Below are 72,089 nucleotides of genomic sequence, written 5' to 3'. Positions count from 1 at the left end.
ACCAACAAAAATTGACACGAACCACGAAAAGTTCTTGTATTTTAGGATAAAATCTGACGCTATTAAAGAAAAAACTTCTCGCTCGCTGAAATATGTTCATTTGCTGAAAATCAACACAACCACGAAAAGTTCTTGTATTTGAAGATAAAATCTTTTTGCTTTGAAGAAGAAAGATCTTGCTGACTGAAATAAGTTCATTGGATGAAAACCAACAAAAATTGACAAGAACCACGAAAAGTTCTTGTATTTTAAGATAAAATCTGACGCTATTAAAGATAAAACTTCTCCCTCGCTGAAATATGTTCATTTGCTGAAAATCAACAAAACCACGAAAAGTTCTTGTATTTGAAGATAAAATCTTTTTGCTTTGAAGAAGAAGGATCTCGCTGACTGAAATAAGCTCATAAGATGAAAACCAACAAAAATTGACAAGAACCACGAAAAGTTCTTGTATTTGAGATAAAATCTTACGCTATTAAAGAAAAAACTTCTTGCTCGCTGAAATATGTTCATTTGCTGAAAACCAACAAAACCACGAAAAGTTCTTGTATTTGAAGATGAAATCTTTTTGTTTTGAAGAAGAAAGATCCAGCTGACTGAAATAAGTTCATTGGATGAAAACCAACAAAAATTGACAAGAACCACGAAATGTTCTTGTATTTTAAGATAAAATCTTACGCTATTAAAGAAAAAACTTCTTGCTCGCTGAAATATGTTCATTTGCTGAAAACCAACAAAACCACGAAAAGTTCTTGTATTTGAAGATAAAATCTTTTTGTTTTGAAGAAGAAAGATCTCGCTGACTGAAACAAGTTCATTGGATGAAAACCAACAAAAATTGACAAGAACCACGAAATGTTCTTGTATTTTAAGACAAAATCTGACGCTATTAAAGAAAAAACTTCTCCCTCGCTGAAATATGTTCATTTGCTGAAAATCAACAAAACCACGAAAAGTTCTTGTATTTGAAGATAAAATCTTTTTGCTTTGAAGAAGAAAGATCGAGCTGACTGAAATAAGTTCATAAGATGAAAACCAACAAAAATTGACAAGAACCACGAAAAGTTCTTGTATTTTAAGATAAAATCTTACGCTATTAAAGAAAAAACTTCTTGCTCGCTGAAATATGTTCATTTGCTGAAAACCAACAAAACCACGAAAAGTTCTTGTATTTGAAGATAAAATCTTTTTGCTTTGAAGAAGAAAGATCTTGCTGACTGAAATAAGTTCATTGGATGAAAACCAACAAAAATTGACAAGAACCACGAAAAGTTCTTGTATTTTAGGATAAAATCTGACGCTATTAAAGAAAAACTTTCTCGCTCGCTGAAATATGTTCATTTGCTAAAAATCAACAAAACCACGAAAAGTTCTTGTATTTGAAGATAAAATCTTTTTGCTTTGAAGAAGAAAGATCTAGCTGACGGAAATAAGTTCATAAGATGAAAACCAACAAAAATTGACAAGAACCACGAAAAGTTCTTGTATTTTAAGATAAAATCTTACGCTATTAAAGAAAAAACTTCCAGCTCGCTGAAATATGTTCATTTGCTGAAAATCAACAAAACCACGAAAAGTTCTTGTATTTGAAGATAAAATCTTTTTGCTTTGAAGAAGAAAGATCTGGCTGACTGAAATAAGTTCATTGGATGAAAACCAACAAAAATTGACAAGAACCACGAAAAGTTCTTGTATTTTAGGATAAAATCTGACGCTATTAAAGAAAAAACTTCTCGCTCGCTGAAATATGTTCATTTGCTGAAAATCAACAAAAGCACGAAAAGTTCTTGTATTTGAAGATAAAATCTTTTTGCTTTGAAGAAGAAAGATCTGGCTGACTGAAATAAGTTCATTGGATGAAAACCAACAAAAATTGACAAGAACCACGAAAAGTTCTTGTATTTTAGGATAAAATCTGACGCTATTAAAGAAAAAATTTCTCGCTCGCTGAAATATGTTCATTTGCTAAAAATCAACAAAACCACGAAAAGTTCTTGTATTTGAAGATAAAATCTTTTTGCTTTGAAGAAGAAAGATCTAGCTGACTGAAATAAGTTCATAAGATGAAAACCAACAAAAATTGACAAGAACCACGAAAAGTTCTTGTATTTTAAGATAAAATCTTACGCTATGAAAGAAAAAACTTCTAGCTCGCTGAAAAATGTTCATTTGCTGAAAATCAACAAAATCACGAAAAGTTATTGTATTTGAAGATAAAATCTTTTTGCTTTCAAGAAGAAAGATCTTGCTGACTGAAATAAGTTCATTGGATGAAAACCAATAAAAATTGACAAGAACCACGAAAAGTTTTGTATTTTAAGATAAAATCTTACGCTATTAAAGAAAAAACTTCCAGCTCGCTGAAATATGTTCATTTGCTGAAAATCAACAAAACCACGAAAAGTTCTTGTATTTGAAGATTAAATCTTTTAGCTTTGAAGAAGAAAGATCTTGCTGACTGAAATAAGTTCATTGGATGAAAACCAACAAAAATTGACAAGAACCACGAAAAGTTCTTGTATTTTAAGATAAAATCTGACGCTATTAAAGATAAAACTTCTCCCTCGCTGAAATATGTTCATTTGCTGAAAATCAACAAAACCACGAAAAGTTCTTGTATTTGAAGATAAAATCTTTTTGCTTTGAAGAAGAAGGATCTCGCTGACTGAAATAAGCTCATAAGATGAAAACCAACAAAAATTGACAAGAACCACGAAAAGTTCTTGTATTTTAAGATAAAATCTTACGCTATTAAAGAAAAAACTTCTTGCTCGCTGAAATATGTTCATTTGCTGAAAACCAACAAAACCACGAAAAGTTCTTGTATTTGAAGATAAAATCTTTTTGTTTTGAAGAAGAAAGATCTAGCTGACTGAAATAAGTTCATTGGATGAAAACCAACAAAAATTGACAAGAACCACGAAATGTTCTTGTATTTTAAGATAAAATCTTACGCTATTAAAGAAAAAACTTCTTGCTCGCTGAAATATGTTCATTTGCTGAAAATCAACAAAACCACGAAAAGTTCTTGTATTTGAAGATAAAATCTTTTTGCTTTGAAGAAGAAAGATCGAGCTGACTGAAATAAGTTCATAAGATGAAAACCAACAAAAATTGACAAGAACCACGAAAAGTTCTTGTATTTTAAGATAAAATCTTACGCTATTAAAGAAAAAACTTCTAGCTCGCTGAAAAATGTTCATTTGCTGAAAATCAACAAAATCACGAAAAGTTATTGTATTTGAAGATAAAATCTTTTTGCTTTCAAGAAGAAAGATCGAGCTGACTGAAATAAGTTCATTGGATGAAAACCAACAAAAATTGACAAGAACCACGAAAAGTTTTGTATTTTGAGATAAAATCTTACGCTATTAAAGAAAATACTTCCAGCTCGCTGAAATATGTTCATTTGCTGAAAATCAACAAAACCACGAAAAGTTCTTGTATTTGAAGATAAAATCTTTTTGCTTTCAGGAAGAAAGATCCAGCTGACTGAAATAAGTTCATTGGATGAAAACCAACAAAAATTGACAAGAACCACGAAAAGTTCTTGTATTTTAAGATAAAATCTGACGCTATTAAAGAAAAAACTTCTCGCTCGCTGAAATATGTTCATTTGCTGAAAATCAACAAAACCACGAAAAGTTCTTGTACTTGAAGATAAAATCTTTTTGCTTTGAAGAAGAAAGATCTAGCTGACTGAAATAAGTTCATAAGATGAAAACCAACAAAAATTGACAAGAACCACGAAAAGTTCTTGTATTTTAAGATAAAATCTTATGCTATTAAAGAAAAAACTTCCAGCTCGCTGAAATATGTTCATTTGCTGAAAATCAACAAAACCACGAAAAGTTCTTGTATTTGAAGATAAAATCTTTTTGCTTTGAAGAAGAAAGATCGAGCTGACTGTAATAAGTTCATTGGATGAAAACCAACAAAAATTGACAAGAACCACGAAAAGTTCTTGTATTTTAAGATAAAATCTGACGCTTTTAAAGAAAAAACTTCTCGCTCGCTGAAATATGTTCATTTGCTGAAAATCAACAAAACCACGAAAAGTTCTTGTATTTGAAGATAAAATCTTTTTGCTTTGAAGAAGAAAGATCTTGCTGACTGAAATAAGTTCATAAGATGAAAACCAACAAAAATTGACAAGAACCACGAAAAGTTCTTGTATTTTAAGATAAAATCTGACACTTTTAAAGAAAAAACTTCTCCCTCGCTGAAATATGTTCATTTGCTGAAAATCAACAAAACCACGAAAAGTTCTTATATTTGAAGATAAAATCTTTTTGCTTTGAAGAAGAAAGATCTTGCTGACTGAAATAAGTTCATTGGATGAAAACCAACAAAAATTGACACGAACCACGAAAAGTTCTTGTATTTTAGGATAAAATCTGACGCTATTAAAGAAAAAACTTCTCGCTCGCTGAAATATGTTCATTTGCTGAAAATCAACACAACCACGAAAAGTTCTTGTATTTGAAGATAAAATCTTTTTGCTTTGAAGAAGAAAGATCTTGCTGACTGAAATAAGTTCATTGGATGAAAACCAACAAAAATTGACAAGAACCACGAAAAGTTCTTGTATTTTAAGATAAAATCTGACGCTATTAAAGATAAAACTTCTCCCTCGCTGAAATATGTTCATTTGCTGAAAATCAACAAAACCACGAAAAGTTCTTGTATTTGAAGATAAAATCTTTTTGCTTTGAAGAAGAAGGATCTCGCTGACTGAAATAAGCTCATAAGATGAAAACCAACAAAAATTGACAAGAACCACGAAAAGTTCTTGTATTTGAGATAAAATCTTACGCTATTAAAGAAAAAACTTCTTGCTCGCTGAAATATGTTCATTTGCTGAAAACCAACAAAACCACGAAAAGTTCTTGTATTTGAAGATGAAATCTTTTTGTTTTGAAGAAGAAAGATCCAGCTGACTGAAATAAGTTCATTGGATGAAAACCAACAAAAATTGACAAGAACCACGAAATGTTCTTGTATTTTAAGATAAAATCTTACGCTATTAAAGAAAAAACTTCTTGCTCGCTGAAATATGTTCATTTGCTGAAAACCAACAAAACCACGAAAAGTTCTTGTATTTGAAGATAAAATCTTTTTGTTTTGAAGAAGAAAGATCTCGCTGACTGAAACAAGTTCATTGGATGAAAACCAACAAAAATTGACAAGAACCACGAAATGTTCTTGTATTTTAAGACAAAATCTGACGCTATTAAAGAAAAAACTTCTCCCTCGCTGAAATATGTTCATTTGCTGAAAATCAACAAAACCACGAAAAGTTCTTGTATTTGAAGATAAAATCTTTTTGCTTTGAAGAAGAAAGATCGAGCTGACTGAAATAAGTTCATAAGATGAAAACCAACAAAAATTGACAAGAACCACGAAAAGTTCTTGTATTTTAAGATAAAATCTTACGCTATTAAAGAAAAAACTTCCAGCTCGCTGAAATATGTTCATTTGCTGAAAATCAACAAAACCACGAAAAGTTCTTGTATTTGAAGATAAAATCTTTTTGCTTTCAGGAAGAAAGATCTTGCTGACTGAAATAAGTTCATTGGATGAAAACCAACAAAAATTGACAAGAACCACGAAAAGTTCTTGTATTTTAAGATAAAATCTGACGCTATTAAAGAAAAAACTTCTCGCTCGCTGAAATATGTTCATTTGCTGAAAATCAACAAAACCACGAAAAGTTCTTGTATTTGAAGATAAAATCTTTTTGCTTTGAAGAAGAAAGATCTTGCTGACTGAAATAAGTTCATTGGATGAAAACCAACAAGAATTGACAAGAACCACGAAAAGTTCTTGTATTTTAAGATAAAATCTGACGCTATTAAAGAAAAAACTTCTCGCTCGCTGAAATATGTTCATTTGCTGAAAATCAACAAAACCACGAAAAGTTCTTGTACTTGAAGATAAAATCTTTTTGCTTTGAAGAAGAAAGATCTAGCTGACTGAAATAAGTTCATAAGATGAAAACCAACAAAAATTGACAAGAACCACGAAAAGTTCTTGTATTTTAAGATAAAATCTTACGCTATTAAAGAAAAAACTTCCAGCTCGCTGAAATATGTTCATTTGCTGAAAATCAACAAAACCACGAAAAGTTCTTGTATTTGAAGATAAAATCTTTTTGCTTTGAAGAAGAAAGATCGAGCTGACTGAAATAAGTTCATTGGATGAAAACCAACAAAAATTGACAAGAACCACGAAAAGTTCTTGTATTTTAAGATAAAATCTGACGCTTTTAAAGAAAAAACTTCTCGCTCGCTGAAATATGTTCATTTGCTGAAAATCAACAAAACCACGAAAAGTTCTTGTATTTGAAGATAAAATCTTTTTGCTTTGAAGAAGAAAGATCTTGCTGACTGAAATAAGTTCATGAGATGAAAACCAACAAAAATTGACAAGAACCACGAAAAGTTCTTGTATTTTAAGATAAAATCTGACACTTTTAAAGAAAAAACTTCTCCCTCGCTGAAATATGTTCATTTGCTGAAAATCAACAAAACCACGAAAAGTTCTTGTATTTGAAGATAAAATCTTTTTGCTTTGAAGAAGAAAGATCTTGCTGACTGAAATAAGTTCATTGGATGAAAACCAACAAAAATTGACACGAACCACGAAAAGTTCTTGTATTTTAGGATAAAATCTGACGCTATTAAAGAAAAAACTTCTCGCTCGCTGAAATATGTTCATTTGCTGAAAATCAACACAACCACGAAAAGTTCTTGTATTTGAAGATAAAATCTTTTTGCTTTGAAGAAGAAAGATCTTGCTGACTGAAATAAGTTCATTGGATGAAAACCAACAAAAATTGACAAGAACCACGAAAAGTTCTTGTATTTTAAGATAAAATCTGACGCTATTAAAGATAAAACTTCTCCCTCGCTGAAATATGTTCATTTGCTGAAAATCAACAAAACCACGAAAAGTTCTTGTATTTGAAGATAAAATCTTTTTGCTTTGAAGAAGAAGGATCTCGCTGACTGAAATAAGCTCATAAGATGAAAACCAACAAAAATTGACAAGAACCACGAAAAGTTCTTGTATTTGAGATAAAATCTTACGCTATTAAAGAAAAAACTTCTTGCTCGCTGAAATATGTTCATTTGCTGAAAACCAACAAAACCACGAAAAGTTCTTGTATTTGAAGATGAAATCTTTTTGTTTTGAAGAAGAAAGATCCAGCTGACTGAAATAAGTTCATTGGATGAAAACCAACAAAAATTGACAAGAACCACGAAATGTTCTTGTATTTTAAGATAAAATCTTACGCTATTAAAGAAAAAACTTCTTGCTCGCTGAAATATGTTCATTTGCTGAAAACCAACAAAACCACGAAAAGTTCTTGTATTTGAAGATAAAATCTTTTTGTTTTGAAGAAGAAAGATCCAGCTGACTGAAATAAGTTCATTGGATGAAAACCAACAAAAATTGACAAGAACCACGAAATGTTCTTGTATTTTACGACAAAATCTGACGCTATTAAAGAAAAAACTTCTCCCTCGCTGAAATATGTTCATTTGCTGAAAATCAACAAAACCACGAAAAGTTCTTGTATTTGAAGATAAAATCTTTTTGCTTTGAAGAAGAAAGATCGAGCTGACTGAAATAAGTTCATAAGATGAAAACCAACAAAAATTGACAAGAACCACGAAAAATTCTTGTATTTTAAGATAAAATCTGACGCTATTAAAGAAAAAACTTCTCCCTCGCTGAAATATGTTCATTTGCTGAAAATCAACAAAACCACGAAAAGTTCTTGTATTTGAAGATAAAATCTTTTTGCTTTCAGGAAGAAAGATCTCGCTGACTGAAATAAGTTCATTGGATGAAAACCAACAAAAATTGACAAGAACCATGAAAAGTTCTTGTATTTTAGGATAAAATCTGACGCTATTAAAGAAAAAATTTCTCGCTCGCTGAAATATGTTCATTTGCTAAAAATCAACAAAACCACGAAAAGTTCTTGTATTTGAAGATAAAATCTTTTTGCTTTGAAGAAGAAAGATCTAGCTGACTGAAGTAAGTTCATAAGATGAAAACCAACAAAAATTGACAAGAACCACGAAAAGTTCTTGTATTTTAAGATAAAATCTTACGCTATTAAAGAAAAAACTTCCAGCTCGCTGAAATATGTTCATTTGCTGAAAATCAACAAAACCAGAAAAAGTTCTTGTATTTGAAGATAAAATCTTTTTGCTTTGAAGAAGAAAGATCTAGCTGACTGAAATAAGTTCATTCGATGAAAACCAACAAAAATTGACAAGAACCACGAAAAGTTCTTGTATTTTAGGACAAAATCTGACGCTATTAAAGAAAAAACTTCTTGCTCGCTGAAATATGTTCATTTGCTAAAAATCAACAAAACCACGAAAAGTTCTTGTATTTGAAGATAAAATCTTTTTGCTTTGAAGAAGAAAGATCTCGCTGACTGAAATAAGTTCATAAGATGAAAACCAACAAAAATTGACAAGAACCACGAAAAGTTCTTGTATTTTAGGATAAAATCTGACGCTATTAAAGAAAAAACTTCCAGCTCGCTGAAATATGTTCATTTGCTGAAAATCAACAAAACCACGAAAAGTTCTTGTATTTGAAGATAAAATCTTTTTGCTTTGAAGAAGAAAGATCTTGCTGACTGAAATAAGTTCATTGGATGAAAACCAACAAAAATTGACACGAACCACGAAAAGTTCTTATATTTTAGGATGAAATCTGACGCTATTAAAGAAAAAACTTCTCGCTCGCTGAAATATGTTCATTTGCTGAAAATCAACAAAACCACGAAAAGTTCTTGTATTTGAAGATAAAATCTTTTTGCTTTGAAGAAGAAAGATCTTGCTGACTGAAATAAGTTCATTGGATGAAAACCAACAAAAATTGACAAGAACCACGAAAAGTTCTTGTATTTTAAGATAAAATCTGACGCTATTAAAGATAAAACTTCTTGCTCGCTGAAATATGTTCATTTGCTGAAAACCAACAAAACCACGAAAAGTTCTTGTATTTGAAGATGAAATCTTTTTGTTTTGAAGAAGAAAGATCTGGCTGACTGAAATAAGTTCATTGGATGAAAACCAACAAAAATTGACAAGAACCACGAAATGTTCTTGTATTTTAAGATAAAATCTTACGCTATTAAAGAAAAAACTTCTTGCTCGCTGAAATATGTTCATTTGCTGAAAACCAACAAAACCACGAAAAGTTCTTGTATTTGAAGATAAAATCTTTTTGTTTTGAAGAAGAAAGATCGAGCTGACTGAAATAAGTTCATTGGATGAAAACCAACAAAAATTGACAAGAACCACGAAATGTTCTTGTATTTTACGACAAAATCTGACGCTATTAAAGAAAAAACTTCTCCCTCGCTGAAATATGTTCATTTGCTGAAAATCAACAAAACCACGAAAAGTTATTGTATTTGAAGATAAAATCTTTTTGCTTTGAAGAAGAAGGATCTCGCTGACTGAAATAAGCTCATAAGATGAAAACCAACAAAAATTGCCAAGAACCACGAAAAGTTCTTGTATTTTAAGATAAAATCTTACGCTATTAAAGAAAAAACTTCCAGCTCGCTGAAATATGTTCATTTGCTGAAAATCAACAAAACCACGAAAAGTTCTTGTATTTGAAGATAAAATCTTTTTGCTTTGAAGACGAAAGATCTAGCTGACTGAAATAAGTTCATTGGATGAAAACCAACAAAAATTGACAAGAACCACGAAAAGTTCTTGTATTTTAGGATAAAATCTGACGCTATTAAAGAAAAAATTTCTCGCTCGCTGAAATATGTTCATTTGCTAAATATCAACAAAACCACGAAAAGTTCTTGTATTTGAAGATAAAATCTTTTTGCTTTGAAGAAGAAAGATCTAGCTGACTGAAATAAGTTCATAAGATGAAAACCAACAAAAATTGACAAGAACCACGAAAAGTTCTTGTATTTTAAGATAAAATCTTACGCTATTAAAGAAAAAACTTCTAGCTCGCTGAAATATGTTCATTTGCTGAAAATCAACAAAACCACGAAAAGTTCTTGTATTTGAAGATAAAATCTTTTTGCTTTGAAGAAGAAAGTTCTGGCTGACTGAAATAAGTTCATTGGATGAAAACCAACAAAAATTGACAAGAACCACGAAAAGTTCTTGTATTTTAGGATAAAATCTGACGCTTTTAAAGAAAAAACTTCTCGCTCGCTGAAATATGTTCATTTGCTGAAAATCAACAAAACCACGAAAAGTTCTTGTATTTGAAGATAAAATCTTTTTGCTTTGAAGAAGAAAGATCTTGCTGACTGAAATAAGTTCATTGGATGAAAACCAACAAAAATTGACAAGAACCACGAAAAGTTCTTGTATTTTAAGATAAAATCTGACGCTATTAAAGAAAAAACTTCTCCCTCGCTGAAATATGTTCATTTGCTGAAAACCAACAAAACCACGAAAAGTTCTTGTATTTGAAGATAAAATCTTTTTGCTTTGAAGAAGAAGGATCTCGCTGACTGAAATAAGCTCATAAGATGAAAACCAACAAAAATTGACAAGAACCACGAAAAGGTCTTGTATTTTAAGATAAAACCTTACGCTATTAAAGAAAAAACTTCTTGCTCGCTGAAATATGTTCGTTTGCTGAAAACCAACAAAACCACGAAAAGTTCTTGTATTTGAAGATAAAATCTTTTTGTTTTGAAGAAGAAAGATCTAGCTGACTGAAATAAGTTCATTGGATGAAAACCAACAAAAATTGACAAGAACCACGAAATGTTCTTGTATTTTAAGATAAAATCTGACGCTATTAAAGAAAAAACTTCTCCCTCGCTGAAATATGTTCATTTGCTGAAAATCAACAAAACCACGAAAAGTTCTTGTATTTGAAGATAAAATCTTTTTGCTTTGAAGAAGAAAGATCGAGCTGACTGAAATAAGTTCATTGGATGAAAACCAACAAAAATTGACAAGTACCACGAAAAGTTCTTGTATTTTAAGATAAAATCTTACGCTATTAAAGAAAAAACTTCTCGCTCGCTGAAAAATGTTCATTTGCTGAAAATCAACAAAATCACGAAAAGTTATTGTATTTGAAGATAAAATCTTTTTGCTTTCAAGAAGAAAGATCGAGCTGACTGAAATAAGTTCATTGGATGAAAACCAACAAAAATTGACAAGAACCACGAAAAGTTTTGTATTTTAAGATAAAATCTTACGCTATTAAAGAAAAAACTTCCAGCTCGCTGAAATATGTTCATTTGCTGAAAATCAACAAAACCACGAAAAGTTCTTGTATTTGAAGATAAAATCTTTTTGCTTTGAAGAAGAAAGATCTTGCTGACTGAAATAAGTTCATTGGATGAAAACCAACAGAAATTGACAAGAACCACGAAAAGTTCTTGTATTTTAAGATAAAATCTGACGCTATTAAAGATAAAACTTCTCCCTCGCTGAAATATGTTCATTTGCTGAAAATCAACAAAACCACGAAAAGTTCTTGTATTTGAAGATAAAATCTTTTTGCTTTGAAGAAGAAGGATCTCGCTGACTGAAATAAGCTCATAAGATGAAAACCAACAAAAATTGCCAAGAACCACGAAAAGTTCTTGTATTTTAAGATAAAATCTGACGCTATTAAAGAACAAACTTCTCGCTCGCTGAAATATGTTCATTTGCTGAAAATCAACAAAACCACGAAAAGTTCTTGTATTTGAAGATAAAATCTTTTTGCTTTGAAGAAGAAAGATCTAGCTGACTGAAATAAGTTCATTGGATGAAAACCAACAAAAATTGACAAGAACCACGAAAAGTTCTTGTATTTTAGGATAAAATCTGACGCTATTAAAGAAAAAATTTCTCGCTCGCTGAAATATGTTCATTTGCTAAAAATCAACAAAACCACGAAAAGTTCTTGTATTTGAAGATAAAATCTTTTTGCTTTGAAGAAGAAAGATCTAGCTGACTGAAAGAAGTTCATAAGATGAAATCCAACAAAAATTGACAAGAACCACGAAAAGTTCTTGTATTTTAAGATAAAATCTTACGCTATTAAAGAAAAAACTTCCAGCTCGCTGAAATATGTTCATTTGCTGAAAATCAACAAAACCACGAAAAGTTCTTGTATTTGAAGATAAAATCTTTTTGCTTTGAAGAAGAAAGATCTGGCTGACTGAAATAAGTTCATTGGATGAAAACCAACAAAAATTGACAAGAACCACGAAAAGTTCTTGTATTTTAGGATAAAATCTGACGCTATTAAAGAAAAAACTTCCAGCTCGCTGAAATATGTTCATTTGCTGAAAATCAACAAAACCACGAAAAGTTCTTGTATTTGAAGATAAAATCTTTTTGCTTTGAAGAAGAAAGATCGAGCTGACTGAAATAAGTTCATTGGATGAAAACCAACAAAAATTGACAAGAACCACGAAAAGTTCTTGTATTTTAAGATAAAATCTGTCGCTTTTAAAGAAAAAACTTCTCGCTCGCTGAAATATGTTCATTTGCTGAAAATCAACAAAACCACGAAAAGTTCTTGTATTTGAAGATAAAATCTTTTTGCTTTGAAGAAGAAAGATCTTGCTGACTGAAATAAGTTCATAAGATGAAAACCAACAAAAATTGACAAGAACCACGAAAAGTTCTTGTGTTTTAAGATAAAATCTGACACTTTTAAAGAAAAAACTTCTCCCTCGCTGAAATATGTTCATTTGCTGAAAATCAACAAAACCACGAAAAGTTCTTGTATTTGAAGATAAAATCTTTTTGCTTTGAAGAAGAAAGATCTTGCTGACTGAAATAAGTTCATTGGATGAAAACCAACAAAAATTGACACGAACCACGAAAAGTTCTTATATTTTAGGATAAAATCTGACGCTATTAAAGAAAAAACTTCTCGCTCGCTGAAATATGTTCATTTGCTGAAAATCAACAAAACCACGAAAAGTTCTTGTATTTGAAGATAAAATCTTTTTGCTTTGAAGAAGAAAGATCTTGCTGACTGAAATAAGTTCATTGGATGAAAACCAACAAAAATTGCCAAGAACCACGAAAAGTTCTTGTATTTTAAGATAAAATCTGACGCTATTAAAGATAAAACTTCTCCCTCGCTGAAATATGTTCATTTGCTGAAAATCAACAAAACCACGAAAAGTTCTTGTATTTGAAGATAAAATCTTTTTGCTTTGAAGAAGAAGGATCTCGCTGACTGAAATAAGCTCATAAGATGAAAACCAACAAAAATTGACAAGAACCACGAAAAGTTCTTGTATTTAAGATAAAATCTTACGCTATTAAAGAAAAAACTTCTTGCTCGCTGAAATATGTTCATTTGCTGAAAACCAACAAAACCACGAAAAGTTCTTGTATTTGAAGATGAAATCTTTTTGTTTTGAAGAAGAAAGATCTGGCTGACTGAAATAAGTTCATTGGATGAAAACCAACAAAAATTGACAAGAACCACGAAAAGTTCTTGTATTTTAAGATAAAATCTTACGCTATTAAAGAAAAAACTTCTTGCTCGCTGAAATATGTTCATTTGCTGAAAACCAACAAAACCACGAAAAGTTCTTGTATTTGAAGATAAAATCTTTTTGTTTTGAAGAAGAAAGATCGAGCTGACTGAAATAAGTTCATTGGATGAAAACCAACAAAAATTGACAAGAACCACGAAATGTTCTTGTATTTTACGACAAAATCTGACGCTATTAAAGAAAAAACTTCTCCCTCGCTGAAATATGTTCATTTGCTGAAAATCAACAAAACCACGAAAAGTTCTTGTATTTGAAGATAAAATCTTTTTGCTTTGAAGAAGAAGGATCTCGCTGACTGAAATAAGCTCATAAGATGAAAACCAACAAAAATTGCCAAGAACCACGAAAAGTTCTTGTATTTTAAGATAAAATCTTACGCTATTAAAGAAAAAACTTCCAGCTCGCTGAAATATGTTCATTTGCTGAAAATCAACAAAACCACGAAAAGTTCTTGTATTTGAAGATAAAATCTTTTTGCTTTGAAGAAGAAAGATCTAGCTGACTGAAATAAGTTCATTGGATGAAAACCAACAAAAATTGATAAGAACCACGAAAAGTTCTTGTATTTTAGGATAAAATCTGACGCTATTAAAGAAAAAATTTCTCGCTCGCTGAAATATGTTCATTTGCTAAATATCAACAAAACCACGAAAAGTTCTTGTATTTGAAGATAAAATCTTTTTGCTTTGAAGAAGAAAGATCTAGCTGACTGAAATAAGTTCATAAGATGAAAACCAACAAAAATTGACAAGAACCACGAAAAGTTCTTGTATTTTAAGATAAAATCTTACGCTATTAAAGAAAAAACTTCTAGCTCGCTGAAATATGTTCATTTGCTGAAAATCAACAAAACCACGAAAAGTTCTTGTATTTGAAGATAAAATCTTTTTGCTTTGAAGAAGAAAGATCTGGCTGACTGAAATAAGTTCATTGGATGAAAACCAACAAAAATTGACAAGAACCACGAAAAGTTCTTGTATTTTAGGATAAAATCTGACGCTATTAAAGAAAAAACTTCTCGCTCGCTGAAATATGTTCATTTGCTGAAAATCAACAAAACCACGAAAAGTTCTTGTATTTGAAGATAAAATCTTTTTGCTTTGAAGAAGAAAGATCTTGCTGACTGAAATAAGTTCATTGGATGAAAACCAACAAAAATTGACAAGAACCACGAAAAGTTCTTGTATTTTAAGATAAAATCTTACGCTATTAAAGAAAAAACTTCTTGCTCGCTGAAATATGTTCGTTTGCTGAAAACCAACAAAACCACGAAAAGTTCTTGTATTTGAAGATAAAATCTTTTTGTTTTGAAGAAGAAAGATCTAGCTGACTGAAATAAGTTCATTGGATGAAAACCAACAGAAATTGACAAGAACCACGAAAAGTTCTTGTATTTTAAGATAAAATCTGACGCTATTAAAGATAAAACTTCTCCCTCGCTGAAATATGTTCATTTGCTGAAAATCAACAAAACCACGAAAAGTTCTTGTATTTGAAGATAAAATCTTTTTGCTTTGAAGAAGAAGGATCTCGCTGACTGAAATAAGCTCATAAGATGAAAACCAACAAAAATTGCCAAGAACCACGAAAAGTTCTTGTATTTTAAGATAAAATCTGACGCTATTAAAGAACAAACTTCTCGCTCGCTGAAATATGTTCATTTGCTGAAAATCAACAAAACCACGAAAAGTTCTTGTATTTGAAGATAAAATCTTTTTGCTTTGAAGAAGAAAGATCTAGCTGACTGAAATAAGTTCATTGGATGAAAACCAACAAAAATTGACAAGAACCACGAAAAGTTCTTGTATTTTAGGATAAAATCTGACGCTATTAAAGAAAAAATTTCTCGCTCGCTGAAATATGTTCATTTGCTAAAAATCAACAAAACCACGAAAAGTTCTTGTATTTGAAGATAAAATCTTTTTGCTTTGAAGAAGAAAGATCTAGCTGACTGAAATAAGTTCATAAGATGAAAACCAACAAAAATTGACAAGAACCACGAAAAGTTCTTGTATTTTAAGATAAAATCTTACGCTGTTAAAGAAAAAACTTCCAGCTCGCTGAAATATGTTCATTTGCTGAAAATCAACAAAACCACGAAAAGTTCTTGTATTTGAAGATAAAATCTTTTTGCTTTGAAGAAGAAAGATCTGGCTGACTGAAATAAGTTCATTGGATGAAAACCAACAAAAATTGACAAGAACCACGAAAAGTTCTTGTATTTTAGGATAAAATCTGACGCTGTTAAAGAAAAAACTTCTCGCTCGCTGAAATATGTTCATTTGCTGAAAATCAACAAAACCACGAAAAGTTCTTGTATTTGAAGATAAAATCTTTTTGCTTTGAAGAAGAAAGATCTTGCTGACTGAAATAAGTTCATTGGATGAAAACCAACAAAAATTGACAAGAACCACGAAAAGTTCTTGTATTTTAAGATAAAATCTGACGCTATTAAAGAAAAAACTTCTCCCTCGCTGAAATATGTTCATTTGCTGAAAATCAACAAAACCACGAAAAGTTCTTGTATTTGAAGATAAAATCTTTTTGCTTTAAGAAGAAGGATCTCGCTGACTGAAATAAGCTCATAAGATGAAAACCAACAAAAATTGACAATAACCACGAAAAGTTCTTGTATTTTAAGATAAAATCTTACGCTATTAAAGAAAATACTTCTAGCTCGCTGAAATATGTTCATTTGCTGAAAATCAACAAAACCACGAAAAGTTCTTGTATTTGAAGATAAAATCTTTTTGCTTTGAAGAAGAAAGATCTTGCTGACTGAAATAAGTTCATTGGATGAAAACCAACAAAAATTGACAAGAACCACGAAAAGTTCTTGTATTTTAAGATAAAATCTGACGCTATTAAAGAAAAAACTTCTCCCTCGCTGAAATATGTTCATTTGCTGAAAACCAACAAAACCACGAAAAGTTCTTGTATTTGAAGATAAAATCTTTTTGCTTTGAAGAAGAAGGATCTCGCTGACTGAAATAAGCTCATAAGATGAAAACCAACAAAAATTGACAAGAACCACGAAAAGTTCTTGTATTTTAAGATAAAATCTTACGCTATTAAAGAAAAAACTTCTTGCTCGCTGAAATATGTTCGTTTGCTGAAAACCAACAAAACCACGAAAAGTTCTTGTATTTGAAGATAAAATCTTTTTGTTTTGAAGAAGAAAGATCTAGCTGACTGAAATAAGTTCATTGGATGAAAACCAACAAAAATTGACAAGAACCACGAAATGTTCTTGTATTTCAAGATAAAATCTGACGCTATTAAAGAAAAAACTTCTCCCTCGCTGAAATATGTTCATTTGCTGAAAATCAACAAAACCACGAAAAGTTCTTGTATTTGAAGATAAAATCTTTTTGCTTTGAAGAAGAAAGATCGAGCTGACTGAAATAAGTTCATTGGATGAAAACCAACAAAAATTGACAAGTACCACGAAAAGTTCTTGTATTTTAAGATAAAATCTTACGCTGTTAAAGAAAAAACTTCTCGCTCGCTGAAAAATGTTCATTTGCTGAAAATCAACAAAACCACGAAAAGTTCTTGTATTTGAAGATAAAATCTTTTTGCTTTCAAGAAGAAAGATCGAGCTGACTGAAATAAGTTCATTGGATGAAAACCAACAAAAATTGACAAGAACCACGAAAAGTTTTGTATTTTAAGATAAAATCTTACGCTATTAAAGAAAAAACTTCCAGCTCGCTGAAATATGTTCATTTGCTGAAAATCAACAAAACCACGAAAAGTTCTTGTATTTGAAGATAAAATCTTTTTGCTTTGAAGAAGAAAGATCTTGCTGACTGAAATAAGTTCATTGGATGAAAACCAACAGAAATTGACAAGAACCACGAAAAGTTCTTGTATTTTAAGATAAAATCTTACGCTATTAAAGAAAAAACTTCCAGCTCGCTGAAATATGTTCATTTGCTGAAAATCAACAAAACCACGAAAAGTTCTTGTATTTGAAGATAAAATCTTTTTGCTTTGAAGAAGAAAGATCTGGCTGACTGAAATAAGTTCATTGGATGAAAACCAACAAAAATTGACAAGAACCACGAAAAGTTCTTGTATTTTAGGATAAAATCTGACGCTGTTAAAGAAAAAACTTCTCGCTCGCTGAAATATGTTCATTTGCTGAAAATCAACAAAACCACGAAAAGTTCTTGTATTTGAAGATAAAATCTTTTTGCTTTGAAGAAGAAAGATCTTGCTGACTGAAATAAGTTCATTGGATGAAAACCAACAAAAATTGCCAAGAACCACGAAAAGTTCTTGTATTTTAAGATAAAATCTGACGCTATTAAAGATAAAACTTCTCCCTCGCTGAAATATGTTCATTTGCTGAAAATCAACAAAACCACGAAAAGTTCTTGTATTTGAAGATAAAATCTTTTTGCTTTGAAGAAGAAGGATCTCGCTGACTGAAATAAGCTCATAAGATGAAAACCAACAAAAATTGACAAGAACCACGAAAAGTTCTTGTATTTAAGATAAAATCTTACGCTATTAAAGAAAAAACTTCTTGCTCGCTGAAATATGTTCATTTGCTGAAAACCAACAAAACCACGAAAAGTTCTTGTATTTGAAGATGAAATCTTTTTGTTTTGAAGAAGAAAGATCTGGCTGACTGAAATAAGTTCATTGGATGAAAACCAACAAAAATTGACAAGAACCACGAAATGTTCTTGTATTTTAAGATAAAATCTTACGCTATTAAAGAAAAAACTTCTTGCTCGCTGAAATATGTTCATTTGCTGAAAACCAACAAAACCACGAAAAGTTCTTGTATTTGAAGATAAAATCTTTTTGTTTTGAAGAAGAAAGATCGAGCTGACTGAAATAAGTTCATTGGATGAAAACCAACAAAAATTGACAAGAACCACGAAATGTTCTTGTATTTTACGACAAAATCTGACGCTATTAAAGAAAAAACTTCTCCCTCGCTGAAATATGTTCATTTGCTGAAAATCAACAAAACCACGAAAAGTTCTTGTATTTGAAGATAAAATCTTTTTGCTTTGAAGAAGAAGGATCTCGCTGACTGAAATAAGCTCATAAGATGAAAACCAACAAAAATTGCCAAGAACCACGAAAAGTTCTTGTATTTTAAGATAAAATCTTACGCTATTAAAGAAAAAACTTCTTGCTCGCTGAAATATGTTCATTTGCTGAAAACCAACAAAACCACGAAAAGTTCTTGTATTTGAAGATAAAATCTTTTTGCTTTGAAGAAGAAAGATCTAGCTGACTGAAATAAGTTCATTGGATGAAAACCAACAAAAATTGACAAGAACCACGAAAAGTTCTTGTATTTTAGGATAAAATCTGACGCTATTAAAGAAAAAATTTCTCGCTCGCTGAAATATGTTCATTTGCTAAATATCAACAAAACCACGAAAAGTTCTTGTATTTGAAGATAAAATCTTTTTGCTTTGAAGAAGAAAGATCTAGCTGACTGAAATAAGTTCATAAGATGAAAACCAACAAAAATTGACAAGAACCACGAAAAGTTCTTGTATTTTAAGATAAAATCTTACGCTATTAAAGAAAAAACTTCTAGCTCGCTGAAATATGTTCATTTGCTGAAAATCAACAAAACCACGAAAAGTTCTTGTATTTGAAGATAAAATCTTTTTGCTTTGAAGAAGAAAGATCTGGCTGACTGAAATAAGTTCATTGGATGAAAACCAACAAAAATTGACAAGAACCACGAAAAGTTCTTGTATTTTAGGATAAAATCTGACGCTATTAAAGAAAAAACTTCTCGCTCGCTGAAATATGTTCATTTGCTGAAAATCAACAAAACCACGAAAAGTTCTTGTATTTGAAGATAAAATCTTTTTGCTTTGAAGAAGAAAGATCTTGCTGACTGAAATAAGTTCATTGGATGAAAACCAACAAAAATTGACAAGAACCACGAAAAGTTCTTGTATTTTAAGATAAAATCTTACGCTATTAAAGAAAAAACTTCTTGCTCGCTGAAATATGTTCGTTTGCTGAAAACCAACAAAACCACGAAAAGTTCTTGTATTTGAAGATAAAATCTTTTTGTTTTGAAGAAGAAAGATCTAGCTGACTGAAATAAGTTCATTGGATGAAAACCAACAGAAATTGACAAGAACCACGAAAAGTTCTTGTATTTTAAGATAAAATCTGACGCTATTAAAGATAAAACTTCTCCCTCGCTGAAATATGTTCATTTGCTGAAAATCAACAAAACCACGAAAAGTTCTTGTATTTGAAGATAAAATCTTTTTGCTTTGAAGAAGAAGGATCTCGCTGACTGAAATAAGCTCATAAGATGAAAACCAACAAAAATTGCCAAGAACCACGAAAAGTTCTTGTATTTTAAGATAAAATCTGACGCTATTAAAGAACAAACTTCTCGCTCGCTGAAATATGTTCATTTGCTGAAAATCAACAAAACCACGAAAAGTTCTTGTATTTGAAGATAAAATCTTTTTGCTTTGAAGAAGAAAGATCTAGCTGACTGAAATAAGTTCATTGGATGAAAACCAACAAAAATTGACAAGAACCACGAAAAGTTCTTGTATTTTAGGATAAAATCTGACGCTATTAAAGAAAAAATTTCTCGCTCGCTGAAATATGTTCATTTGCTAAAAATCAACAAAACCACGAAAAGTTCTTGTATTTGAAGATAAAATCTTTTTGCTTTGAAGAAGAAAGATCTAGCTGACTGAAATAAGTTCATAAGATGAAAACCAACAAAAATTGACAAGAACCACGAAAAGTTCTTGTATTTTAAGATAAAATCTTACGCTATTAAAGAAAAAACTTCCAGCTCGCTGAAATATGTTCATTTGCTGAAAATCAACAAAACCACGAAAAGTTCTTGTATTTGAAGATAAAATCTTTTTGCTTTGAAGAAGAAAGATCTGGCTGACTGAAATAAGTTCATTGGATGAAAACCAACAAAAATTGACAAGAACCACGAAAAGTTCTTGTATTTTAGGATAAAATCTGACGCTGTTAAAGAAAAAACTTCTCGCTCGCTGAAATATGTTCATTTGCTGAAAATCAACAAAACCACGAAAAGTTCTTGTATTTGAAGATAAAATCTTTTTGCTTTGAAGAAGAAAGATCTTGCTGACTGAAATAAGTTCATTGGATGAAAACCAACAAAAATTGACAAGAACCACGAAAAGTTCTTGTATTTTAAGATAAAATCTGACGCTATTAAAGAAAAAACTTCTCCCTCGCTGAAATATGTTCATTTGCTGAAAATCAACAAAACCACGAAAAGTTCTTGTATTTGAAGATAAAATCTTTTTGCTTTAAGAAGAAGGATCTCGCTGACTGAAATAAGCTCATAAGATGAAAACCAACAAAAATTGACAATAACCACGAAAAGTTCTTGTATTTTAAGATAAAATCTTACGCTATTAAAGAAAATACTTCTAGCTCGCTGAAATATGTTCATTTGCTGAAAATCAACAAAACCACGAAAAGTTCTTGTATTTGAAGATAAAATCTTTTTGCTTTGAAGAAGAAAGATCTTGCTGACTGAAATAAGTTCATTGGATGAAAACCAACAAAAATTGACAAGAACCACGAAAAGTTCTTGTATTTTAAGATAAAATCTGACGCTATTAAAGAAAAAACTTCTCCCTCGCTGAAATATGTTCATTTGCTGAAAACCAACAAAACCACGAAAAGTTCTTGTATTTGAAGATAAAATCTTTTTGCTTTGAAGAAGAAGGATCTCGCTGACTGAAATAAGCTCATAAGATGAAAACCAACAAAAATTGACAAGAACCACGAAAAGTTCTTGTATTTTAAGATAAAATCTTACGCTATTAAAGAAAAAACTTCTTGCTCGCTGAAATATGTTCGTTTGCTGAAAACCAACAAAACCACGAAAAGTTCTTGTATTTGAAGATAAAATCTTTTTGTTTTGAAGAAGAAAGATCTAGCTGACTGAAATAAGTTCATTGGATGAAAACCAACAAAAATTGACAAGAACCACGAAATGTTCTTGTATTTCAAGATAAAATCTGACGCTATTAAAGAAAAAACTTCTCCCTCGCTGAAATATGTTCATTTGCTGAAAATCAACAAAACCACGAAAAGTTCTTGTATTTGAAGATAAAATCTTTTTGCTTTGAAGAAGAAAGATCGAGCTGACTGAAATAAGTTCATTGGATGAAAACCAACAAAAATTGACAAGAACCACGAAAAGTTTTGTATTTTAAGATAAAATCTTACGCTATTAAAGAAAAAACTTCCAGCTCGCTGAAATATGTTCATTTGCTGAAAATCAACAAAACCACGAAAAGTTCTTGTATTTGAAGATAAAATCTTTTTGCTTTGAAGAAGAAAGATCTTGCTGACTGAAATAAGTTCATTGGATGAAAACCAACAGAAATTGACAAGAACCACGAAAAGTTCTTGTATTTTAAGATAAAATCTTACGCTATTAAAGAAAAAACTTCCAGCTCGCTGAAATATGTTCATTTGCTGAAAATCAACAAAACCACGAAAAGTTCTTGTATTTGAAGATAAAATCTTTTTGCTTTCAAGAAGAAAGATCTAGCTGACTGAAATAAGTTGATTGAATGAAAACCAACAAAAATTGACAAGAACCACGAAAAGTTCTTGTATTTTAGGATAAAATCTGACGCTATTAAAGAAAAAACTTCTCGCTCGCTGAAATATGTTCATTTGCTGAAAATCAACAAAACCACGAAAAGTTCTTGTATTTGAAGATAAAATCTTTTTGCTTTGAAGAAGAAAGATCTTGCTGACTGAAATAAGTTCATTGGATGAAAACCAACAAAAATTGCCAAGAACCACGAAAAGTTCTTGTATTTTAAGATAAAATCTGACGCTATTAAAGATAAAACTTCTCCCTCGCTGAAATATGTTCATTTGCTGAAAATCAACAAAACCACGAAAAGTTCTTGTATTTGAAGATAAAATCTTTTTGCTTTGAAGAAGAAGGATCTCGCTGACTGAAATAAGCTCATAAGATGAAAACCAACAAAAATTGACAAGAACCACGAAAAGTTCTTGTATTTAAGATAAAATCTTACGCTATTAAAGAAAAAACTTCTTGCTCGCTGAAATATGTTCATTTGCTGAAAACCAACAAAACCACGAAAAGTTCTTGTATTTGAAGATGAAATCTTTTTGTTTTGAAGAAGAAAGATCTGGCTGACTGAAATAAGTTCATTGGATGAAAACCAACAAAAATTGACAAGAACCACGAAATGTTCTTGTATTTTAAGATAAAATCTTACGCTATTAAAGAAAAAACTTCTTGCTCGCTGAAATATGTTCATTTGCTGAAAACCAACAAAACCACGAAAAGTTCTTGTATTTGAAGATAAAATCTTTTTGTTTTGAAGAAGAAAGATCGAGCTGACTGAAATAAGTTCATTGGATGAAAACCAACAAAAATTGACAAGAACCACGAAATGTTCTTGTATTTTACGACAAAATCTGACGCTATTAAAGAAAAAACTTCTCCCTCGCTGAAATATGTTCATTTGCTGAAAATCAACAAAACCACGAAAAGTTCTTGTATTTGAAGATAAAATCTTTTTGCTTTGAAGAAGAAGGATCTCGCTGACTGAAATAAGCTCATAAGATGAAAACCAACAAAAATTGCCAAGAACCACGAAAAGTTCTTGTATTTTAAGATAAAATCTTACGCTATTAAAGAAAAAACTTCTTGCTCGCTGAAATATGTTCATTTGCTGAAAACCAACAAAACCACGAAAAGTTCTTGTATTTGAAGATAAAATCTTTTTGCTTTGAAGAAGAAAGATCTAGCTGACTGAAATAAGTTCATTGGATGAAAACCAACAAAAATTGACAAGAACCACGAAAAGTTCTTGTATTTTAGGATAAAATCTGACGCTATTAAAGAAAAAATTTCTCGCTCGCTGAAATATGTTCATTTGCTAAATATCAACAAAACCACGAAAAGTTCTTGTATTTGAAGATAAAATCTTTTTGCTTTGAAGAAGAAAGATCTAGCTGACTGAAATAAGTTCATAAGATGAAAACCAACAAAAATTGACAAGAACCACGAAAAGTTCTTGTATTTTAAGATAAAATCTTACTCTATTAAAGAAAAAACTTCTAGCTCGCTGAAATATGTTCATTTGCTGAAAATCAACAAAACCACGAAAAGTTCTTGTATTTGAAGATAAAATCTTTTTGCTTTGAAGAAGAAAGATCTGGCTGACTGAAATAAGTTCATTGGATGAAAACCAACAAAAATTGACAAGAACCACGAAAAGTTCTTGTATTTTAGGATAAAATCTGACGCTATTAAAGAAAAAACTTCTCGCTCGCTGAAATATGTTCATTTGCTGAAAATCAACAAAACCACGAAAAGTTCTTGTATTTGAAGATAAAATCTTTTTGCTTTGAAGAAGAAAGATCTTGCTGACTGAAATAAGTTCATTGGATGAAAACCAACAAAAATTGACAAGAACCACGAAAAGTTCTTGTATTTTAAGATAAAATCTTACGCTATTAAAGAAAAAACTTCTTGCTCGCTGAAATATGTTCGTTTGCTGAAAACCAACAAAACCACGAAAAGTTCTTGTATTTGAAGATAAAATCTTTTTGTTTTGAAGAAGAAAGATCTAGCTGACTGAAATAAGTTCATTGGATGAAAACCAACAGAAATTGACAAGAACCACGAAAAGTTCTTGTATTTTAAGATAAAATCTGACGCTATTAAAGATAAAACTTCTCCCTCGCTGAAATATGTTCATTTGCTGAAAATCAACAAAACCACGAAAAGTTCTTGTATTTGAAGATAAAATCTTTTTGCTTTGAAGAAGAAGGATCTCGCTGACTGAAATAAGCTCATAAGATGAAAACCAACAAAAATTGCCAAGAACCACGAAAAGTTCTTGTATTTTAAGATAAAATCTGACGCTATTAAAGAACAAACTTCTCGCTCGCTGAAATATGTTCATTTGCTGAAAATCAACAAAACCACGAAAAGTTCTTGTATTTGAAGATAAAATCTTTTTGCTTTGAAGAAGAAAGATCTAGCTGACTGAAATAAGTTCATTGGATGAAAACCAACAAAAATTGACAAGAACCACGAAAAGTTCTTGTATTTTAGGATAAAATCTGACGCTATTAAAGAAAAAATTTCTCGCTCGCTGAAATATGTTCATTTGCTAAAAATCAACAAAACCACGAAAAGTTCTTGTATTTGAAGATAAAATCTTTTTGCTTTGAAGAAGAAAGATCTAGCTGACTGAAATAAGTTCATAAGATGAAAACCAACAAAAATTGACAAGAACCACGAAAAGTTCTTGTATTTTAAGATAAAATCTTACGCTATTAAAGAAAAAACTTCCAGCTCGCTGAAATATGTTCATTTGCTGAAAATCAACAAAACCACGAAAAGTTCTTGTATTTGAAGATAAAATCTTTTTGCTTTGAAGAAGAAAGATCTGGCTGACTGAAATAAGTTCATTGGATGAAAACCAACAAAAATTGACAAGAACCACGAAAAGTTCTTGTATTTTAGGATAAAATCTGACGCTGTTAAAGAAAAAACTTCTCGCTCGCTGAAATATGTTCATTTGCTGAAAATCAACAAAACCACGAAAAGTTCTTGTATTTGAAGATAAAATCTTTTTGCTTTGAAGAAGAAAGATCTTGCTGACTGAAATAAGTTCATTGGATGAAAACCAACAAAAATTGACAAGAACCACGAAAAGTTCTTGTATTTTAAGATAAAATCTGACGCTATTAAAGAAAAAACTTCTCCCTCGCTGAAATATGTTCATTTGCTGAAAATCAACAAAACCACGAAAAGTTCTTGTATTTGAAGATAAAATCTTTTTGCTTTAAGAAGAAGGATCTCGCTGACTGAAATAAGCTCATAAGATGAAAACCAACAAAAATTGACAATAACCACGAAAAGTTCTTGTATTTTAAGATAAAATCTTACGCTATTAAAGAAAATACTTCTAGCTCGCTGAAATATGTTCATTTGCTGAAAATCAACAAAACCACGAAAAGTTCTTGTATTTGAAGATAAAATCTTTTTGCTTTGAAGAAGAAAGATCTTGCTGACTGAAATAAGTTCATTGGATGAAAACCAACAAAAATTGACAAGAACCACGAAAAGTTCTTGTATTTTAAGATAAAATCTGACGCTATTAAAGAAAAAACTTCTCCCTCGCTGAAATATGTTCATTTGCTGAAAACCAACAAAACCACGAAAAGTTCTTGTATTTGAAGATAAAATCTTTTTGCTTTGAAGAAGAAGGATCTCGCTGACTGAAATAAGCTCATAAGATGAAAACCAACAAAAATTGACAAGAACCACGAAAAGTTCTTGTATTTTAAGATAAAATCTTACGCTATTAAAGAAAAAACTTCTTGCTCGCTGAAATATGTTCGTTTGCTGAAAACCAACAAAACCACGAAAAGTTCTTGTATTTGAAGATAAAATCTTTTTGTTTTGAAGAAGAAAGATCTAGCTGACTGAAATAAGTTCATTGGATGAAAACCAACAAAAATTGACAAGAACCACGAAATGTTCTTGTATTTCAAGATAAAATCTGACGCTATTAAAGAAAAAACTTCTCCCTCGCTGAAATATGTTCATTTGCTGAAAATCAACAAAACCACGAAAAGTTCTTGTATTTGAAGATAAAATCTTTTTGCTTTGAAGAAGAAAGATCGAGCTGACTGAAATAAGTTCATTGGATGAAAACCAACAAAAATTGACAAGTACCACGAAAAGTTCTTGTATTTTAAGATAAAATCTTACGCTGTTAAAGAAAAAACTTCTCGCTCGCTGAAAAATGTTCATTTGCTGAAAATCAACAAAATCACGAAAAGTTATTGTATTTGAAGATAAAATCTTTTTGCTTTCAAGAAGAAAGATCGAGCTGACTGAAATAAGTTCATTGGATGAAAACCAACAAAAATTGACAAGAACCACGAAAAGTTTTGTATTTTAAGATAAAATCTTACGCTATTAAAGAAAAAACTTCCAGCTCGCTGAAATATGTTCATTTGCTGAAAATCAACAAAACCACGAAAAGTTCTTGTATTTGAAGATAAAATCTTTTTGCTTTGAAGAAGAAAGATCTTGCTGACTGAAATAAGTTCATTGGATGAAAACCAACAGAAATTGACAAGAACCACGAAAAGTTCTTGTATTTTAAGATAAAATCTTACGCTATTAAAGAAAAAACTTCCAGCTCGCTGAAATATGTTCATTTGCTGAAAATCAACAAAACCACGAAAAGTTCTTGTATTTGAAGATAAAATCTTTTTGCTTTGAAGAAGAAAGATCTGGCTGACTGAAATAAGTTCATTGGATGAAAACCAACAAAAATTGACAAGAACCACGAAAAGTTCTTGTATTTTAGGATAAAATCTGACGCTGTTAAAGAAAAAACTTCTCGCTCGCTGAAATATGTTCATTTGCTGAAAATCAACAAAACCACGAAAAGTTCTTGTATTTGAAGATAAAATCTTTTTGCTTTGAAGAAGAAAGATCTTGCTGACTGAAATAAGTTCATTGGATGAAAACCAACAAAAATTGACAAGAACCACGAAAAGTTCTTGTATTTTAAGATAAAATCTGACGCTATTAAAGAAAAAACTTCTCCCTCGCTGAAATATGTTCATTTGCTGAAAATCAACAAAACCACGAAAAGTTCTTGTATTTGAAGATAAAATCTTTTTGCTTTGAAGAAGAAGGATCTCGCTGACTGAAATAAGCTCACAAGATGAAAACCAACAAAAATTGACAAGAACCACGAAAAGTTCTTGTATTTTAAGATAAAATCTTACGCTATTAAAGAAAAAACTTCTTGCTCGCTGAAATATGTTCGTTTGCTGAAAACCAACAAAACCACGAAAAGTTCTTGTATTTGAAGATAAAATCTTTTTGTTTTGAAGAAGAAAGATCTAGCTGACTGAAATAAGTTCATTGGATGAAAACCAACAAAAATTGACAAGAACCACGAAATGTTCTTGTATTTCAAGATAAAATCTGACGCTATTAAAGAAAAAACTTCTCCCTCGCTGAAATATGTTCATTTGCTGAAAATCAACAAAACCACGAAAAGTTCTTGTATTTGAAGATAAAATCTTTTTGCTTTGAAGAAGAAAGATCGAGCTGACTGAAATAAGTTCATTGGATGAAAACCAACAAAAATTGACAAGTACCACGAAAAGTTCTTGTATTTTAAGATAAAATCTTACGCTGTTAAAGAAAAAACTTCTCGCTCGCTGAAAAATGTTCATTTGCTGAAAATCAACAAAATCACGAAAAATTATTGTATTTGAAGATAAAATCTTTTTGCTTTCAAGAAGAAAGATCGAGCTGACTGAAATAAGTTCATTGGATGAAAACCAACAAAAATTGACAAGAACCACGAAAAGTTTTGTATTTTAAGATAAAATCTTACGCTATTAAAGAAAAAACTTCCAGCTCGCTGAAATATGTTCATTTGCTGAAAATCAACAAAACCACGAAAAGTTCTTGTATTTGAAGATAAAATCTTTTTGCTTTGAAGAAGAAAGATCTTGCTGACTGAAATAAGTTCATTGGATGAAAACCAACAGAAATTGACAAGAACCACGAAAAGTTCTTGTATTTTAAGATAAAATCTTACGCTATTAAAGAAAAAACTTCCAGCTCGCTGAAATATGTTCATTTGCTGAAAATCAACAAAACCACGAAAAGTTCTTGTATTTGAAGATAAAATCTTTTTGCTTTGAAGAAGAAAGATCTGGCTGACTGAAATAAGTTCATTGGATGAAAACCAACAAAAATTGACAAGAACCACGAAAAGTTCTTGTATTTTAGGATAAAATCTGACGCTGTTAAAGAAAAAACTTCTCGCTCGCTGAAATATGTTCATTTGCTGAAAATCAACAAAACCACGAAAAGTTCTTGTATTTGAAGATAAAATCTTTTTGCTTTGAAGAAGAAAGATCTTGCTGACTGAAATAAGTTCATTGGATGAAAACCAACAAAAATTGACAAGAACCACGAAAAGTTCTTGTATTTTAAGATAAAATCTGACGCTATTAAAGAAAAAACTTCTCCCTCGCTGAAATATGTTCATTTGCTGAAAATCAACAAAACCACTAAAAGTTCTTGTATTTGAAGATAAAATCTTTTTGCTTTGAAGAAGAAGGATCTCGCTGACTGAAATAAGCTCACAAGATGAAAACCAACAAAAATTGACAAGAACCACGAAAAGTTCTTGTATTTTAAGATAAAATCTTACGCTATTAAAGAAAAAACTTCTTGCTCGCTGAAATATGTTCGTTTGCTGAAAACCAACAAAACCACGAAAAGTTCTTGTATTTGAAGATAAAATCTTTTTGTTTTGAAGAAGAAAGATCTAGCTGACTGAAATAAGTTCATTGGATGAAAACCAACAAAAATTGACAAGAACCACGAAATGTTCTTGTATTTCAAGATAAAATCTGACGCTATTAAAGAAAAAACTTCTCCCTCGCTGAAATATGTTCATTTGCTGAAAATCAACAAAACCACGAAAAGTTCTTGTATTTGAAGATAAAATCTTTTTGCTTTGAAGAAGAAAGATCGAGCTGACTGAAATAAGTTCATTGGATGAAAACCAACAAAAATTGACAAGTACCACGAAAAGTTCTTGTATTTTAAGATAAAATCTTACGCTGTTAAAGAAAAAACTTCTCGCTCGCTGAAAAATGTTCATTTGCTGAAAATCAACAAAATCACGAAAAGTTATTGTATTTGAAGATAAAATCTTTTTGCTTTCAAGAAGAAAGATCGAGCTGACTGAAATAAGTTCATTGGATGAAAACCAACAAAAATTGACAAGAACCACGAAAAGTTTTGTATTTTAAGATAAAATCTTACGCTATTAAAGAAAAAACTTCCAGCTCGCTGAAATATGTTCATTTGCTGAAAATCAACAAAACCACGAAAAGTTCTTGTATTTGAAGATAAAATCTTTATGCTTTGAAGAAGAAAGATCTTGCTGACTGAAATAAGTTCATTGGATGAAAACCAACAGAAATTGACAAGAACCACGAAAAGTTCTTGTATTTTAAGATAAAATCTGACGCTATTAAAGATAAAACTTCTCCCTCGCTGAAATATGTTCATTTGCTGAAAATCAACAAAACCACGAAAAGTTCTTGTATTTGAAGATAAAATCTTTTTGCTTTGAAGAAGAAGGATCTCGCTGACTGAAATAAGCTCATAAGATGAAAACCAACAAAAATTGCCAAGAACCACGAAAAGTTCTTGTATTTTAAGATAAAATCTGACGCTATTAAAGAAAAAACTTCTCGCTCGCTGAAATATGTTCATTTGCTGAAAATCAACAAAACCACGAAAAGTTCTTGTATTTGAAGATAAAATCTTTTTGCTTTGAAGAAGAAAGATCTAGCTGACTGAAATAAGTTCATTGGATGAAAACCAACAAAAATTGACAAGAACCACGAAAAGTTCTTGTATTTTAGGATAAAATCTGACGCTATTAAAGAAAAAATTTCTCGCTCGCTGAAATATGTTCATTTGCTAAAAATCAACAAAACCACGAAAAGTTCTTGTATTTGAAGATAAAATCTTTTTGCTTTGAAGAAGAAAGATCTAGCTGACTGAAATAAGTTCATAAGATGAAAACCAACAAAAATTGACAAGAACCACGAAAAGTTCTTGTATTTTAAGATAAAATCTTACGCTATTAAAGAAAAAACTTCTTGCTCGCTGAAATATGTTCATTTGCTGAAAATCAACAAAACCACGAAAAGTTCTTGTATTTGAAGATAAAATCTTTTTGTTTTGAAGAAGAAAGATCTAGCTGACTGAAATAAGTTCATTGGATGAAAACCAACAAAAATTGACAAGAACCACGAAATGTTCTTGTATTTTAAGATAAAATCTGACGCTATTAAAGAAAAAACTTCTCCCTCGCTGAAATATGATCATTTGCTGAAAATCAACAAAACCACGAAAAGTTCTTGTATTTGAAGATAAAATCTTTTTGCTTTGAAGAAGAAAGATCGAGCTGACTGAAATAAGTTCATTGGATGAAAACCAACAAAAATTGACAAGTACCACGAAAAGTTCTTGTATTTTAAGATAAAATCTTACGCTATTAAAGAAAAAACTTCTAGCTCGCTGAAAAATGTTCATTTGCTGAAAATCAACAAAATCACGAAAAGTTATTGTATTTGAAGATAAAATCTTTTTGCTTTCAAGAAGAAAGATCGAGCTGACTGAAATAAGTTCATTGGATGAAAACCAACAAAAATTGACAAGAACCACGAAAAGTTTTGTATTTTAAGATAAAATCTTACGCTATTAAAGAAAAAACTTCCAGCTCGCTGAAATATGTTCATTTGCTGAAAATCAACAAAACCACGAAAAGTTCTTGTATTTGAAGATAAAATCTTTTTGCTTTCAGGAAGAAAGATCCAGCTGACTGAAATAAGTTCATTGGATGAAAACCAACAAAAATTGACAAGAACCACGAAAAGTTCTTGTATTTTAAGATAAAATCTGTTGCTATTAAAGAAAAAACTTCCAGCTCGCTGAAATATGTTCATTTGCTGAAAATCAACAAAACCACGAAAAGTTCTTGTATTTGAAGATAAAATCTTTTTGCTTTCAGGAAGAAAGATCTAGCTGACTGAAATAAGTTGATTGGATGAAAACCAACAAAAATTGACAAGAACCACGCAAAGTTCTTGTATTTTAAGATAAAATCTGACGCTATTAAAGAACAAACTTCTCGCTCGCTGAAATATGTTCATTTGCTGAAAATCAACAAAACCACGAAAAGTTCTTGTATTTGAAGATAAAATCTTTTTGCTTTGAAGAAGAAAGATCCAGCTGACTGAAATAAGTTCATTGGATGAAAACCAACAAAAATTGACAAGAACCACGAAAAGTTCTTGTATTTTAGGATAAAATCTGACGCTATTAAAGAAAAAATTTCTCGCTCGCTGAAATATGTTCATTTGCTAAAAATCAACAAAACCACGAAAAGTTCTTGTATTTGAAGATAAAATCTTTTTGCTTTGAAGATGAAAGACCTAGCTGACTGAAATAAGTTCATAAGATGAAAACCAACAAAAATTGACAAGAACCACGAAAAGTTCTTGTATTTTAAGATAAAATCTGACACTTTTAAAGAAAAAACTTCTCCCTCGCTGAAATATGTTCATTTGCTGAAAATCAACAAAACCACGAAAAGTTCTTGTATTTGAAGATAAAATCTTTTTGCTTTCAGGAAGAAAGATCTAGCTGACTGAAATAAGTTGATTGGATGAAAACCAACAAAAATTGACAAGAACCACGAAAAGTTCTTGTATTTTAAGATAAAATCTGACGCTATTAAAGAACAAACTTCTCGCTCGCTGAAATATGTTCATTTGCTGAAAATCAACAAAACCACGAAAAGTTCTTGTATTTGAAGATAAAATCTTTTTGCTTTGAAGAAGAAAGATCTAGCTGACTGAAATAAGTTCATTGGATGAAAACCAACAAAAATTGACAAGAACCACGAAAAGTTCTTGTATTTTAGGATAAAATCTGACGCTATTAAAGAAAAAACTTCTTGCTCGCTGAAATATGTTCATTTGCTAAAAATCAACAAAACCACGAAAAGTTGTTGTATTTGAAGATAAAATCTTTTTGCTTTGAAGAAGAAAGATCTAGCTGACTGAAATAAGTTCATAAGATGAAAACCAACAAAAATTGACAAGAACCACGAAAAGTTCTTGTATTTTAAGATAAAATCTTACGCTATGAAAGAAAAAACTTCCAGCTCGCTGAAATATGTTGATTTGCTGAAAATCAACAAAACCACGAAAAGTTCTTGTATTTGAAGAGAAAATCTTTTTGCTTTGAAGAAGAAAGATCGAGCTGACTGAAATAAGTTCATTGGATGAAAACCAACAAAAATTGACAAGAACCACGAAAAGTTCTTGTATTTTAAGATAAAATCTGACGCTTTTAAAGAAAAAACTTCTCGCTCGCTGAAATATGTTCATTTGCTGAAAATCAACAAAACCACGAAAAGTTCTTGTATTTGAAGATAAAATCTTTTTGCTTTGAAGAAGAAGGATCTCGCTGACTGAAATAAGCTCATAAGATGAAAACCAACAAAAATTGCCAAGAACCACGAAAAGTTCTTGTATTTTAAGATAAAATCTTACGCTATTAAAGAAAAAACTTCTTGCTCGCTGAAATATGTTCATTTGCTGAAAACCAACAAAACCACGAAAAGTTCTTGTATTTGAAGATAAAATCTTTTTGCTTTGAAGAAGAAAGATCTTGCTGACTGAAATAAGTTCATTGGATGAAAACCAACAAAAATTGACAAGAACCACGAAAAGTTCTTGTATTTTAAGATAAAATCTTATGCTATGAAAGAAAAAACTTCCAGCTCGCTGAAATATGTTCATTTGCTGAAAATCAACAAAACCACGAAAAGTTCTTGTATTTGAAGATAAAATCTTTTTGCTTTCAGGAAGAAAGATCTTGCTGACTGAAATAAGTTCATTGGATGAAAACCAACAAAAATTGACAAGAACCACGAAAAGTTCTTGTATTTTAAGATAAAATCTGACGCTATTAAAGAAAAAAATTCTCGCTCGCTGAAATATGTTCATTTGCTGAAAATCAACAAAACCACGAAAAGTTCTTGTGCTTGAAGATAAAATCTTTTTGCTTTGAAGAAGAAAGATCTCGCTGACTGAAATAAGTTCATTAGATGAAAACCAACAAAAATTGACAAGAACCACGAAAAGTTCTTGTATTTTAGGATAAAATCTGACGCTATTAAAGAAAAAACTTCCAGCTCGCTGAAATATGTTCATTTGCTGAAAATCAACAAAACCACGAAAAGTTCTTGTATTTGAAGATAAAATCTTTTTGCTTTGAAGAAGAAAGATCGAGCTGACTGAAATAAGTTCATTGGATGAAAACCAACAAAAATTGACAAGAACCACGAAAAGTTCTTGTATTTTAAGATAAAATCTGACGCTTTTAAAGAAAAAACTTCTCACTCGCTGAAATATGTTCATTTGCTGAAAATCAACAAAACCACGAAAAGTTCTTGTATTTGAAGATAAAATCTTTTTGCTTTCAAGAAGAAAGATCTAGCTGACTGAAGTAAGTTGATTGAATGAAAACCAACAAAAATTAACAAGAACCACGAAAAGTTCTTGTATTTTAGGATAAAATCTGACGCTATTAAAGAAAAAACTTCTCGCTCGCTGAAATATGTTCATTTGCTGAAAATCAACAAAACCACGAAAAGTTCTTGTATTTGAAGATAAAATCTTTTTGCTTTGAAGAAGAAAGATCTTGCTGACTGAAATAAGTTCATAAGATGAAAACCAACAAAAATTGACAAGAACCACGAAAAGTTCTTGTATTTTAAGATAAAATCTGACACTTTTAAAGAAAAAACTTCTCCCTCGCTGAAATATGTTCATTTGCTGAAAATCAACAAAACCACGAAAAGTTCTTGTGTTTGAAGATAAAATCTTTTTGCTTTGAAGAAGAAGGATCTAGCTGACTGAACTAAGCTCATAAAATGAAAACCAACAAAAATTGACAAGAACCACGAAAAGTTCTTGTATTTTAAGATAAAATCTTACGCTATTAAAGAAATAACTTCTTGCTCGCTGAAATATGTTCATTTGCTGAAAACCAACAAAACCACGAAAAGTTCTTGTATTTGAAGATAAAATCTTTTTGCTTTGAAGAAGAAAGATCTTGCTGACTGAAATAAGTTCATTGGATGAAAACCAACAAAAATTGACAAGAACCACGAAAAGTTCTTGTATTTTAAGATAAAATCTGACGCTATTAAAGAAAAAAATTCTCGCTCGCTGAAATATGTTCATTTGCTGAAAATCAACAAAACCACGAAAAGTTCTTGTGCTTGAAGATAAAATCTTTTTGCTTTGAAGAAGAAAGATCTCGCTGACTGAAATAAGTTCATTAGATGAAAACCAACAAAAATTGACAAGAACCACGAAAAGTTCTTGTATTTTAGGATAAAATCTGACGCTATTAAAGAAAAAACTTCCAGCTCGCTGAAATATGTTCATTTGCTGAAAATCAACAAAACCACGAAAAGTTCTTGTATTTGAAGATAAAATCTTTTTGCTTTGAAGAAGAAAGATCGAGCTGACTGAAAGAAGTTCATTGGATGAAAACCAACAAAAATTGACAAGAACCACGAAAAGTTCTTGTATTTTAAGATAAAATCTGACGCTTTTAAAGAAAAAACTTCTCACTCGCTGAAATATGTTCATTTGCTGAAAATCAACAAAACCACGAAAAGTTCTTGTATTTGAAGATAAAATCTTTTTGCTTTCAAGAAGAAAGATCTAGCTGACTGAAATAAGTTGATTGAATGAAAACCAACAAAAATTAACAAGAACCACGAAAAGTTCTTGTATTTTAGGATAAAATCTGACGCTATTAAAGAAAAAACTTCTCGCTCGCTGAAATATGTTCATTTGCTGAAAATCAACAAAACCACGAAAAGTTCTTGTATTTGAAGATAAAATCTTTTTGCTTTGAAGAAGAAAGATCTTGCTGACTGAAATAAGTTCATAAGATGAAAACCAACAAAAATTGACAAGAACCACGAAAAGTTCTTGTATTTTAAGATAAAATCTGACACTTTTAAAGAAAAAACTTCTCCCTCGCTGAAATATGTTCATTTGCTGAAAATCAACAAAACCACGAAAAGTTCTTGTGTTTGAAGATAAAATCTTTTTGCTTTGAAGAAGAAGGATCTAGCTGACTGAACTAAGCTCATAAAATGAAAACCAACAAAAATTGACAAGAACCACGAAAAGTTCTTGTATTTTAAGATAAAATCTTACGCTATTAAAGAAATAACTTCTTGCTCGCTGAAATATGTTCATTTGCTGAAAACCAACAAAACCACGAAAAGTTCTTGTATTTGAAGATAAAATCTTTTTGCTTTGAAGAAGAAAGATCTTGCTGACTGAAATAAGTTCATTGGATGAAAACCAACAAAAATTGACAAGAACCACGAAAAGTTCTTGTATTTTAAGATAAAATCTGACGCTATTAAAGAACAAACTTCTCGCTCGCTGAAATATGTTCATTTGCTGAAAATCAACAAAACCACGAAAAGTTCTTGTATTTGAAGATAAAATCTTTTTGCTTTGAAGAAGAAAGATCCAGCTGACTGAAATAAGTTCATTGGATGAAAACCAACAAAAATTGACAAGAACCACGAAAAGTTCTTGTATTTTAGGATAAAATCTGACGCTATTAAAGAAAATACTTCTCGCTCGCTGAAATATGTTCATTTGCTAAAAATCAACAAAACCACGAAAAGTTCTTGTATTTGAAGATAAAATCTTTTTGCTTTGAAGAAGAAAGATCTAGCTGACTGAAATAAGTTCATAAGATGAAAACCAACAAAAATTGACAAGAACCACGAAAAGTTCTTGTATTTTAAGATAAAATCTTACGCTATTAAAGAAAAAACTTCCAGCTCGCTGAAATATGTTCATTTGCTGAAAATCAACAAAACCACGAAAAGTTCTTGTATTTGAAGAGAAAATCTTTTTGCTTTGAAGAAGAAAGATCGAGCTGACTGAAATAAGTTCATTGGATGAAAACCAACAAAAATTGACAAGAACCACGAAAAGTTCTTGTATTTTAAGATAAAATCTGACGCTTTTAAAGAAAAAACTTCTCGCTCGCTGAAATATGTTCATTTGCTGAAAATCAACAAAACCACGAAAAGTTCTTGTATTTGAAGATGAAATCTTTTTGCTTTGAAGAAGAAAGATCTTGCTGACTGAAATAAGTTCATTGGATGAAAACCAACAAAAATTGACAAGAACCACGAAAAGTTCTTGTATTTTAAGATAAAATCTGACGCTATTAAAGAAAAAACTTCTCCCTCGCTGAAATATGTTCATTTGCTGAAAATCAACAAAACCACGAAAAGTTCTTGTATTTGAAGATAAAATCTTTTTGCTTTGAAGAAGAAGGATCTCGCTGACTGAAATAAGCTCATAAGATGAAAACCAACAAAAATTGCCAAGAACCACGAAAAGTTCTTGTATTTTAAGATAAAATCTTACGCTATTAAAGAAAAAACTTCTTGCTCGCTGAAATATGTTCATTTGCTGAAAACCAACAAAACCACGAAAAGTTCTTGTATTTGAAGATAAAATCTTACGCTATTAAAGAAAAAACTTCCAGCTCGCTGAAATATGTTCATTTGCTGAAAATCAACAAAACCACGAAAAGTTCTTGTATTTGAAGATAAAATCTTTTTGCTTTCAGGAAGAAAGATCTAGCTGACTGAAATAAGTTCATTGGATGAAAACCAACAAAAATTGACAAGAACCACGAAAAGTTCTTGTATTTTAAGATAAAATCTGACGCTATTAAAGAAAAAACTTCTCGCTCGCTGAAATATGTTCATTTGCTGAAAATCAACAAAACCACGAAAAGTTCTTGTGCTTGAAGATAAAATCTTTTTGCTTTGAAGAAGAAAGATCTAGCTGACTGAAATAAGTTCATTAGATGAAAACCAACAAAAATTGACAAGAACCACGAAAAGTTCTTGTATTTTAAGATAAAATCTGACGCTATTAAAGAAAAAACTTCTCCCTCGCTGAAATATGTTCATTTGCTGAAAATCAACAAAACCACGAAAAGTTCTTGTATTTGAAGATAAAATCTTTTTGCTTTCAAGAAAGATCTAGCTGACTGAAATAAGTTGATTGAATGAAAACCAACAAAAATTGACAAGAACCACGAAAAGTTCTTGTATTTTAGGATAGAATCTGACGCTATTAAAGAAAAAACTTCTCGCTCGCTGAAATATGTTCATTTGCTGAAAATCAACAAAACCACGAAAAGTTCTTGTATTTGAAGATAAAATCTTTTTGCTTTGAAGAAGAAAGATCTTGCTGACTGAAATAAGTTCATTGGATGAAAACCAACAAAAATTGACAAGAACCACGAAAAGTTCTTGTATTTTAGGATAAAATCTGACGCTATTAAAGAAAAAACTTCTCGCTCGCTGAAATATGTTCATTTGCTGAAAATCAACAAAACCACGAAAAGTTCTTGTATTTGAAGATATAATCTTTTTGCTTTCAGGAAGAAAGATCCAGCTGACTGAAATAAGTTGATTGGATGAAAACCAACAAAAATTGACAAGAACCACGAAAAGTTCTTGTATTTTAAGATAAAATCTGACGCTATTAAAGAACAAACTTCTCGCTCGCTGAAATATGTTCATTTGCTGAAAATCAACAAAACCACGAAAAGTTCTTGTATTTGAAGATAAAATCTTTTTGCTTTGAAGAAGAAAGATCTAGCTGACTGAAATAAGTTCATTGGATGAAAACCAACAAAAATTGACAAGAACCACGAAAAGTTCTTGTATTTTAGGATAAAATCTGACGCTATTAAAGAAAAAACTTCTCGCTCGCTGAAACATGTTCATTTGCTAAAAATCAACAAAACCACGAAAAGTTGTTGTATTTGAAGATAAAATCTTTTTGCTTTGAAGAAGAAAGATCTAGCTGACTGAAATAAGTTCATAAGATGAAAACCAACAAAAATTGACAAGAACCACGAAAAGTTCTTGTATTTTAAGATAAAATCTTACGCTATTAAAGAAAAAACTTCCAGCTCGCTGAAATATGTTCATTTGCTGAAAATCAACAAAACCACGAAAAGTTCTTGTATTTGAAGAGAAAATCTTTTTGCTTTGAAGAAGAAAGATCGAGCTGACTGAAATAAGTTCATTGGATGAAAACCAACAAAAATTGACAAGAACCACGAAAAGTTCTTGTATTTTAAGATAAAATCTTACGCTATTAAAGAAAAAACTTCTTGCTCGCTGAAATATGTTCATTTGCTGAAAACCAACAAAACCACGAAAAGTTCTTGTATTTGAAGATAAAATCTTTTTGCTTTCAAGAAGAAAGATCTTGCTGACTGAAATAAGTTCATAAGATGAAAACCAACAAAAATTGACAAGAACCACGAAAAGTTCTTGTATTTTAAGATAAAATCTTATGCTATTAAAGAAAAAACTTCCAGCTCGCTGAAATATGTTCATTTGCTGAAAATCAACAAAACCACGAAAAGTTCTTGTATTTGAAGATAAAATCTTTTTGCTTTCAGGAAGAAAGATCTAGCTGACTGAAATAAGTTCATTGGATGAAAATCAACAAAAATTGACAAGAACCACGAAAAGTTCTTGTATTTAAGATAAAATCTGACGCTATTAAAGAAAAAACTTCTCGCTCGCTGAAATATGTTCATTTGCTGAAAATCAACAAAACCACGAAAAGTTCTTGTATTTGAAGATAAAATCTTTTTGCTTTGAAGAAGAAGGATCTCGCTGACTGAACTAAGCTCATAAAATGAAAACCAACAAAAATTGACAAGAACCACAAAAAGTTCTTGTATTTTAAGATAAAATCTTACGCTATTAATGAAAAAACTTCTTGCTCGCTGAAATATGTTCATTTGCTGAAAACCAACAAAACCACGAAAAGTTCTTGTATTTGAAGATAAAATCTTTTTGCTTTGAAGAAGAAAGATCTAGCTGACTGAAATAAGTTCATTGGATGAAAACCAACAAAAATTGACAAGAACCACGAAATGTAATTGTATTTTAAGATAAAATCTGACGCTATTAAAGAAAAAACTTCTCCCTCGCTGAAATATGTTCATTTGCTGAAAATCAACAAAACCACGAAAAGTTCTTGTATTTGAAGATAAAATCTTTTTGCTTTCAAGAAGAAAGATCTCGCTGACTGAAATAAGTTGATTGAATGAAAACCAACAAAAATTGACAAGAACCACGAAAAGTTCTTGTATTTTAGGACAGAATCTGACGCTATTAAAGAAAAAACTTCTCGCTCGCTGAAATATGTTCATTTGCTGAAAATCAACAAAACCACGAAAAGTTCTTGTATTTGAAGATAAAATCTTTTTGCTTTGAAGAAGAAAGATCTTGCTGACTGAAATAAGTTCATTGGATGAAAACCAACAAGAATTGACAAGAACCACGAAAAGTTCTTGTATTTTAAGATAAAATCTGACGCTATTAAAGAAAAAACTTCTCGCTCGCTGAAATATGTTCATTTGCTAAAAATCAACAAAACCACGAAAAGTTCTTGTATTTGAAGATAAAATCTTTTTGCTTTGAAGAAGAAGGATCTCGCTGACTGAAATAAGCTCATAAGATGAAAACCAACAAAAATTGCCAAGAACCACGAAAAGTTCTTGTATTTTAAGATAAAATCTGACGCTTTTAAAGAAAAAACTTCTTGCTCGCTGAAATATGTTCATTTGCTGAAAATCAACAAAACCACGAAAAGTTCTTGTATTTGAAGATAAAAATCTTTTTGCTTTGAAGAAGAAGGATCTCGCTGACTGAACTAAGCTCATAAAATGAAAACCAACAAAAATTGACAAGAACCACGAAAAGTTCTTGTATTTTAAGATAAAATCTTACGCTATTAAAGAAAAAACTTCTTGCTCGCTGAAATATGTTCATTTGCTGAAAACCAACAAAACCACGAAAAGTTCTTGTATTTGAAGATAAAATCTTTTTGCTTTGAAGAAGAAGGATCTCGCTGACTGAAATAAGCTCATAAGATGAAAACCAACAAAAATTGCCAAGAACCACGAAAAGTTCTTGTATTTTAAGATAAAATCTTACGCTATTAAAGAAAAAACTTCCAGCTCGCTGAAATATGTTCATTTGCTGAAAATCAACAAAACCACGAAAAGTTCTTGTATTTGAAGATAAAATCTTTTTGCTTTCAGGAAGAAAGATCTAGCTGACTGAAATAAGTTGATTGGATGAAAACCAACAAAAATTGACAAGAACCACGAAAAGTTCTTGTATTTTAGGATAAAATCTGACGCTATTAAAGAAAAAACTTCTCGCTCGCTGAAATATGTTCATTTGCTAAAAATCAACAAAACCACAAAAAGTTCTTGTATTTGAAGATAAAATCTTTTTGCTTTGAAGAAGAAAGATCTAGCTGACTGAAATAAGTTCATAAGATGAAAACCAACAAAAATTGACAAGAACCACGAAAAGTTCTTGTATTTTAAGATAAAATCTTACGCTATTAAAGAAAAAACTTCCAGCTCGCTGAAATATGTTCATTTGCTGAAAATCAACAAAACCACGAAAAGTTCTTGTATTTGAAGAGAAAATCTTTTTGATTTGAAGAAGAACGATCGAGCTGACTGAAATAAGTTCATTGGATGAAAACCAACAAAAATTGACAAGAACCACGAAAAGTTCTTGTATTTTAAGATAAAATCTGACGCTTTTAAAGAAAAAACTTCTCGCTCGCTGAAATATGTTCATTTGCGGAAAATCAACAAAACCACGAAAAGTTCTTGTATTTGAAGATAAAATCTTTTTGCTTTGAAGAAGAAAGATCTTGCTGACTGTAATAAGTTCATTGGATGAAAACCAACAAAAATTGACAAGAACCACGAAAAGTTCTTGTATTTTAAGATAAAATCTGACGCTTTTAAAGAAAAAACTTCTTGCTCGCTGAAATATGTTCATTTGCTGAACATCAACAAAACCACGAAAAGTTCTTGTATTTGAAGATAAAATCTTTTTGCTTTGAAGAAGAAGGATCTCGCTGACTGAACTAAGCTCATAAAATGAAAACCAACAAAAATTGACAAGAACCACGAAAAGTTCTTGTATTTTAAGATAAAATCTTACGCTATTAAAGAAAAAACTTCCAGCTCGCTGAAATATGTTCATTTGCTGAAAATCAACAAAACCACGAAAAGTTCTTGTATTTGAAGAGAAAATCTTTTTGATTTGAAGAAGAACGATCGAGCTGACTGAAATAAGTTCATTGGATGAAAACCAACAAAAATTGACAAGAACCACGAAAAGTTCTTGTATTTTAAGATAAAATCTGACGCTTTTAAAGAAAAAACTTCTCGCTCGCTGAAATATGTTCATTTGCGGAAAATCAACAAAACCACGAAAAGTTCTTGTATTTGAAGATAAAATCTTTTTGCTTTGAAGAAGAAAGATCTTGCTGACTGAAATAAGTTCATTGGATGAAAACCAACAAAAATTGACAAGAACCACGAAAAGTTCTTGTATTTTAAGATAAAATCTGACGCTTTTAAAGAAAAAACTTCTTGCTCGCTGAAATATGTTCATTTGCTGAAAATCAACAAAACCACGAAAAGTTCTTGTATTTGAAGATAAAATCTTTTTGCTTTGAAGAAGAAGGATCTCGCTGACTGAACTAAGCTCATAAAATGAAAACCAACAAAAATTGACAAGAACCACGAAAAGTTCTTGTATTTTAAGATAAAATCTTACGCTATTAAAGAAAAAACTTCTTGCTCGCTGAAATATGTTCATTTGCTGAAAACCAACAAAACCACGAAAAGTTCTTGTATTTGAAGATAAAATCTTTTTGCTTTGAAGAAGAAAGATCTAGCTGACTGAAATAAGTTCATTGGATGAAAACCAACAAAAATTGACAAGAACCACGAAATGTAATTGTATTTTAAGATAAAATCTGACGCTATTAAAGAAAAAACTTCTCCCTCGCTGAAATATGTTCATTTGCTGAAAATCAACAAAACCACGAAAAGTTCTTGTATTTGAAGATAAAATCTTTTTGCTTTCAAGAAGAAAGATCTAGCTGACTGAAATAAGTTGATTGAATGAAAACCAACAAAAATTGACAAGAACCACGAAAAGTTCTTGTATTTTAAGATAAAATCTGACGCTTTTAAAGAAAAAACTTCTTGCTCGCTGAAATATGTTCATTTGCTGAAAATCAACAAAACCACGAAAAGTTCTTGTATTTGAAGATAAAATCTTTTTGCTTTGAAGAAGAAGGATCTCGCTGACTGAACTAAGCTCATAAAATGAAAACCAACAAAAATTGACAAGAACCACGAAAAGTTCTTGTATTTTAAGATAAAATCTTACGCTATTAAAGAAAAAACTTCTTGCTCGCTGAAATATGTTCATTTGCTGAAAACCAACAAAACCACGAAAAGTTCTTGTATTTGAAGATAAAATCTTTTTGCTTTGAAGAAGAAAGATCTAGCTGACTGAAATAAGTTCATTGGATGAAAACCAACAAAAATTGACAAGAACCACGAAATGTAATTGTATTTTAAGATAAAATCTGACGCTATTAAAGAAAAAACTTCTCCCTCGCTGAAATATGTTCATTTGCTGAAAATCAACAAAACCACGAAAAGTTCTTGTATTTGAAGATAAAATCTTTTTGCTTTCAAGAAGAAAGATCTAGCTGACTGAAATAAGTTGATTGAATGAAAACCAACAAAAATTGACAAGAACCACGAAAAGTTCTTGTATTTTAGGATAGAATCTGACGCTATTAAAGAAAAAACTTCTCGCTCGCTGAAATATGTTCATTTGCTGAAAATCAACAAAACCACGAAAAGTTCTTGTATTTGAAGATAAAATCTTTTTGCTTTGAAGAAGAAAGATCTTGCTGACTGAAATAAGTTCATTGGATGAAAACCAACAAGAATTGACAAGAACCACGAAAAGTTCTTGTATTTTAAGATAAAATCTGACGCTATTAAAGAAAAAACTTCTCGCTCGCTGAAATATGTTCATTTGCTAAAAATCAACAAAACCACGAAAAGTTCTTGTATTTGAAGATAAAATCTTTTTGCTTTGAAGAAGAAGGATCTCGCTGACTGAAATAAGCTCATAAGATGAAAACCAACAAAAATTGCCAAGAACCACGAAAAGTTCTTGTATTTTAAGATAAAATCTTACGCTATTAAAGAAAAAACTTCCAGCTCGCTGAAATATGTTCATTTGCTGAAAATCAACAAAACCACGAAAAGTTCTTGTATTTGAAGATAAAATCTTTTTGCTTTCAGGAAGAAAGATCTAGCTGACTGAAATAAGTTGATTGGATGAAAACCAACAAAAATTGACAAGAACCACGAAAAGTTCTTGTATTTTAAGATAAAATCTGACGCTATTAAAGAACAAACTTCTCGCTCGCTGAAATATGTTCATTTGCTGAAAATCAACAAAACCACGAAAAGTTCTTGTATTTGAAGATAAAATCTTTTTGCTTTGAAGAAGAAAGATCTAGCTGACTGAAATAAGTTCATTGGATGAAAACCAACAAAAATTGACAAGAACCACGAAAAGTTCTTGTATTTTAGGATAAAATATGACGCTATTAAAGAAAAAACTTCTCGCTCGCTGAAATATGTTCATTTGCTAAAAATCAACAAAACCACAAAAAGTTCTTGTATTTGAAGATAAAATCTTTTTGCTTTGAAGAAGAAAGATCTAGCTGACTGAAATAAGTTCATAAGATGAAAACCAACAAAAATTGACAAGAACCACGAAAAGTTCTTGTATTTTAAGATAAAATCTTACGCTATTAAAGAAAAAACTTCCAGCTCGCTGAAATATGTTCATTTGCTGAAAATCAACAAAACCACGAAAAGTTCTTGTATTTGAAGAGAAAATCTTTTTGCTTTGAAGAAGAACGATCGAGCTGACTGAAATAAGTTCATTGGATGAAAACCAACAAAAATTGACAAGAACCACGAAAAGTTCTTGTATTTTAAGATAAAATCTGACGCTTTTAAAGAAAAAACTTCTTGCTCGCTGAAATATGTTCATTTGCTGAAAATCAACAAAACCACGAAAAGTTCTTGTATTTGAAGATAAAATCTTTTTGCTTTGAAGAAGAAGGATCTCGCTGACTGAACTAAGCTCATAAAATGAAAACCAACAAAAATTGACAAGAACCACGAAAAGTTCTTGTATTTTAAGATAAAATCTTACGCTATTAAAGAAAAAACTTCTTGCTCGCTGAAATATGTTCATTTGCTGAAAACCAACAAAACCACGAAAAGTTCTTGTATTTGAAGATAAAATCTTTTTGCTTTGAAGAAGAAAGATCTAGCTGACTGAAATAAGTTCATTGGATGAAAACCAACAAAAATTGACAAGAACCACGAAATGTAATTGTATTTTAAGATAAAATCTGACGCTATTAAAGAAAAAACTTCTCCCTCGCTGAAATATGTTCATTTGCTGAAAATCAACAAAACCACGAAAAGTTCTTGTATTTGAAGATAAAATCTTTTTGCTTTCAAGAAGAAAGATCTAGCTGACTGAAATAAGTTGATTGAATGAAAACCAACAAAAATTGACAAGAACCACGAAAAGTTCTTCTATTTTAGGATAGAATCTGACGCTATTAAAGAAAAAACTTCTCGCTCGCTGAAATATGTTCATTTGCTGAAAATCAACAAAACCACGAAAAGTTCTTGTATTTGAAGATAAAATCTTTTTGCTTTAAAGAAGAAAGATCTTGCTGACTGAAATAAGTTCATTGGATGAAAACCAACAAGAATTGACAAGAACCACGAAAAGTTCTTGTATTTTAAGATAAAATCTGACGCTATTAAAGAAAAAACTTCCAGCTCGCTGAAATATGTTCATTTGCTGAAAATCAACAAAACCACGAAAAGTTCTTGTATTTGAAGATAAAATCTTTTTGCTTTCAGGAAGAAAGATCTAGCTGACTGAAATAAGTTGATTGGATGAAAACCAACAAAAATTGACAAGAACCACGAAAAGTTCTTGTATTTTAAGATAAAATCTGACGCTATTAAAGAACAAACTTCTCGCTCGCTGAAATATGTTCATTTGCTGAAAATCAACAAAACCACGAAAAGTTCTTGTATTTGAAGATAAAATCTTTTTGCTTTGAAGAAGAAAGATCTAGCTGACTGAAATAAGTTCATTGGATGAAAACCAACAAAAATTGACAAGAACCACGAAAAGTTCTTGTATTTTAGGATAAAATATGACGCTATTAAAGAAAAAACTTCTCGCTCGCTGAAATATGTTCATTTGCTAAAAATCAACAAAACCACAAAAAGTTCTTGTATTTGAACATAAAATCTTTTTGTTTTGAAGAAGAAAGATCTAGCTGACTGAAATAAGTTCATAAGATGAAAACCAACAAAAATTGACAAGAACCACGAAAAGTTCTTGTATTTTAAGATAAAATCTTACGCTATTAAAGAAAAAACTTCCAGCTCGCTGAAATATGTTCATTTGCTGAAAATCAACAAAACCACGAAAAGTTCTTGTATTTGAAGAGAAAATCTTTTTGCTTTGAAGAAGAACGATCGAGCTGACTGAAATAAGTTCATTGGATGAAAACCAACAAAAATTGACAAGAACCACGAAAAGTTCTTGTATTTTAAGATAAAATCTGACGCTTTTAAAGAAAAAACTTCTCGCTCGCTGAAATATGTTCATTTGCTGAAAATCAACAAAACCACGAAAAGTTCTTGTATTTGAAGATAAAATCTTTTTGCTTTGAAGAAGAAAGATCTTGCTGACTGAAATAAGTTCATTGGATGGAAACCAACAAAAATTGACAAGAACCACGAAAAGTTCTTGTAGTTTAAGATAAAATTTGACGCTATTAAAGAAAAAACTTCTCCCTCGCTGAAATATGTTCATTTGCTGAAAATCAACAAAACCACGAAAAGTTCTTGTATTTGAAGATAAAATCTTTTTGCTTTGAAGAAGAAGAATCTCGCTGACTGAAATAAGCTCATAAGATGAAAACCAACAAAAATTGACAAGAACCACGAAAAGTTCTTGTATTTTAAGATTAAATCTTACGCTATTAAAGAAAAAACTTCTTGCTCGCTGAAATATGTTCATTTGCTGAAAACCAACAAAACCACGAAAAGTTCTTGTATTTGAAGATAAAATCTTTTTGCTTTCAAGAAGAAAGATCTTGCTGACTGAAATAAGTTCATTGGATGAAAACCAACAAAAATTGACAAGAACCACGAAAAGTTCTTGTATTTTAAGATAAAATCTTATGCTATTAAAGAAAAAACTTCCAGCTCGCTGAAATATGTTCATTTGCTGAAAATCAACAAAACCACGAAAAGTTCTTGTATTTGAAGATAAAATCTTTTTGCTTTCAGGAAGAAAGATCCAGCTGACTGAAATAAGTTCATTGGATGAAAACCAACAAAAATTGACAAGAACCACGAAAAGTTCTTGTATTTCAGATAAAATCTGACGCTATTAAAGAAAAAACTTCTCGCTCGCTGAAATATGTTCATTTGCTGAAAATCAACAAAACCACGAAAAGTTCTTGTGCTTGAAGATAAAATCTTTTTGCTTTGAAGAAGAAAGATCTAGCTGACTGAAATAAGTTCATTCGATGAAAACCAACAAAAATTGACAAGAACCACGAAAAGTTCTTGTATTTTAGGACAAAATCTGACGCTATTAAAGAAAAAACTTCTTGCTCGCTGAAATATGTTCATTTGCTAAAAATCAACAAAACCACGAAAAGTTCTTGTATTTGAAGATAAAATCTTTTTGCTTTGAAGAAGAAAGATCTCGCTGACTGAAATAAGTTCATAAGATGAAAACCAACAAAAATTGACAAGAACCAAGAAAAGTTCTTGTATTTTAAGATAAAATCTTATGCTATTAAAGAAAAAACTTCCAGCTCGCTGAAATATGTTCATTTGCTGAAAATCAACAAAACCACGAAAAGTTCTTGTATTTGAAGATAAAATCTTTTTGCTTTGAAGAAGAAAGATCGAGCTGACTGAAATAAGTTCATTGGATGAAAACCAACAAAAATTGACAAGAACCACGAAAAGTTCTTGTATTTTAGGATAAAATCTGACGCTATTAAAGAAAAAACTTCTCGCTCGCTGAAATATGTTCATTTGCTGAAAATCAACAAAACCACGAAAAGTTCTTGTATTTGAAGATAAAATCTTTTTGCTTTGAAGAAGAAGGATCTCGCTGACTGAACTAAGCTCATAAAATGAAAACCAACAAAAATTGACAAGAACCACGAAAAGTTCTTGTATTTTAAGATAAAATCTTACGCTATTAAAGAAAAAACTTCTTGCTCGCTGAAATATGTTCATTTGCTGAAAACCAACAAAACCACGAAAAGTTCTTGTATTTGAAGATAAAATCTTTTTGCTTTGAAGAAGAAAGATCAAGCTGACTGAAATAAGTTCATTGGATGAAAACCAACAAAAATTGACAAGAACCACGAAATGTAATTGTATTTTAAGATAAAATCTGACGCTATTAAAGAAAAAACTTCTCCCTCGCTGAAATATGTTCATTTGCTGAAAATCAACAAAACCACGAAAAGTTCTTGTATTTGAAGATAAAATCTTTTTGCTTTCAAGAAGAAAGATCTAGCTGACTGAAATAAGTTGATTGAATGAAAACCAACAAAAATTGACAAGAACCACGAAAAGTTCTTGTATTTTAGGATAGAATCTGACGCTATTAAAGAAAAAACTTCTCGCTCGCTGAAATATGTTCATTTGCTGAAAATCAACAAAACCACGAAAAGGTCTTGTATTTGAAGATAAAATCATTTTGCTTTGAAGAAGAAAGATCTTGCTGACTGAAATAAGTTCATTGGATGAAAACCAACAAGAATTGACAAGAACCACGAAAAGTTCTTGTATTTTACGATAAAATCTGACGCTATTAAAGAAAAAACTTCTCGCTCGCTGAAATATGTTCATTTGCTAAAAATCAACAAAACCACGAAAAGTTCTTGTATTTGAAGATAAAATCTTTTTGCTTTGAAGAAGAAGGATCTCGCTGACTGAAATAAGCTCATAAGATGAAAACCAACAAAAATTGCCAAGAACCACGAAAAGTTCTTGTATTTTAAGATAAAATCTTACGCTATTAAAGAAAAAACTTCCAGCTCGCTGAAATATGTTCATTTGCTGAAAATCAACAAAACCACAAAAAGTTCTTGTATTTGAAGATAAAATCTTTTTGCTTTCAGGAAGAAAGATCTAGCTGACTGAAATAAGTTGATTCGATGAAAACCAACAAAAATTGACAAGAACCACGAAAAGTTCTTGTATTTTAAGATAAAATCTGACGCTATTAAAGAACAAACTTCTCGCTCGCTGAAATATGTTCATTTGCTGAAAATCAACAAAACCACGAAAAGTTCTTGTATTTGAAGATAAAATCTTTTTGCTTTGAAGAAGAAAGATCTAGCTGACTGAAATAAGTTCATTGGATGAAAACCAACAAAAATTGACAAGAACCACGAAAAGTTCTTGTATTTTAGGATAAAATCTGACGCTATTAAAGAAAAAACTTCTCGCTCGCTGAAATATGTTCATTTGCTAAAAATCAACAAAACCACGAAAAGTTCTTGTATTTGAAGATAAAATCTTTTTGCTTTGAAGAAGAAAGATCTAGCTGACTGAAATAAGTTCATAAAATGAAAACCAACAAAAATTGACAAGAACCACGAAATGTTCTTGTATTTTAAGACAAAATCTGACGCTATTAAAGAAAAAACTTCTCCCTCGCTGAAATATGTTCATTTGCTGAAAATCAACAAAACCACGAAAAGTTCTTGTATTTGAAGATAAAATCTTTTTGCTTTGAAGAAGAAAGATCTCGCTGACTGAAATAAGTTCATAAGATGAAAACCAACAAAAATTGACAAGAACCAAGAAAAGTTCTTGTATTTTAAGATAAAATCTTATGCTATTAAAGAAAAAACTTCCAGCTCGCTGAAATATGTTCATTTGCTGAAAATCAACAAAACCACGAAAAGTTCTTGTATTTGAAGATAAAATCTTTTTGCTTTGAAGAAGAAAGATCGAGCTGACTGAAATAAGTTCATTGGATGAAAACCAACAAAAATTGACAAGAACCACGAAAAGTTCTTGTATTTTAGGATAAAATCTGACGCTATTAAAGAAAAAACTTCTCGCTCGCTGAAATATGTTCATTTGCTGAAAATCAACAAAACCACGAAAAGTTCTTGTATTTGAAGATAAAATCTTTTTGCTTTGAAGAAGAAGGATCTCGCTGACTGAACTAAGCTCATAAAATGAAAACCAACAAAAATTGACAAGAACCACGAAAAGTTCTTGTATTTTAAGATAAAATCTTACGCTATTAAAGAAAAAACTTCTTGCTCGCTGAAATATGTTCATTTGCTGAAAACCAACAAAACCACGAAAAGTTCTTGTATTTGAAGATAAAATCTTTTTGCTTTGAAGAAGAAAGATCTAGCTGACTGAAATAAGTTCATTGGATGAAAACCAACAAAAATTGACAAGAACCACGAAATGTAATTGTATTTTAAGATAAAATCTGACGCTATTAAAGAAAAAACTTCTCCCTCGCTGAAATATGTTCATTTGCTGAAAATCAACAAAACCACGAAAAGTTCTTGTATTTGAAGATAAAATCTTTTTGCTTTCAAGAAGAAAGATCTAGCTGACTGAAATAAGTTGATTGAATGAAAACCAACAAAAATTGACAAGAACCACGAAAAGTTCTTGTATTTTAGGATAGAATCTGACGCTATTAAAGAAAAAACTTCTCGCTCGCTGAAATATGTTCATTTGCTGAAAATCAACAAAACCACGAAAAGTTCTTGTATTTGAAGATAAAATCTTTTTGCTTTGAAGAAGAAAGATCTTGCTGACTGAAATAAGTTCATTGGATGAAAACCAACAAGAATTGACAAGAACCACGAAAAGTTCTTGTATTTTACGATAAAATCTGACGCTATTAAAGAAAAAACTTCTCGCTCGCTGAAATATGTTCATTTGCTAAAAATCAACAAAACCACGAAAAGTTCTTGTATTTGAAGATAAAATCTTTTTGCTTTGAAGAAGAAGGATCTCGCTGACTGAAATAAGCTGATAAGATGAAAACCAACAAAAATTGCCAAGAACCACGAAAAGTTCTTGTATTTTAAGATAAAATCTTACGCTATTAAAGAAAAAACTTCCAGCTCGCTGAAATATGTTCATTTGCTGAAAATCAACAAAACCACGAAAAGTTCTTGTATTTGAAGATAAAATCTTTTTGCTTTCAGGAAGAAAGATCTAGCTGACTGAAATAAGTTGATTGGATGAAAACCAACAAAAATTGACAAGAACCACGAAAAGTTCTTGTATTTTAAGATAAAATCTGACGCTATTAAAGAACAAACTTCTCGCTCGCTGAAATATGTTCATTTGCTGAAAATCAACAAAACCACGAAATGTTCTTGTATTTGAAGATAAAATCTTTTTGCTTTGAAGAAGAAAGATCTTGCTGACTGAAATAAGTTCATTGGATGAAAACCAACAAAAATTGACAAGAACCACGAAAAGTTCTTGTATTTTAGGATAAAATCTGACGCTATTAAAGAAAAAACTTCTCGCTCGCTGAAATATGTTCATTTGCTAAAAATCAACAAAACCACGAAAAGTTCTTGTATTTGAAGATAAAATCTTTTTGCTTTGAAGAAGAAAGATCTAGCTGACTGAAATAAGTTCATAAAATGAAAACCAACAAAAATTGACAAGAACCACGAAATGTTCTTGTATTTTAAGACAAAATCTGACGCTATTAAAGAAAAAACTTCTCCCTCGCTGAAATATGTTCATTTGCTGAAAATCAACAAAACCACGAAAAGTTCTTGTATTTGAAGATAAAATCTTTTTGCTTTGAAGAAGAAAGATCGAGCTGACTGAAATAAGTTCATAAGATAAAAACCAACAAAAATTGACAAGAACCACGAAAAGTTCTTGTATTTTAAGATAAAATCTTACGCTATTAAAGAAAAAACTTCGAGCTCGCTGAAAAATGTTCATTTGCTGAAAATCAACAAAATCACGAAAAGTTATTGTATTTGAAGATAAAATCTTTTTGCTTTCAAGAAGAAAGATCGAGCTGACTGAAATAAGTTCATTGGATGAAAACCAACAAACATTGACAAGAACCACGAAAAGTTTTGTATTTTAAGATAAAATCTGACGCTATTAAAGAAAAAACTTCCAGCTCGCTGAAATATGTTCATTTGCTGAAAATCAACAAAACCACGAAAAGTTCTTGTATTTGAAGATAAAATCTTTTTGCTTTCAGGAAGAAAGATCTTGCTGACTGAAATAAGTTCATTGGATGAAAACCAACAAAAATTGACACGAACCACGAAAAGTTCTTGTATTTTAAGATAAAATCTGACGCTATTAAAGATAAAACTTCTCCCTCGCTGAAATATGTTCATTTGCTGAAAATCAACAAAACCACGAAAAGTTCTTGTATTTGAAGATACAATCTTTTTGCTTTGAAGAAGAAGGATCTCGCTGACTGAAATAAGCTCATAAGATGAAAACCAACAAAAATTGACAAGAACCACGAAAAGTTCTTGTATTTGAGATAAAATCTTACGCTATTAAAGAAAAAACTTCTTGCTCGCTGAAATATGTTCATTTGCTGAAAACCAACAAAACCACGAAAAGTTCTTGTATTTGAAGATGAAATCTTTTTGTTTTGAAGAAGAAAGATCCAGCTGACTGAAATAAGTTCATTGGATGAAAACCAACAAAAATTGACAAGAACCACGAAATGTTCTTGTATTTTAAGATAAAATCTTACGCTATTAAAGAAAAAACTTCTTGCTCGCTGAAATATGTTCATTTGCTGAAAACCAACAAAACCACGAAAAGTTCTTGTATTTGAAGATAAAATCTTTTTGTTTTGAAGAAGAAAGATCTAGCTGACTGAAATAAGTTCATTGGATGAAAACCAACAAAAATTGACAAGAACCACGAAATGTTCTTGTATTTTACGACAAAATCTGACGCTATTAAAGAAAAAACTTCTCCCTCGCTGAAATATGTTCATTTGCTGAAAATCAACAAAACCACGAAAAGTTCTTGTATTTGAAGATAAAATCTTTTTGCTTTGAAGAAGAAAGATCGAGCTGACTGAAATAAGTTCATAAGATGAAAACCAACAAAAATTGACAAGAACCACGAAAAATTCTTGTATTTTAAGATAAAATCTGACGCTATTAAAGAAAAAACTTCTCCCTCGCTGAAATATGTTCATTTGCTGAAAATCAACAAAACCACGAAAAGTTCTTGTATTTGAAGATAAAATCTTTTTGCTTTCAGGAAGAAAGATCTCGCTGACTGAAATAAGTTGATTGGATGAAAACCAACAAAAATTGACAAGAACCACGAAAAGTTCTTGTATTTTAAGATAAAATCTGACGCTATTAAAGAACAAACTTCTCGCTCGCTGAAATATGTTCATTTGCTGAAAATCAACAAAACCACGAAAAGTTCTTGTATTTGAAGATAAAATCTTTTTGCTTTGAAGAAGAAAGATCTAGCTGACTGAAATAAGTTCATAGGATGAAAACCAACAAAAATTGACAAGAACCATGAAAAGTTCTTGTATTTTAGGATAAAATCTGACGCTATTAAAGAAAAAATTTCTCGCTCGCTGAAATATGTTCATTTGCTAAAAATCAACAAAACCACGAAAAGTTCTTGTATTTGAAGATAAAATCTTTTTGCTTTGAAGAAGAAAGATCTAGCTGACTGAAGTAAGTTCATAAGATGAAAACCAACAAAAATTGACAAGAACCACGAAAAGTTCTTGTATTTTAAGATAAAATCTTACGCTATTAAAGAAAAAACTTCCAGCTCGCTGAAATATGTTCATTTGCTGAAAATCAACAAAACCAGAAAAAGTTCTTGTATTTGAAGATAAAATCTTTTTGCTTTGAAGAAGAAAGATCTGGCTGACTGAAATAAGTTCATTGGATGAAAACCAACAAAAATTGACAAGAACCACGAAAAGTTCTTGTATTTTAGGATAAAATCTGACGCTATTAAAGAAAAAACTTCCAGCTCGCTGAAATATGTTCATTTGCTGAAAATCAACAAAACCACGAAAAGTTCTTGTATTTGAAGATAAAATCTTTTTGCTTTGAAGAAGAAAGATCTTGCTGACTGAAATAAGTTCATTGGATGAAAACCGACAAAAATTGACACGAACCACGAAAAGTTCTTATATTTTAGGATGAAATCTGACGCTATTAAAGAAAAAACTTCTCGCTCGCTGAAATATGTTCATTTGCTGAAAATCAACAAAACCACGAAAAGTTCTTGTATTTGAAGATAAAATCTTTTTGCTTTGAAGAAGAAAGATCTTGCTGACTGAAATAAGTTCATTGGATGAAAACCAACAAAAATTGACAAGAACCACGAAAAGTTCTTGTATTTTAAGATAAAATCTGACGCTATTAAAGATAAAACTTCTCCCTCGCTGAAATATGTTCATTTGCTGAAAATCAACAAAACCACGAAAAGTTCTTGTATTTGAAGATAAAATCTTTTTGCTTTGAAGAAGAAGGATCTCGCTGACTGAAATAAGCTCATAAGATGAAAACCAACAAAAATTGACAAGAACCACGAAAAGTTCTTGTATTTAAGATAAAATCTTACGCTATTAAAGAAAAAACTTCTTGCTCGCTGAAATATGTTCATTTGCTGAAAACCAACAAAACCACGAAAAGTTCTTGTATTTGAAGATGAAATCTTTTTGTTTTGAAGAAGAAAGATCTGGCTGACTGAAATAAGTTCATTGGATGAAAACCAACAAAAATTGACAAGAACCACGAAATGTTCTTGTATTTTAAGATAAAATCTTACGCTATTAAAGAAAAAACTTCTTGCTCGCTGAAATATGTTCATTTGCTGAAAACCAACAAAACCACGAAAAGTTCTTGTATTTGAAGATAAAATCTTTTTGTTTTGAAGAAGAAAGATCGAGCTGACTGAAATAAGTTCATTGGATGAAAACCAACAAAAATTGACAAGAACCACGAAATGTTCTTGTATTTTACGACAAAATCTGACGCTATTAAAGAAAAAACTTCTCCCTCGCTGAAATATGTTCATTTGCTGAAAATCAACAAAACCACGAAAAGTTATTGTATTTGAAGATAAAATCTTTTTGCTTTGAAGAAGAAGGATCTCGCTGACTGAAATAAGCTCATAAGATGAAAACCAACAAAAATTGCCAAGAACCACGAAAAGTTCTTGTATTTTAAGATAAAATCTTACGCCATTAAAGAAAAAACTTCCAGCTCGCTGAAATATGTTCATTTGCTGAAAATCAACAAAACCACGAAAAGTTCTTGTATTTGAAGATAAAATCTTTTTGCTTTGAAGACGAAAGATCTAGCTGACTGAAATAAGTTCATTGGATGAAAACCAACAAAAATTGACAAGAACCACGAAAAGTTCTTGTATTTTAGGATAAAATCTGACGCTATTAAAGAAAAAATTTCTCGCTCGCTGAAATATGTTCATTTGCTAAATATCAACAAAACCACGAAAAGTTCTTGTATTTGAAGATAAAATCTTTTTGCTTTGAAGAAGAAAGATCTAGCTGACTGAAATAAGTTCATAAGATGAAAACCAACAAAAATTGACAAGAACCACGAAAAGTTCTTGTATTTTAAGATAAAATCTTACGCTATTAAAGAAAAAACTTCTAGCTCGCTGAAATATGTTCATTTGCTGAAAATCAACAAAACCACGAAAAGTTCTTGTATTTGAAGATAAAATCTTTTTGCTTTGAAGAAGAAAGTTCTGGCTGACTGAAATAAGTTCATTGGATGAAAACCAACAAAAATTGACAAGAACCACGAAAAGTTCTTGTATTTTAGGATAAAATCTGACGCTTTTAAAGAAAAAACTTCTCGCTCGCTGAAATATGTTCATTTGCTGAAAATCAACAAAACCACGAAAAGTTCTTGTATTTGAAGATAAAATCTTTTTGCTTTGAAGAAGAAAGATCTTGCTGACTGAAATAAGTTCATTGGATGAAAACCAACAAAAATTGACAAGAACCACGAAAAGTTCTTGTATTTTAAGATAAAATCTGACGCTATTAAAGAAAAAACTTCTCCCTCGCTGAAATATGTTCATTTGCTGAAAACCAACAAAACCACGAAAAGTTCTTGTATTTGAAGATAAAATCTTTTTGCTTTGAAGAAGAAGGATCTCGCTGACTGAAATAAGCTCATAAGATGAAAACCAACAAAAATTGACAAGAACCACGAAAAGGTCTTGTATTTTAAGATAAAACCTTACGCTATTAAAGAAAAAACTTCTTGCTCGCTGAAATATGTTCGTTTGCTGAAAACCAACAAAACCACGAAAAGTTCTTGTATTTGAAGATAAAATCTTTTTGTTTTGAAGAAGAAAGATCTAGCTGACTGAAATAAGTTCATTGGATGAAAACCAACAAAAATTGACAAGAACCACGAAATGTTCTTGTATTTTAAGATAAAATCTGACGCTATTAAAGAAAAAACTTCTCCCTCGCTGAAATATGTTCATTTGCTGAAAATCAACAAAACCACGAAAAGTTCTTGTATTTGAAGATAAAATCTTTTTGCTTTGAAGAAGAAAGATCGAGCTGACTGAAATAAGTTCATTGGATGAAAACCAACAAAAATTGACAAGTACCACGAAAAGTTCTTGTATTTTAAGATAAAATCTTACGCTATTAAAGAAAAAACTTCTCGCTCGCTGAAAAATGTTCATTTGCTGAAAATCAACAAAATCACGAAAAGTTATTGTATTTGAAGATAAAATCTTTTTGCTTTCAAGAAGAAAGATCGAGCTGACTGAAATAAGTTCATTGGATGAAAACCAACAAAAATTGACAAGAACCACGAAAAGTTTTGTATTTTAAGATAAAATCTTACGCTATTAAAGAAAAAACTTCCAGCTCGCTGAAATATGTTCATTTGCTGAAAATCAACAAAACCACGAAAAGTTCTTGTATTTGAAGATAAAATCTTTTTGCTTTGAAGAAGAAAGATCTTGCTGACTGAAATAAGTTCATTGGATGAAAACCAACAGAAATTGACAAGAACCACGAAAAGTTCTTGTATTTTAAGATAAAATCTGACGCTATTAAAGATAAAACTTCTCCCTCGCTGAAATATGTTCATTTGCTGAAAATCAACAAAACCACGAAAAGTTCTTGTATTTGAAGATAAAATCTTTTTGCTTTGAAGAAGAAGGATCTCGCTGACTGAAATAAGCTCATAAGATGAAAACCAACAAAAATTGCCAAGAACCACGAAAAGTTCTTGTATTTTAAGATAAAATCTGACGCTATTAAAGAACAAACTTCTCGCTCGCTGAAATATGTTCATTTGCTGAAAATCAACAAAACCACGAAAAGTTCTTGTATTTGAAGATAAAATCTTTTTGCTTTGAAGAAGAAAGATCTAGCTGACTGAAATAAGTTCATTGGATGAAAACCAACAAAAATTGACAAGAACCACGAAAAGTTCTTGTATTTTAGGATAAAATCTGACGCTATTAAAGAAAAAATTTCTCGCTCGCTGAAATATGTTCATTTGCTAAAAATCAACAAAACCACGAAAAGTTCTTGTATTTGAAGATAAAATCTTTTTGCTTTGAAGAAGAAAGATCTAGCTGACTGAAATAAGTTCATAAGATGAAATCCAACAAAAATTGACAAGAACCACGAAAAGTTCTTGTATTTTAAGATAAAATCTTACGCTATTAAAGAAAAAACTTCCAGCTCGCTGAAATATGTTCATTTGCTGAAAATCAACAAAACCACGAAAAGTTCTTGTATTTGAAGATAAAATCTTTTTGCTTTGAAGAAGAAAGATCTGGCTGACTGAAATAAGTTCATTGGATGAAAACCAACAAAAATTGACAAGAACCACGAAAAGTTCTTGTATTTTAGGATAAAATCTGACGCTATTAAAGAAAAAACTTCCAGCTCGCTGAAATATGTTCATTTGCTGAAAATCAACAAAACCACGAAAAGTTCTTGTATTTGAAGATAAAATCTTTTTGCTTTGAAGAAGAAAGATCGAGCTGACTGAAATAAGTTCATTGGATGAAAACCAACAAAAATTGACAAGAACCACGAAAAGTTCTTGTATTTTAAGATAAAATCTGACGCTTTTAAAGAAAAAACTTCTCGCTCGCTGAAATATGTTCATTTGCTGAAAATCAACAAAACCACGAAAAGTTCTTGTATTTGAAGATAAAATCTTTTTGCTTTGAAGAAGAAAGATCTTGCTGACTGAAATAAGTTCATAAGATGAAAACCAACAAAAATTGACAAGAACCACGAAAAGTTCTTGTGTTTTAAGATAAAATCTGACACTTTTAAAGAAAAAACTTCTCCCTCGCTGAAATATGTTCATTTGCTGAAAATCAACAAAACCACGAAAAGTTCTTGTATTTGAAGATAAAATCTTTTTGCTTTGAAGAAGAAAGATCTTGCTGACTGAAATAAGTTCATTGGATGAAAACCAACAAAAATTGACACGAACCACGAAAAGTTCTTATATTTTAGGATAAAATCTGACGCTATTAAAGAAAAAACTTCTCGCTCGCTGAAATATGTTCATTTGCTGAAAATCAACAAAACCACGAAAAGTTCTTGTATTTGAAGATAAAATCTTTTTGCTTTGAAGAAGAAAGATCTTGCTGACTGAAATAAGTTCATTGGATGAAAACCAACAAAAATTGCCAAGAACCACGAAAAGTTCTTATATTTTAGGATAAAATCTGACGCTATTAAAGATAAAACTTCTCCCTCGCTGAAATATGTTCATTTGCTGAAAATCAACAAAACCACGAAAAGTTCTTGTATTTGAAGATAAAATCTTTTTGCTTTGAAGAAGAAGGATCTCGCTGACTGAAATAAGCTCATAAGATGAAAACCAACAAAAATTGACAAGAACCACGAAAAGTTCTTGTATTTAAGATAAAATCTTACGCTATTAAAGAAAAAACTTCTTGCTCGCTGAAATATGTTCATTTGCTGAAAACCAACAAAACCACGAAAAGTTCTTGTATTTGAAGATGAAATCTTTTTGTTTTGAAGAAGAAAGATCTGGCTGACTGAAATAAGTTCATTGGATGAAAACCAACAAAAATTGACAAGAACCACGAAATGTTCTTGTATTTTAAGATAAAATCTTACGCTATTAAAGAAAAAACTTCTTGCTCGCTGAAATATGTTCATTTGCTGAAAACCAACAAAACCACGAAAAGTTCTTGTATTTGAAGATAAAATCTTTTTGCTTTGAAGAAGAAGGATCTCGCTGACTGAAATAAGCTCATAAGATGAAAACCAACAAAAATTGCCAAGAACCACGAAAAGTTCTTGTATTTTAAGATAAAATCTTACGCTATTAAAGAAAAAACTTCCAGCTCGCTGAAATATGTTCATTTGCTGAAAATCAACAAAACCACGAAAAGTTCTTGTATTTGAAGATAAAATCTTTTTGCTTTGAAGAAGAAAGATCTAGCTGACTGAAATAAGTTCATTGGATGAAAACCAACAAAAATTGACAAGAACCACGAAAAGTTCTTGTATTTTAGGATAAAATCTGACGCTATTAAAGAAAAAATTTCTCGCTCGCTGAAATATGTTCATTTGCTAAATATCAACAAAACCACGAAAAGTTCTTGTATTTGAAGATAAAATCTTTTTGCTTTGAAGAAGAAAGATCTAGCTGACTGAAATAAGTTCATAAGATGAAAACCAACAAAAATTGACAAGAACCACGAAAAGTTCTTGTATTTTAAGATAAAATCTTACGCTATTAAAGAAAAAACTTCTAGCTCGCTGAAATATGTTCATTTGCTGAAAATCAACAAAACCACGAAAAGTTCTTGTATTTGAAGATAAAATCTTTTTGCTTTGAAGAAGAAAGATCTGGCTGACTGAAATAAGTTCATTGGATGAAAACCAACAAAAATTGACAAGAACCACGAAAAGTTCTTGTATTTTAGGATAAAATCTGACGCTATTAAAGAAAAAACTTCTCGCTCGCTGAAATATGTTCATTTGCTGAAAATCAACAAAACCACGAAAAGTTCTTGTATTTGAAGATAAAATCTTTTTGCTTTGAAGAAGAAAGATCTTGCTGACTGAAATAAGTTCATTGGATGAAAACCAACAAAAATTGACAAGAACCACGAAAAGTTCTTGTATTTTAAGATAAAATCTTACGCTATTAAAGAAAAAACTTCTTGCTCGCTGAAATATGTTCGTTTGCTGAAAACCAACAAAACCACGAAAAGTTCTTGTATTTGAAGATAAAATCTTTTTGTTTTGAAGAAGAAAGATCTAGCTGACTGAAATAAGTTCATTGGATGAAAACCAACAGAAATTGACAAGAACCACGAAAAGTTCTTGTATTTTAAGATAAAATCTGACGCTATTAAAGATAAAACTTCTCCCTCGCTGAAATATGTTCATTTGCTGAAAATCAACAAAACCACGAAAAGTTCTTGTATTTGAAGATAAAATCTTTTTGCTTTGAAGAAGAAGGATCTCGCTGACTGAAATAAGCTCATAAGATGAAAACCAACAAAAATTGCCAAGAACCACGAAAAGTTCTTGTATTTTAAGATAAAATCTGACGCTATTAAAGAACAAACTTCTCGCTCGCTGAAATATGTTCATTTGCTGAAAATCAACAAAACCACGAAAAGTTCTTGTATTTGAAGATAAAATCTTTTTGCTTTGAAGAAGAAAGATCTCGCTGACTGAAATAAGTTCATAAGATGAAAACCAACAAAAATTGACAAGAACCACGAAAAGTTCTTGTATTTTAAGATAAAATCTTACGCTATTAAAGAAAAAACTTCCAGCTCGCTGAAATATGTTCATTTGCTGAAAATCAACAAAACCACGAAAAGTTCTTGTATTTGAAGATAAAATCTTTTTGCTTTGAAGAAGAAAGATCTGGCTGACTGAAATAAGTTCATTGGATGAAAACCAACAAAAATTGACAAGAACCACGAAAAGTTCTTGTATTTTAGGATAAAATCTGACGCTGTTAAAGAAAAAACTTCTCGCTCGCTGAAATATGTTCATTTGCTGAAAATCAACAAAACCACGAAAAGTTCTTGTATTTGAAGATAAAATCTTTTTGCTTTGAAGAAGAAAGATCTTGCTGACTGAAATAAGTTCATTGGATGAAAACCAACAAAAATTGACAAGAACCACGAAAAGTTCTTGTATTTTAAGATAAAATCTGACGCTATTAAAGAAAAAACTTCTCCCTCGCTGAAATATGTTCATTTGCTGAAAATCAACAAAACCACGAAAAGTTCTTGTATTTGAAGATAAAATCTTTTTGCTTTAAGAAGAAGGATCTCGCTGACTGAAATAAGCTCATAAGATGAAAACCAACAAAAATTGACAATAACCACGAAAAGTTCTTGTATTTTAAGATAAAATCTTACGCTATTAAAGAAAAAACTTCTCGCTCGCTGAAATATGTTCATTTGCTGAAAATCAACAAAACCACGAAAAGTTCTTGTATTTGAAGATAAAATCTTTTTGCTTTGAAGAAGAAAGATCTTGCTGACTGAAATAAGTTCATTGGATGAAAACCAACAAAAATTGACAAGAACCACGAAAAGTTCTTGTATTTTAAGATAAAATCTGACGCTATTAAAGAAAAAACTTCTCCCTCGCTGAAATATGTTCATTTGCTGAAAACCAACAAAACCACGAAAAGTTCTTGTATTTGAAGATAAAATCTTTTTGCTTTGAAGAAGAAGGATCTCGCTGACTGAAATAAGCTCATAAGATGAAAACCAACAAAAATTGACAAGAACCACGAAAAGTTCTTGTATTTTAAGATAAAATCTTACGCTATTAAAGAAAAAACTTCTTGCTCGCTGAAATATGTTCGTTTGCTGAAAACCAACAAAACCACGAAAAGTTCTTGTATTTGAAGATAAAATCTTTTTGTTTTGAAGAAGAAAGATCTAGCTGACTGAAATAAGTTCATTGGATGAAAACCAACAAAAATTGACAAGAACCACGAAATGTTCTTGTATTTCAAGATAAAATCTGACGCTATTAAAGAAAAAACTTCTCCCTCGCTGAAATATGTTCATTTGCTGAAAATCAACAAAACCACGAAAAGTTCTTGTATTTGAAGATAAAATCTTTTTGCTTTGAAGAAGAAAGATCGAGCTGACTGAAATAAGTTCATTGGATGAAAACCAACAAAAATTGACAAGTACCACGAAAAGTTCTTGTATTTTAAGATAAAATCTTACGCTATTAAAGAAAAAACTTCCAGCTCGCTGAAATATGTTCATTTGCTGAAAATCAACAAAACCACGAAAAGTTCTTGTATTTGAAGATAAAATCTTTTTGCTTTGAAGAAGAAAGATCTTGCTGACTGAAATAAGTTCATTGGATGAAAACCAACAGAAATTGACAAGAACCACGAAAAGTTCTTGTATTTTAAGATAAAATCTTACGCTATTAAAGAAAAAACTTCCAGCTCGCTGAAATATGTTCATTTGCTGAAAATCAACAAAACCACGAAAAGTTCTTGTATTTGAAGATAAAATCTTTTTGCTTTGAAGAAGAAAGATCTGGCTGACTGAAATAAGTTCATTGGATGAAAACCAACAAAAATTGACAAGAACCACGAAAAGTTCTTGTATTTTAGGATAAAATCTGACGCTGTTAAAGAAAAAACTTCTCGCTCGCTGAAATATGTTCATTTGCTGAAAATCAACAAAACCACGAAAAGTTCTTGTATTTGAAGATAAAATCTTTTTGCTTTGAAGAAGAAAGATCTTGCTGACTGAAATAAGTTCATTGGATGAAAACCAACAAAAATTGACAAGAACCACGAAAAGTTCTTGTATTTTAAGATAAAATCTGACGCTATTAAAGAAAAAACTTCTCCCTCGCTGAAATATGTTCATTTGCTGAAAATCAACAAAACCACGAAAAGTTCTTGTATTTGAAGATAAAATCTTTTTGCTTTGAAGAAGAAGGATCTCGCTGACTGAAATAAGCTCACAAGATGAAAACCAACAAAAATTGACAAGAACCACGAAAAGTTCTTGTATTTTAAGATAAAATCTTACGCTATTAAAGAAAAAACTTCTTGCTCGCTGAAATATGTTCGTTTGCTGAAAACCAACAAAACCACGAAAAGTTCTTGTATTTGAAGATAAAATCTTTTTGTTTTGAAGAAGAAAGATCTAGCTGACTGAAATAAGTTCATTGGATGAAAACCAACAAAAATTGACAAGAACCACGAAATGTTCTTGTATTTCAAGATAAAATCTGACGCTATTAAAGAAAAAACTTCTCCCTCGCTGAAATATGTTCATTTGCTGAAAATCAACAAAACCACGAAAAGTTCTTGTATTTGAAGATAAAATCTTTTTGCTTTGAAGAAGAAAGATCGAGCTGACTGAAATAAGTTCATTGGATGAAAACCAACAAAAATTGACAAGTACCACGAAAAGTTCTTGTATTTTAAGATAAAATCTTACGCTGTTAAAGAAAAAACTTCTCGCTCGCTGAAAAATGTTCATTTGCTGAAAATCAACAAAATCACGAAAAGTTATTGTATTTGAAGATAAAATCTTTTTGCTTTCAAGAAGAAAGATCGAGCTGACTGAAATAAGTTCATTGGATGAAAACCAACAAAAATTGACAAGAACCACGAAAAGTTTTGTATTTTAAGATAAAATCTTACGCTATTAAAGAAAAAACTTCCAGCTCGCTGAAATATGTTCATTTGCTGAAAATCAACAAAACCACGAAAAGTTCTTGTATTTGAAGATAAAATCTTTTTGCTTTGAAGAAGAAAGATCTTGCTGACTGAAATAAGTTCATTGGATGAAAACCAACAGAAATTGACAAGAACCACGAAAAGTTCTTGTATTTTAAGATAAAATCTTATGCTATTAAAGAAAAAACTTCCAGCTCGCTGAAATATGTTCATTTGCTGAAAATCAACAAAACCACGAAAAGTTCTTGTATTTGAAGATAAAATCTTTTTGCTTTGAAGAAGAAAGATCTGGCTGACTGAAATAAGTTCATTGGATGAAAACCAACAAAAATTGACAAGAACCACGAAAAGTTCTTGTATTTTAGGATAAAATCTGACGCTGTTAAAGAAAAAACTTCTCGCTCGCTGAAATATGTTCATTTGCTGAAAATCAACAAAACCACGAAAAGTTCTTGTATTTGAAGATAAAATCTTTTTGCTTTGAAGAAGAAAGATCTTGCTGACTGAAATAAGTTCATTGGATGAAAACCAACAAAAATTGACAAGAACCACGAAAAGTTCTTGTATTTTAAGATAAAATCTGACGCTATTAAAGAAAAAACTTCTCCCTCGCTGAAATATGTTCATTTGCTGAAAATCAACAAAACCACGAAAAGTTCTTGTATTTGAAGATGAAATCTTGTTGCTTTGAAGAAGAAGGATCTCGCTGACTGAAATAAGCTCACAAGATGAAAACCAACAAAAATTGACAAGAACCACGAAAAGTTCTTGTATTTTAAGATAAAATCTTACGCTATTAAAGAAAAAACTTCTTGCTCGCTGAAATATGTTCGTTTGCTGAAAACCAACAAAACCACGAAAAGTTCTTGTATTTGAAGATAAAATCTTTTTGTTTTGAAGAAGAAAGATCTAGCTGACTGAAATAAGTTCATTGGATGAAAACCAACAAAAATTGACAAGAACCACGAAATGTTCTTGTATTTCAAGATAAAATCTGACGCTATTAAAGAAAAAACTTCTCCCTCGCTGAAATATGTTCATTTGCTGAAAATCAACAAAACCACGAAAAGTTCTTGTATTTGAAGATAAAATCTTTTTGCTTTGAAGAAGAAAGATCGAGCTGACTGAAATAAGTTCATTGGATGAAAACCAACAAAAATTGACAAGAACCACGAAAAGTTTTGTATTTTAAGATAAAATCTTACGCTATTAAAGAAAAAACTTCCAGCTCGCTGAAATATGTTCATTTGCTGAAAATCAACAAAACCACGAAAAGTTCTTGTATTTGAAGATAAAATCTTTTTGCTTTGAAGAAGAAAGATCTTGCTGACTGAAATAAGTTCATTGGATGAAAACCAACAGAAATTGACAAGAACCACGAAAAGTTCTTGTATTTTAAGATAAAATCTGACGCTATTAAAGATAAAACTTCTCCCTCGCTGAAATATGTTCATTTGCTGAAAATCAACAAAACCACGAAAAGTTCTTGTATTTGAAGATAAAATCTTTTTGCTTTGAAGAAGAAGGATCTCGCTGACTGAAATAAGCTCATAAGATGAAAACCAACAAAAATTGCCAAGAACCACGAAAAGTTCTTGTATTTTAAGATAAAATCTGACGCTATTAAAGAAAAAACTTCTCGCTCGCTGAAATATGTTCATTTGCTGAAAATCAACAAAACCACGAAAAGTTCTTGTATTTGAAGATAAAATCTTTTTGCTTTGAAGAAGAAAGATCTAGCTGACTGAAATAAGTTCATTGGATGAAAACCAACAAAAATTGACAAGAACCACGAAAAGTTCTTGTATTTTAGGATAAAATCTGACGCTATTAAAGAAAAAATTTCTCGCTCGCTGAAATATGTTCATTTGCTAAAAATCAACAAAACCACGAAAAGTTCTTGTATTTGAAGATAAAATCTTTTTGCTTTGAAGAAGAAAGATCTAGCTGACTGAAATAAGTTCATAAGATGAAAACCAACAAAAATTGACAAGAACCACGAAAAGTTCTTGTATTTTAGGATAAAATCTGACGCTGTTAAAGAAAAAACTTCTCGCTCGCTGAAATATGTTCATTTGCTGAAAATCAACAAAACCACGAAAAGTTCTTGTATTTGAAGATAAAATCTTTTTGCTTTGAAGAAGAAAGATCTTGCTGACTGAAATAAGTTCATTGGATGAAAACCAACAAAAATTGACAAGAACCACGAAAAGTTCTTGTATTTTAAGATAAAATCTGACGCTATTAAAGAAAAAACTTCTCCCTCGCTGAAATATGTTCATTTGCTGAAAATCAACAAAACCACGAAAAGTTCTTGTATTTGAAGATAAAATCTTTTTGCTTTAAGAAGAAGGATCTCGCTGACTGAAATAAGCTCATAAGATGAAAACCAACAAAAATTGACAAGAACCACGAAAAGTTCTTGTATTTTAAGATAAAATCTTACGCTATTAAAGAAAAAACTTCTTGCTCGCTGAAATATGTTCATTTGCTGAAAATCAACAAAACCACGAAAAGTTCTTGTATTTGAAGATAAAATCTTTTTGTTTTGAAGAAGAAAGATCTAGCTGACTGAAATAAGTTCATTGGATGAAAACCAACAAAAATTGACAAGAACCACGAAATGTTCTTGTATTTTAAGATAAAATCTGACGCTATTAAAGAAAAAACTTCTCCCTCGCTGAAATATGATCATTTGCTGAAAATCAACAAAACCACGAAAAGTTCTTGTATTTGAAGATAAAATCTTTTTGCTTTGAAGAAGAAAGATCGAGCTGACTGAAATAAGTTCATTGGATGAAAACCAACAAAAATTGACAAGTACCACGAAAAGTTCTTGTATTTTAAGATAAAATCTTACGCTATTAAAGAAAAAACTTCTAGCTCGCTGAAAAATGTTCATTTGCTGAAAATCAACAAAATCACGAAAAGTTATTGTATTTGAAGATAAAATCTTTTTGCTTTCAAGAAGAAAGATCGAGCTGACTGAAATAAGTTCATTGGATGAAAACCAACAAAAATTGACAAGAACCACGAAAAGTTCTTGTATTTTAAGATAAAATCTGACGCTATTAAAGAAAAAACTTCTCACTCGCTGAAATATGTTCATTTGCTGAAAACCAACAAAACCACGAAAAGTTCTTGTATTTGAAGATAAAATCTTTTTGCTTTGAAGAAGAAGGATCTCGCTGACTGAAATAAGCTCATAAGATGAAAACCAACAAAAATTGACAAGAACCACGAAAAGGTCTTGTATTTTAAGATAAAACCTTACGCTATTAAAGAAAAAACTTCTTGCTCGCTGAAATATGTTCGTTTGCTGAAAACCAACAAAACCACGAAAAGTTCTTGTATTTGAAGATAAAATCTTTTTGTTTTGAAGAAGAAAGATCTAGCTGACTGAAATAAGTTCATTGGATGAAAACCAACAAAAATTGACAAGAACCACGAAATGTTCTTGTATTTTAAGATAAAATCTGACGCTATTAAAGAAAAAACTTCTCCCTCGCTGAAATATGTTCATTTGCTGAAAATCAACAAAACCACGAAAAGTTCTTGTATTTGAAGATAAAATCTTTTTGCTTTGAAGAAGAAAGATCGAGCTGACTGAAATAAGTTCATTGGATGAAAACCAACAAAAATTGACAAGTACCACGAAAAGTTCTTGTATTTTAAGATAAAATCTTACGCTATTAAAGAAAAAACTTCTCGCTCGCTGAAAAATGTTCATTTGCTGAAAATCAACAAAATCACGAAAAGTTATTGTATTTGAAGATAAAATCTTTTTGCTTTCAAGAAGAAAGATCGAGCTGACTGAAATAAGTTCATTGGATGAAAACCAACAAAAATTGACAAGAACCACGAAAAGTTTTGTATTTTAAGATAAAATCTTACGCTATTAAAGAAAAAACTTCCAGCTCGCTGAAATATGTTCATTTGCTGAAAATCAACAAAACCACGAAAAGTTCTTGTATTTGAAGATAAAATCTTTTTGCTTTGAAGAAGAAAGATCTTGCTGACTGAAATAAGTTCATTGGATGAAAACCAACAGAAATTGACAAGAACCACGAAAAGTTCTTGTATTTTAAGATAAAATCTGACGCTATTAAAGATAAAACTTCTCCCTCGCTGAAATATGTTCATTTGCTGAAAATCAACAAAACCACGAAAAGTTCTTGTATTTGAAGATAAAATCTTTTTGCTTTGAAGAAGAAGGATCTCGCTGACTGAAATAAGCTCATAAGATGAAAACCAACAAAAATTGCCAAGAACCACGAAAAGTTCTTGTATTTTAAGATAAAATCTGACGCTATTAAAGAACAAACTTCTCGCTCGCTGAAATATGTTCATTTGCTGAAAATCAACAAAACCACGAAAAGTTCTTGTATTTGAAGATAAAATCTTTTTGCTTTGAAGAAGAAAGATCTAGCTGACTGAAATAAGTTCATTGGATGAAAACCAACAAAAATTGACAAGAACCACGAAAAGTTCTTGTATTTTAGGATAAAATCTGACGCTATTAAAGAAAAAATTTCTCGCTCGCTGAAATATGTTCATTTGCTAAAAATCAACAAAACCACGAAAAGTTCTTGTATTTGAAGATAAAATCTTTTTGCTTTGAAGAAGAAAGATCTAGCTGACTGAAATAAGTTCATAAGATGAAATCCAACAAAAATTGACAAGAACCACGAAAAGTTCTTGTATTTTAAGATAAAATCTTACGCTATTAAAGAAAAAACTTCCAGCTCGCTGAAATATGTTCATTTGCTGAAAATCAACAAAACCACGAAAAGTTCTTGTATTTGAAGATAAAATCTTTTTGCTTTGAAGAAGAAAGATCTGGCTGACTGAAATAAGTTCATTGGATGAAAACCAACAAAAATTGACAAGAACCACGAAAAGTTCTTGTATTTTAGGATAAAATCTGACGCTGTTAAAGAAAAAACTTCTCGCTCGCTGAAATATGTTCATTTGCTGAAAATCAACAAAACCACGAAAAGTTCTTGTATTTGAAGATAAAATCTTTTTGCTTTGAAGAAGAAAGATCTTGCTGACTGAAATAAGTTCATTGGATGAAAACCAACAAAAATTGACAAGAACCACGAAAAGTTCTTGTATTTTAAGATAAAATCTGACGCTATTAAAGAAAAAACTTCTCCCTCGCTGAAATATGTTCATTTGCTGAAAATCAACAAAACCACGAAAAGTTCTTGTATTTGAAGATAAAATCTTTTTGCTTTAAGAAGAAGGATCTCGCTGACTGAAATAAGCTCATAAGATGAAAACCAACAAAAATTGACAATAACCACGAAAAGTTCTTGTATTTTAAGATAAAATCTTACGCTATTAAAGAAAAAACTTCTAGCTCGCTGAAATATGTTCATTTGCTGAAAATCAACAAAACCACGAAAAGTTCTTGTATTTGAAGATAAAATCTTTTTGCTTTGAAGAAGAAAGATCTTGCTGACTGAAATAAGTTCATTGGATGAAAACCAACAAAAATTGACAAGAACCACGAAAAGTTCTTGTATTTTAAGATAAAATCTGACGCTATTAAAGAAAAAACTTCTCCCTCGCTGAAATATGTTCATTTGCTGAAAACCAACAAAACCACGAAAAGTTCTTGTATTTGAAGATAAAATCTTTTTGCTTTGAAGAAGAAGGATCTCGCTGACTGAAATAAGCTCATAAGATGAAAACCAACAAAAATTGCCAAGAACCACGAAAAGTTCTTGTATTTTAAGATAAAATCTGACGCTATTAAAGAAAAAACTTCTCGCTCGCTGAAATATGTTCATTTGCTGAAAATCAACAAAACCACGAAAAGTTCTTGTATTTGAAGATAAAATCTTTTTGCTTTGAAGAAGAAAGATCTAGCTGACTGAAATAAGTTCATTGGATGAAAACCAACAAAAATTGACAAGAACCACGAAAAGTTCTTGTATTTTAGGATAAAATCTGACGCTATTAAAGAAAAAATTTCTCGCTCGCTGAAATATGTTCATTTGCTAAAAATCAACAAAACCACGAAAAGTTCTTGTATTTGAAGATAAAATCTTTTTGCTTTGAAGAAGAAAGATCTAGCTGACTGAAATAAGTTCATAAGATGAAAACCAACAAAAATTGACAAGAACCACGAAAAGTTCTTGTATTTTAGGATAAAATCTGACGCTGTTAAAGAAAAAACTTCTCGCTCGCTGAAATATGTTCATTTGCTGAAAATCAACAAAACCACGAAAAGTTCTTGTATTTGAAGATAAAATCTTTTTGCTTTGAAGAAGAAAGATCTTGCTGACTGAAATAAGTTCATTGGATGAAAACCAACAAAAATTGACAAGAACCACGAAAAGTTCTTGTATTTTAAGATAAAATCTGACGCTATTAAAGAAAAAACTTCTCCCTCGCTGAAATATGTTCATTTGCTGAAAATCAACAAAACCACGAAAAGTTCTTGTATTTGAAGATAAAATCTTTTTGCTTTAAGAAGAAGGATCTCGCTGACTGAAATAAGCTCATAAGATGAAAACCAACAAAAATTGACAAGAACCACGAAAAGTTCTTGTATTTTAAGATAAAATCTTACGCTATTAAAGAAAAAACTTCTTGCTCGCTGAAATATGTTCATTTGCTGAAAATCAACAAAACCACGAAAAGTTCTTGTATTTGAAGATAAAATCTTTTTGTTTTGAAGAAGAAAGATCTAGCTGACTGAAATAAGTTCATTGGATGAAAACCAACAAAAATTGACAAGAACCACGAAATGTTCTTGTATTTTAAGATAAAATCTGACGCTATTAAAGAAAAAACTTCTCCCTCGCTGAAATATGATCATTTGCTGAAAATCAACAAAACCACGAAAAGTTCTTGTATTTGAAGATAAAATCTTTTTGCTTTGAAGAAGAAAGATCGAGCTGACTGAAATAAGTTCATTGGATGAAAACCAACAAAAATTGACAAGTACCACGAAAAGTTCTTGTATTTTAAGATAAAATCTTACGCTATTAAAGAAAAAACTTCTAGCTCGCTGAAAAATGTTCATTTGCTGAAAATCAACAAAATCACGAAAAGTTATTGTATTTGAAGATAAAATCTTTTTGCTTTCAAGAAGAAAGATCGAGCTGACTGAAATAAGTTCATTGGATGAAAACCAACAAAAATTGACAAGAACCACGAAAAGTTCTTGTATTTTAAGATAAAATCTGACGCTATTGAAGAAAAAACTTCTCACTCGCTGAAATATGTTCATTTGCTGAAAACCAACAAAACCACGAAAAGTTCTTGTATTTGAAGATAAAATCTTTTTGCTTTGAAGAAGAAGGATCTCGCTGACTGAAATAAGCTCATAAGATGAAAACCAACAAAAATTGACAAGAACCACGAAAAGGTCTTGTATTTTAAGATAAAACCTTACGCTATTAAAGAAAAAACTTCTTGCTCGCTGAAATATGTTCGTTTGCTGAAAACCAACAAAACCACGAAAAGTTCTTGTATTTGAAGATAAAATCTTTTTGTTTTGAAGAAGAAAGATCTAGCTGACTGAAATAAGTTCATTGGATGAAAACCAACAAAAATTGACAAGAACCACGAAATGTTCTTGTATTTTAAGATAAAATCTGACGCTATTAAAGAAAAAACTTCTCCCTCGCTGAAATATGTTCATTTGCTGAAAATCAACAAAACCACGAAAAGTTCTTGTATTTGAAGATAAAATCTTTTTGCTTTGAAGAAGAAAGATCGAGCTGACTGAAATAAGTTCATTGGATGAAAACCAACAAAAATTGACAAGTACCACGAAAAGTTCTTGTATTTTAAGATAAAATCTTACGCTATTAAAGAAAAAACTTCTCGCTCGCTGAAAAATGTTCATTTGCTGAAAATCAACAAAATCACGAAAAGTTATTGTATTTGAAGATAAAATCTTTTTGCTTTCAAGAAGAAAGATCGAGCTGACTGAAATAAGTTCATTGGATGAAAACCAACAAAAATTGACAAGAACCACGAAAAGTTTTGTATTTTAAGATAAAATCTTACGCTATTAAAGAAAAAACTTCCAGCTCGCTGAAATATGTTCATTTGCTGAAAATCAACAAAACCACGAAAAGTTCTTGTATTTGAAGATAAAATCTTTTTGCTTTGAAGAAGAAAGATCTTGCTGACTGAAATAAGTTCATTGGATGAAAACCAACAGAAATTGACAAGAACCACGAAAAGTTCTTGTATTTTAAGATAAAATCTGACGCTATTAAAGATAAAACTTCTCCCTCGCTGAAATATGTTCATTTGCTGAAAATCAACAAAACCACGAAAAGTTCTTGTATTTGAAGATAAAATCTTTTTGCTTTGAAGAAGAAGGATCTCGCTGACTGAAATAAGCTCATAAGATGAAAACCAACAAAAATTGCCAAGAACCACGAAAAGTTCTTGTATTTTAAGATAAAATCTGACGCTATTAAAGAACAAACTTCTCGCTCGCTGAAATATGTTCATTTGCTGAAAATCAACAAAACCACGAAAAGTTCTTGTATTTGAAGATAAAATCTTTTTGCTTTGAAGAAGAAAGATCTAGCTGACTGAAATAAGTTCATTGGATGAAAACCAACAAAAATTGACAAGAACCACGAAAAGTTCTTGTATTTTAGGATAAAATCTGACGCTATTAAAGAAAAAATTTCTCGCTCGCTGAAATATGTTCATTTGCTAAAAATCAACAAAACCACGAAAAGTTCTTGTATTTGAAGATAAAATCTTTTTGCTTTGAAGAAGAAAGATCTAGCTGACTGAAATAAGTTCATAAGATGAAATCCAACAAAAATTGACAAGAACCACGAAAAGTTCTTGTATTTTAAGATAAAATCTTACGCTATTAAAGAAAAAACTTCCAGCTCGCTGAAATATGTTCATTTGCTGAAAATCAACAAAACCACGAAAAGTTCTTGTATTTGAAGATAAAATCTTTTTGCTTTGAAGAAGAAAGATCTGGCTGACTGAAATAAGTTCA

The sequence above is a fragment of the Heptranchias perlo genome, chromosome 23 (genome assembly GCF_035084215.1).
Source record: "Heptranchias perlo isolate sHepPer1 chromosome 23, sHepPer1.hap1, whole genome shotgun sequence".
NCBI classification, from domain to species: Eukaryota; Metazoa; Chordata; class Chondrichthyes; order Hexanchiformes; family Hexanchidae; genus Heptranchias; species Heptranchias perlo.
This window is presented reverse-complemented; position numbering follows the sequence as displayed.